Genomic DNA, 72,089 nt, shown 5'->3' with positions numbered 1-72,089 from the left:
AAAAATTAAATATGTTTATCTCTTTTCTCTCCCCTGCTTACTTAAATAAGTTTTTGTTGAGGTTGGTTTATTTTAATGTGTCCAATTGCATCATCATCAATTTATTTATAAAAACTGCGCCTTATAATTGCTTTACCCATTTTAAGCCCTATTTTTTATGAAAGATTCCTATGTCTTTATTCAAGTTATTTATTTCCTTTTGAATCTTACCTAGCACAGAAAATTCTTATGATCTACTTGGTAATATAGATTCAATAACACTTTTTCTGTGTTAATATTTTGGTGTCGTTTGGTTATTTAGTTCTTTATATTATCATGTTTTCAGTGATTCGAGAGTGAGAAAAAGAGTCTTAAGTAAAAATCTTTTCATTAAAGCAAACAAGGGATCAGCCTTTATGGGAAACCGGTTTGTCAGTAGGTACTTGTAGTTTAAGTCCAGAAAGATGCTTGTGTGGAAAGATGGAGAGAGAGCCCCAGGGGTCCGGAGACTATAAGGTAGGTGCCCCCATTAAATTGATGGAGCAATTGTCTCCCTTCACTCATTACTCATTGTTTCTATTGAGAGGCTTTCCAGAGATTTCTGGAAAATATAGTAATTGGTCCTGACCACACACCTTAGCGCTCAGGAGTTAGAGTTGTTGTTTCGTTTTGTTTTGTTTTGTTTAACTAACTTTATACTTGTACTTTTCCTCTTCATGCTTGAACTGTGGCATGGTTTTCTTCTCCTTTATACCACAGAATGTCATCTTCTTCTTATGGGGTATAAGATTGTTTAGTTTAAAGCTAAGATTTCCTGCCCCACTGGGAGAAAATCATTCCTACTCTGAGTCTCAACTGAAACTCGGTCTCCAATTTCAAATATATTACCATCCTCATTTCCTTTATGCAACTCATTACCTTTCCAACCAGCTACTTTATCCCAATGTTTGCCACCCTTAGTTCTTATTCTACATCCCAAAGCTTCCACATCCCTTTCATTTCTCCTGGTCCACTCTATCTGCTTCTATTTTCCTACTCCTGTCAATGTATCAGATACAAAGTAAGCATTTAAAAATAGTCTTGAATGAACTGTCCTCCTGCTTTTATCTACATTTATTGTGTTTCATTACTTCTAGTGAAAACAGAGCTACAGCATGCCTCATATCTCCTTGCTGGGTGACTGGTTTGTAAATCAGGGGACAGAAGGGTCCCCAAATATTCTTGAATTTGTTGGCAATTCTTTCCTGTCATCCATCTCCCCCAGTCTCCCTTTTCAGATCCATCTACCTCTTTGTATAACTTAAGCTATGTTTTATCTATGTCTTCTATGTCCTTAACCTTTAGTCACTTGAGACAGGTACAAAAGAATAGGAGTGTGACATAAACCACATTTTGTAAGTCCCATGAGATCTTGCCTCATCTTTGACAGCAGCCTAAAAAGTAGATCTGGGGCTCTGGAAAATTCTCCTGTTTCAGTCTTTTCCTTCTTTTGGAATTTGGGTGTGTTTTCACAGAGTGATTTACCAAGAAAACATTCCAAATCCTCAAGGATCACATATCCCTTAGCTTATGGTCAATTCCCAGAGACCAAGCTTAATGGGACATTTTTGAACTTATTTCTTACGCCTCCTCCTCCTCCTTCTTTCCCTTTTTTGTAAAATCTGACTTCAGTATAATCTTCATGAGAGACTGAAAGATTTAGCCCATTTCATTTGGCACAAGTGTTGGACAAAAAACAAAAGTGTGATTTTTACTTGGCGACGTAACATTATGAAGATAGTTCTTTCCTGCCCTGTTGTGCTTTGTTATGAGTAAGCTCCTTATAAAAGAGAAAATATTGTCAGAATAACAAGATGGTTTAAGATGGCATAAAATGAGCAATGAGTAGAATAGCTATAACATATAGGGTCACTTTCAGAAAAAAAGAGAGTGTAAGAGATATTTATTTCAATCTATAGTAACCCAATCCTCCTTTCTTCACATATTGCTTTCTAAATAATAGTGGCCTTCTTCTCTTTTCCCTCCTGTATGTACAAGTTTCTTTACTAGGCTATGTGGGTATTATAGCCTAGATGAGCTTATGAAATAGTGCAGGACATCTTATTATTAACAATAATGATAGGTAACATATGCCCACTGCTTACTTGTCTAAAATCAAACATCTAGTAAGTGGTGGAGCTAGAATTGGGTCATATGGTAGATGTATGTGTAATGTTTTAAGATATTGCCAAACTATTTTCCAAGGTATTGAATTATTTTACATTCTCAAGAGTAGTGGACAAGAATTCCAATAAATCCACATACTTGACAATTCTTGGTATTGTCAGTCTTTTTAATTTTGGACATTCTAACCTGTGTGTAGTGATTTCTCATTGTGGTTTTAATTTGAAATTCTCTAGTTACTAATAGTGTTGATCATCTATTCATGTGCTTATTTGCATATGGTATTTTCTTTGCTAAAGTAACTAAACTTTTATAACTCAATAATAAGAAACCAATTAATAAATATGCCCATTTATTAATTGGTTTCTTATTATTGAGTTATAAAAGTTTTTATATATTCTTGATACAATTTTTTTATCATATATAATTGACATGTTTTCTGCCAGTCTGTGGATTACTTTTTCACTCCCTTAACAGTATTTCTTGCAAAGAAGTTGTTACATTTATGAATTTGAGTTTATCATTTTTTTCTTTGGATTGTGCATTTGGTGTATTTAAGAAAACTCTAACCAAGATAACAAGGATTTTCTCCTATTTTTTTTCTGGATATATTATGGTTTTGGGTTTTACCTTTATGTCTATAGTCTCTTTTAGGTTAATTTTTATGTACAATGCAGGATATGGATCAAAGTTTTGTTGTTGTTTCATTTTTGTTTGTTTGTTTTTGTATGGCGCTCCAGTTGTTTTACCATCTTTTCTGAAAAGATGATCTTTTTTCCACTGAATTGGCTTTGTATCTCTGTTAAAAATCAATTGACTGTTTATGTGTGAGTCTATTTTTGGTATATCCTTTCTGGTCCACAGATCTATTTACTTATCTTTACTCCAATACCACATTGTCATGATTACCTTAGCTTTATAATAAATCTTGAAGTCTGGTAAAGTAAGTTCTCCAACATTTTTTTAAAAGTTATTTTGGCTCTTCTCAGTCCTATGTATTTTCAGAAGACATTTAGAATCAGCTTGTCAATTCTTAAAAAAAGATCTGCTGAGATTTTGATTAGGATTCTAAAGATCAACTTGAAGGGAACTAACAAGTTAATACTGAGACTTAATCTCTCAATTTATGTTGGTTTTTTAAAATGCCTTTTTAACAACATTTTAAAGGTTTTCATGTATATGTCTTGCTCATATTGTCAGAGTTATCCCAAGTAGTACATGTTTTGATGCTATTATAAATAGCATTGATTTATTCATTTAAATTTCTACGATATAAAATGCAGTTTATTTTCGATTATTTATCTTGTATCTTGGTAATCTGCTGAACATACTCATTAGTTCTAGTAACTTTTTCTGTGTCTCACATGAGGTTTTTCTCTATAGATGACTTTGCTATATGCATTAAGGAGAAACCAGGCCACACCTTCCATACTGTATCTGGAAATTCCCTCAGCTAAATATCCAAGTTTATCACATAAGTTCTGCCTCCCACTGAACACTAGAACACAACTCTGCCAAGATTTCTGCCACTTTATAGCAGGGAATGCCTTTTCTCCCATGTCCAATACCATCTTCCTCCTTTCTGGTTGAGCTCTTACCAGAATCAGGTCTAACAATCATATTTCTAGCTGCATTCTGTTCATGACAATATATATATAGTCACTATGACAATGAACGCTTCCTCTACTGCTTTCTTCACTTCTTTCCCAAGCCTTCGCCTGAATCATATGTCCATATGTCTACCAACTGTCTCTGCAAGGCAATCTAGGCTTTTTCCATAATGCACCTCGAAAATCTTCTAGCCTTTACCTATTACCTAATTCCAAGGTCACTTGCCCATTTTTAGATGTTTGGTAGAGCAGCACCTCACTTCCCAGTGTCAGCATCTATACTTGATTCCTAGGGTGACACAGTCAATTACCACAAACTTGGATGACTTAAAATAACAGAAATTTATGCTTGCTGTCATAGTTCTCAGAGACCAGAAATACAAAATCATGATGTTGGCAGGGCCATGCCCCTATGAAGGCTTTTAGGAAGAATCTTTCCTTTCCCCTTTTTTGTTTCTTATGGATGCCAACGATCCTTGGCATTCCTTGTCTTGCAGCCCCATCACTCCAGTTTCTTCTTCTGCCATCACATGGCCTTCTTTTCTTTACGTTTGACTTTACATGGCCTTTTTGTAAGGATATCAGTTATTAGATTTAGGACTGACCTTAATCAGGTATGACCTCATCTTACTTGATTACATCTGCAAAGACCCTATCTTCAAATAAAGTCACATTCACAGGTACCAGAGGTTAGTACTTCAATACGTTTTGGGAGGACACAATTTAACCCACAGTATTGGGTTGTCTTTTTGTTGCTGAGTTGAAAGAGTTATTTACATATTCTAGATATTAGTACCTTATCAGATGTACAATTTGCAAATATTTTCTCTCATTCTGTAGGATTTCTTTTTACTATGTCAATAGTATGTTTTGAAGCACAAAAGTTTTTATTTTTGATGAAGTCAAATTTATTTATTTTTTATCACTTGTGTCTGTTTTATGACACTTTCGGCAACATCTCTAAAAAAACCATTCCCACTTTAAGGTCATGAAGATTTACGGTATTTTTTCTAAAGGTTTTACAGCTTTGTCTCTTACATTTAGATCTATGATCCATTTTGAGATAATTTTTGTATATCCTGTGTGGTAAAGGTCAAACTTATTGTTTTACATGTAGATATCCTATTGTCTTAGCACTATTTATGAAAATACTAATATTTTCCTATTTCATTGTTTTGTTACCTTTAGGAAGTCAGTTGACCAATCTATGAACATGAAATGACTTACCATTTATTTAGGTGTTCTTTAATTACTTTCAACAGTGTTTTGTTTTGTAGTGTTCACTGTATAAGGCTTACACTTCTTTTGTAAAATTTATTAAGTTTATTCTTTTCATGCTACTGTAAATAGAATTATTTACTTAATTTTATTTTTGGATTGTTTGTTGCAAGTGTATAGAAATAATTTTTATATATTGATCTTATATCCTCCAACCTAGCTGAACTCAAGTGTCAATTCTAATAGTTACTTTTTGACTTGTGTAGGATTTTCTGTATACAATATCATGTCATCTGTGAATAGACATAATATTAGTTCTTCTTTTCTAATCTGAATGTCTTCTATTGCTTTTCCTTGTCTAATTGTCCTGGCTAGAACCTCTGGTATAATGTTGAATAGAAGGGGTGAGAATAGAGATTCTTGTCTTATTTCTGATTTTAGGGGGATAGCTTTTAGCTGAGGATTTTTATTATAAATGCACTTTATACAGTTGTGGAAGTTCTCTTCTATTCCTAGTTTGTGGAGCGTTTTTCTTATGAAAGGGTATAGAATTTTGACAGATGCTTTTTTTGTACCTATTGCAATGATCATCAGGTTTGTGGCCTTAATATATTAAAATGGTGAATTATTAGGTGATTTTTGTATGCTGAACCAACCTTGTATTATTGAGATAAATCTCACTTGGTCATGGTGTATAATCCTTTTTCTATTTTTCTGGATTTGGTTTGCTAGTATTTTGTTTTATATTTTTACATCTATTTCAAAAGGGACATTATTCTATAGTTTTGTTGTATTTGTGATGTCTTGGTCTGGTTTTGGTAGCAGCCTAATACTGGCCTTATGGATTGAGTTGAGAAGTGCTTCCTACTCTTCTATTTTGGGGAAAGAATTTATGTTCATTCTTCTTTTAAAGATTAGGTAGAATTTGCCAACAAAGCCATCAGAACTAGCTTATTTGTAGGAAGTTTTCTAATTACTAATTCACTCTCTTTACTTGTATTCAGATTTTCTTTTTTGTCTTGAATTAGTCTCAATGGTTTGTATCTTTCTAGGAATTTATTTATTCTGGGTTGTCTAATTTGTTAGCATAAAATTGTACTGCCATATAACTTCCCCTCCGATTTTTTTTTCTTTTAAAAATAGATAGTAATGTATTTACTATAGACATGTGCCTTCCAAATCCCAGCCTCATGCAGCTTATAGCTTATAGAAGGTTTAACAGGTTTCACTGCCTCCTGTGCTCACCTTCAGAGCAGCCCCACTGGCTGAGAACTCGACTTCTGTCTCTTGTCTCACCTCCCACCAGTGCAGCTGTATTTAACATGTAACCTGCAGTCCCACCCTACTATTTTTTTAAAAATAACATCCACTGTGACAGCCTCCGGCCATGCTGAGCTGCTTGCCTGGGAAGTTCAAGTTATCTCCCTAGGTACCAATGATTGTTTTTGTTTGTATTCTAGTAATTCAGTCCCATAGGTCTGAAGTGATCTATTCTTACTAAGATTTTTCTCATAAACTCTGTTTTATAGTATGTGCTAAAAAAAGAGGTTTTTTTTGAGGTTACATATATTGCATTATAGCAGAAATACCTTTTTATGTTACTAGAAGTCTTTTTTATTTCTGTCTTCACTTACTAAAATACAAATGTACAAAAATAATATATGGTAGTTCTTATTAGCTGTATTTGTGGACTGAGAGACTTTATAACAGTAAAGCCAGAAATTTAAAAACAAGAACAGAAACAGATAAATCTTATTTATCTTGCCCTGACTATTTGTACATTAGAGACCCATGTATTGCAGGAGGTGCATTTACATATGAAGAAACATATTGAGGGGGATTAATTAGAAAATATAAAGAGGTTTAAAACTTTCAATATAAAGTAATTATGAAGATTAATTAAAATGTGTCTTTTTCAAACCAACATATTTTAGACCTTAAACTTACACAATGTTATATGTAAGTTATATCTCAATTTAAAAAAAATTTTTAAATGCGTCTTTAAAAAAGTAATTAGAACCTCTTATTTGTCATTGCTGAACATATTTAAAATCCCTCTCTATTCAACTGATAATCTGTTATTTTGATCTTAGTCCCAAAGTGATTTTGAACAATGTTTTTGGAGTCACTTAAAGTAGAGGAAAAGTCAAGTTTTTGTAGAGACTTTTTCCTCCTGAAAATTATTTTATTATTGGGTATCAGTTATTATAGGATATAAGTCAATGTTTTTTTTCCATATCATTTCCAGAAGAATTGGATTTTCCATCTCTTCTGCATTTAAAAAATACTAGTTTTAGAAATAGAAAAACTATTCATTATTTAGGTTAAGTACATTGCAGACCCAACTTTATAGAACGCTTCCTTGCCTCCTCCCCATATCACCTCCCTGCACTCACACTGACACATTTTAATCATGTGTGTGGGTCTCTATTGCAGTACACCAGCATATAAACTGTGTATAAGTAGTAATACCAATGTCTCTGGTATTTACTTATTAAAGAGCATAAATACTCAGATTGACAGTGCGTAAATAAGGAAATGCTGAATAGCCACTAAATAGATAATACTAAATTAATTTTGGTATAAGATTTGTAGTATTGCTTCAAATATCTATATAGAAAGCATAATATATTAAACAGAACAGCTATGGCAAGTTAATGATATTAAGAGAATCATTTGTCAACTCTGATTTTTTGTGTGTTATTTTGCCCGTTCTTTGGGAGTTTCTTTTATATAAGTATAATGTCAATAATAATCAGAAAGGTTGAGGACTCTGGGGATATTTATAGCAAAAAAAGAAGGAGACTTGGAAGACACATGATCATTGTCTTCAGTATTTTACAGACAGCTACATGGAGAAGGAGGCAGACATGTGTTCCTGAGATTTGAATAGAGTGCAGCCTTATTGAGGCCAGAATCTCAGTCTTTTATATTCAATCACCTTAAACTGAACAAAACATGCTTTCAACCTTCAATGTAGAAGACATTCAATAAATATTGCTACAAGGCTAACTACTCATTGCTTAACTAATTAGCAAGAATCAAGATTTAAAGGTAGAGTAAGGAAGATTTTTGTTCAAAAAGATGATATTTCTTACAATTAAAGTAAAAGAACAGAATGAGCTGCCATCAGAAGCAGCAGTCTCCCCATTACTATATGTGTTGAAACTAATGTTGATGAAATCTTAGGAGTGTATTATTGACAACTATAATATCCTCACTGTGCCCAGAGTTCTCTTACAAAAGTTTAGGGATTTTTTTTCCCCAGTGATTTTAGATTTTTACAACAAAAAACATTCAGGCTAAAACTTAAAAGCTTATGAGAATTCCAGGAACAGTGATCTACTTAGGGTACACCCCCAGAAAATCTCATAGCAAAGAGAGATGGGAAGAACATATTGAGACCTGTGGCACTGTGTGTGGAGCCCAGCAACATGTTAAATTGAAGATTTTGAGACATTTCATTCAAATGTGCACATTGGACTAAATCACTGAAGGACTTGAAATCAGTTGTTTGTGGTTAGTATATTTCTGTGCATATATCATAAAGATGATTCAAAGAATTGCTGATGAATCATTAAAACCTTGCCCTTCCAATGTCAAATGCAACAGCTCACTGTCTTACCTCCTGTGGGTCTTTGCTTGAATGTCTTCTCATAATGATGCCTTCGCTGACCATCTTATTTAAAACTGTAGTGCTCCCCCTACTTTCTGGTGATGCCCTATTCCCCTTAACTACCTAATGTTCTCTGGTGTTTATCAACATTAATATACTACATTTGACTTACCTATTTTATTTATTGTCAATTTTCCTCCAGTAGAGTGTAAGCTTCATAAGGGCAAGGATTTTCACATTTTGTTCACTGCTATGCCCCTAATACTTACAATGCTTAGCATACCATGAAATGTGGTACTCACTGAAATATGCTGAATTGCACTAATAGAGAAACACTGTATCCTTGCCATTTGTATCACTGCCTACCTGACATACTCTGTCTCTCCCAACAACTGTGAATCTCTTACAGTCATTCACAAAAGAAAGAAAATAGGTATGCATCTGCATATCCATACACTACAGTCATGTGCCATATAATGACTTTTCCATCAATGACAGACCATCAATATTCGATGGTGGGCCCGTAAGATTATAATGGAGTTGAAAGAGTCTTATTGTCTAGTGACATCACAGATGTGGTAAGGTCATAGTGCAACACATTACTCACCTGTTCATTGTAATGTTGGTATAAGTAAACTACTACACTGCCAGTCATCTAAGAGGCGAGCACATACAATAACATCCAGTACATATACTTGATAATGACAATAAACAACTGTGTTACTGGTTTATGTATTTACTATACTGTACTTCTTATCATTATTTAAAAGTGTACTCTTTCTACTTATAAACAAAAAAAGTTTCCTGTAAAACAGTATGCCCCATTACACTGGCAGCAGCCTCATATATCTTGTATTTACCACATCTCTTGATTATATCATTTTCTCTTGCGCTTGATTTAATCTTGTTGTTTTGTATACTAGCATGCTGTACAGGCTTGTAGCATAGGAGCGGTAGTCTGCACCATATGGCCTAGGTGTATAATAGGCCATACCATTTAGGTTTGTGTAAGTGCACTCTATGATGTTTGCACAACGATGAAATCACCTGATGACACATTTCTCAGAACATATCCCTGTGGTTAAACAGCACATGACTATACTATTTATATTATTTCTCCTTAGTCTTATTGAGGAAAATAAAGATATGGAAGCAAAAGACCTAGTATGTGCCAGACCTAGTATGTGCCAGACATTGTACGAAGTGCTTTGTATCCATCATCTAATTTATTTTCCACTATAACTCCATAAGGTAGCTGTTATAATCTCCACTTTCAAAGATAAAAACCAAGTCTCAGAAAGCTTAAGGAACTTGTTCATAGTAACATAATCTGTAAAAGTGAAAGAACTAGGATTCAAATCCGGGCCTTACTTACTGTGACAAGAGTATTTGAATCACTCCCTTCTCAAAGATTCTTTTTCCTGCTCTCACATTCCACAGATTTCAAATAATTTTGAGATATAGATAGTACCCTCAACACCTCTAAGTTTATGAATAATTTACATGTAAGTGGCAATTATTTTAATCAGATCAGCATCTCAGAGAGTGAGCTCATTGAAGGAAGGAGGAAGGGAGCTTTTTGGATTGTAATGAGGAGGGATTTTGATTTTTTTAAAATTTGATCTGTCTTCACATGGTACAAAATTTAAAAAGTACGAACAGTAAATGTATACTCTGTCCCCATTCCTGTCTACAGCTACCCGCACCCTTCTAAGGCAAGGGTGATTCTGATGCTTCCTTCCCAAGAAAGTGGTCATGCTTTTTAAAAACAATTATACAAATGTTAACTTCTATATACATTGCCATGCACCTGACCCTTTTCACTTAATAAATATACCTCAGGAATAGTGATAGGAGATTTTTGGACCAGTGTGGGGGATAAAGGAGGTCCTGGTACCCTGGGTACCTGAAGAAGCAGTCAAAGAGGCAAGGCCCTGGGGAAATTTTTGCCTGTTCTGCACTTGGGGGTGCTTGATGTATCTCTGAAAACTGTCAAATAGTGCACAGTTTCAGAGCATCAACAGTGTCAAAAATGTCAAAACTTAGGGATAAAAACAGGTAACGGTAGTAAGGAACTCGAAGAGGAAAGAAATATATTAATAGTCTAATGAGTACATTCAATTTCCCATACCTTATATTCTAATGCTCTGTCTTTAGACAGTTAAGTTCCCTGTCCTTAGTGCCTGTTAGATAAATGCTCTTGTTCAGCCTTCATACCTCCATTTAGATCACATCAGCTTCTCCGTCTTCCTTCGTCCTTCCTCATGTCCCAAAAACCCAAGCTATTTTCTTCTTGTTGAAAGCTTCCACTGTCCTCTCTATCAGATGTGGCTTGGGATATAGTCTCCCTCTCACCCCACCTCCCTCCCAGTTGCTCCCAATGAGCAAAAATAAGCTCTTTTCACTTCTGGGGTTTTATTGCTAATCATTAAAAAGGAACAGTTGGAATATCAAACAAGGAAAAATTGCAATGATTATAAAGGAATTAAGTGGGGGTAAAATGCAAGTCTGATTTCACCAGCTTCTCACATCCAGGCTGCTCCTGTTTCCTCTAGTTCCTTAGGCAATGCCATTAAATCCAGCTGGGGAGGAAAGAAGAGAAGCTGTACAGTTCTCTTCGAGAAAGAAGCCAACTGCCAGCCTGAGACTCCAGTTTTCTTATGTCCTTTCATTCCTTGGTTCATTTGGCTTCTCATTCACCATCCAATTAAAGTACTCGTGGATTAGGCTATTTCAAGTGTTTTTATAATTTATTTTCCTACTCCCATCTGAAGCCGTCAAGGCTTTTCAATATTAATCAAATGTTTCAAGCAGTCATTTTCACTCTTCCTTTTTAACTAAAGCCTTCTCGACTGCTGGTGGGAGAAGACCACTAACAGGTGCACAAAGATTTTGTGTCTGGTATATAAGTAGCTGAGTATTTGGCTGCTCCGATGAACATATGACCAATGTCCTTCTTAGGAATATTTTAATGCAAATGCTGGGTTTTCTCCCTTTTTCTCCAAACAACTGGATATTTCCCCAATGCACACACTTATAAACTCATCTAGAGACAAAATGATTGCTTGTAATTCCACATATCCCATGTAATTATTGCCTATGTGATAACCAGGCAATCTTTATGGAGCTATTACCATACAATTTTCTAATCTCACTTTACAGTGATGATTGCACACTAATATGCATAATGCCCTCTTGATTATATTTGGTGGGTATGAGTTTCAATTTACTGGCATGTAGGTTAAACATTTTGTAGTTTTTATTTCATTAATAGGCTTTTAAAAATGTACTTTTATGTGAGAATCTGATTTCTGAGTGGGAGGAATATCCTCACTAATCCTTCCTAAAAATAATCTAAAAGGTAGTAGGTATAATGTGAATTTCTCATTATCAAGAGTTACAGAAGAAATATGTAGAGAATAAAATACTTTATGTAATCACAAAATAGCTCTCACGCATTCAAGGCAATTGAGCCTATGTCTTTGCCTTAAGTAGTTCCACCCTGAATCATAGGACTTGGAGAAGGAAACTTTGTATTCCAGCCCCTCAATTACTGTTTCCATGTTCTTGCTTGGTCATGTACCCTAATGTCTCTAAACTTCAGTGCGGTTATCTACAAAATAAGGACATAATGATGCCCATCTCATAAGGTTGGTGTCAGGATTAAATGGGGCAACGCCTCTTATACATTTAAGAGCACAGATTGGTTGTGTGGGTTTGAATTGTGTAGATTGGGCAAGAGACTAAATATATCCATCTATGCCTTTGTTTTCTCATCTGTCAAATAGGAATAATTGTAGTACCTTATTCAAAAGTTGTTGTGAAGATTAAAATCATTTAATACTGTAAAATACTTAGGTCCCTGGCATACAGTACATGCTCAGTAAAAATTAACTATAATGTGGCATGTGCAGGCATTGTATAAATCCTGATACACTTCTTCACTATTATCTGGGTTCTGCACACCAGTTAAAATGTTTATTTAACGGAATTATTTTCTACAGATTTAGTCAGATATTATAATGCAAAGCAAATGGATACATAGTAGGTATAGGAGAGCCTAATTTTGATGTTTCCTACAATTTTATTCATATTTTACAATAACACATACACACATCTTTTTCCTTCTTCTTGGTACTTTCTTTTGAAGGCAGGGGCTACCTTCCGCTTTGGATAGCTTTAAGTGCTTATAAGAATGCTTTGTTAGTAATAAGTATTTGTGCCGGATAAAATTTTTTGACTGTGAAATCGGTTGCCTTTTTTGGAAGAAAATAACAGCAAATGAACAGGCTCAGATCATTGTAGCGGGGGTCACAACAGTCTTAAAAATGAGTTCACTAATAGGAATTTGTGGAGAAATGGTGTTTGATGTAAATTCAAATTTTGAAATGCAAAGGTGCCACGATATAATGGAAAGGGTGTGGGATTTGTCTCTACCCCTGGATTCCCATCATCTGGAGCATGATCTCAGGTAACTGACTTCATGATATCTTTATTTCCCCATCTGTAATATGAAGACCATGTATCCCTCTTCCTGTTTCACAGAGATGCTTAAAATTGTTAACAGAGGTAACATATAGGAAAGTGCTTTATAAACCATAAAATTAATGTATGAATATTAGGGTTATTGGCATTCTAACAAGCAAGCCAATGATTCTTAAGATGACATTAAGGTTTTTCTTGCCAGCCATATATCGGTAGCTCACTTTTTAGCTTAGCTGGTCATACTCTTGTCTATTAAATTTATTCTAAAAAGAACAGGGTAGAATCCACTCATCTTTTAGCATAAAGGATCTATTAGGTGAGTGAATACGTAATTCCAAAATCTTACCCTAAGAATAAGAGGGATGTGTGTCATCAATGGAGTTGAAGGCTGGAGTAAAGAGAGAGGGAAGAAGATTAGGACTGCTCCCCATTCTCATGCAGTCTAATTCTGTTTCAGCCCCCAGAATGGAACCGATGTGCCCCTCCCCTTCTTTGCCTCTCTGTCTCTCTATTTCTTTTTGTTCATATCTTTAACCATGTCTCCAACTGCAGCCTCATCCGGAGTGTAAGGCTAGGGGAGAAGTGGTGAGCATTTCTCCTCCAGCCTTGATAACAACCATGAAGTATGTTTCTCTAAGTTATGATCATAAGAGAATTAGAAATACTCTCTGATTTTTTTTAATCAAAATATTCCAGGAGTTCTAAAAAGAAGGATCTGACCATAGGGGTCTCAGCTCATTGCTAGGAGAGGTGTAGCTGATACAAAGCTCTTGTAGAACTTACCAGAATGAAAGAAATCAGAGGGGTTGCGGACTTCAAACTCTTAATTTTAGTACAAGGAATCATTCTGGTGCATTTCCTTTGTATGCCTAAAAACAAAATGTTTATCGGAACTTGGTGAGCGCTCCCTAGGCTCTGAACCAAGAGATGTTCCTCCATAACTCATCAGAGACTTAGGTCATTTCTGAAACAATAAATTACTGCTAGGTCACTGAGATTACTTGGGGTGGCCAGTGAGGGGAGAGGGTCCTATGATGAGAAGATGATGATGTGTTCTCTTATTAATAGAAAAATAAAGCTGCCCTGACTCATTCTCAGGGAGAAGGGCATTTCTCAGAAAACTGTTTTGCCTGATCATGGCCTTGCACTGAGCCTTTTGCAATCTTTGCCCAGTTCCTTTCAAGCCCAATGGTCGGGGAGTGTAAGCCAGCTGGCTGAGACGTAGGGTCTAATCCAGAGGCTCAGGAACAGTTTGCAACTGAGAGCCAGAGCCAGGCTGACTATTTCAGAGTAGGAAGCCATGACCCTTAGCATATGTCAGTTGTTAGTTAACACTCTGAAGCTCTTGGGCTGGTTAGGGAAGGGCTGAGAGAAAGCACTTAGATCCCTGCTGAGCTCATTACCACCTTAAATTAGCTTCCTTGGTCTGGTGGCCTGTGCGGAGGAGGAATTCTCCAAAGCCTTGGAAAGTGTGTGTATGGGTTGGGGGAAGGTTCTTTAAGATGAGAAGGAAATTGTTTTAAACTTCAATGAAAAAAAAAGTGCTGTAAATACCTTAATTCATACGAAGAAAACACAACTCTACAAACAGAAAGGCTATTTCTTTAGAGCAGTCTAAGGACATGAGCCGACTGCCAGAAAGTGAATGGAAAGCGGACAGAGCAGGTAACAGTTAATTCCACGCTTTATCTTTTCCCCTTAGCTCTTTACTAAGGAATGAGTTCTGTAGTTTACTTCTGTCTTTGTTTTTTTCTTGTGCAAACTAGGTGATGACATTGACTCTCTTCACAGGAAAGCACTAGGTGAGGATTAACTAAGTAACGAGAGCAAATGAGAAGGGTGATGGAAATGCTCAATAAAATTGCTGATAGATTTCTCCCAGCGGGAGAATCCTGCAATGCTCCTTTCATCTGGGTCTTACGGGCAACACGTACCACCACTATCTCCATGTCTCCTCAGGCCTTCGCCTCTGAACCCTCACCTCTGAGGAGCTTTGAACTCTTCACTGAAATGACTTCCCTGCGCTCCCACCAACAGGGACTCATTTTCCCTCTGTATGGGGAGAAAGTGAGATAGGAATTTGGCCAAGTTGTGGGTGATTCCTCCCTGTCCCCGTCCTAAAGAAAGCAGATTTTCAAAAATATTCCTTCCCGAATATACATCTTACAAGCTTTCTGGAGAACATTTAGTAAAATATGCATTCAAAATTCTTAGAAATGTGCGTGGTGCTTGCCTGAGGGATCCCATGTTCTTCCTAATCACTTGTCTTCTCGTTTACTTTTCTCTTTTTTCACACCAGAGTGTATTGCCTTCAAGAGAGAACTTAACCGCTTTTGGACTAGGAATTACCCACTTTTGCCCACCCAATTGCTATCGGTCTGAAAAATCTGCTTCTTAAGTCAGGCACAGCCTTCCACAGGCTGCTTGTTCTCTGGTTACAGGCATGTTCCAAAAAATCTATATATTTGAACAGAACCGTAGAAATGTAGACATGAACAGGCTTGAGTGATCACAGTCCACACTTTCTATTCACAGACAAGGAACCTGAGACTCTGAGAACACAAGCGGCTTACCCAAGAGTTTAAATCTATTCAAGGCCACAGAAGAAATCAGAACCCAGGGCCCGTAACTCCCATGTGAGCTTTTCTCTAGTTATGGAAGCTTAACAGTGTGGGACTTAAAGTAGAGAGAAGTCATTGTAAGGCTTGGGGAGAAGTGGTGAGCTGGGACCTAGTTTAGAAGCTAGTTTAGAAGCTGTACCTCAATTCATTCAAATGTTAAACCTAAGGAATACAAGTTCTGAAATAAAATAACATTATTTATTAGTTACTCAGCTAAGTCTCAACATATTGTATGCCCCTATATTTGATCATTATTACTGCAATGTGGGCAGGTGGTTAAGATATGCTAAGCTATTTATATTCTGTGATGGTTAATTTTACATGGCAACTTGACTGGGTAACAGGGTGCCCAAAATTTGGACAAACTTTGTTCTGGGTGTATCCATGAGGGTGTTTTCCGATTAGATTAACATTTGAACTGGAAGACTGAGTAAAGCAGATGGCCCTCCTTAATAGAGGTGAGCCTCATTCAATCACTAGAGGACCTGAATAGAACAAGAAGTCTGAGTAAGAGGGAACTCCTCCTGCTGGACTGCTTTTTGCTAGGACATTCGTCTTTTCTGTCCTTCAGACTCAGGCTAAAACATGAGCTCTTCTTGGATGTCGAGCCTCCTGGCTTTTGAATTAGAACTTACGCCATAGGCCAATACCTAACATTGTCTTTCCCTGCCCTAGCTAACAGCTTCAGTGACTCTCAAAAGGCAGGATGGTACATATTCATCTGTGCACAAGTGGTCAAGGTGTGCAAGATGATTTATGCTTAGGTGGGATGTTTTTTAAGAGCACAAGAAGTGCAGTTTTGGCTTCTTTTCCAAAACAATTGTCCTATGCAGACAATCTTAGATATGAAAATATGCTTCATCTATTCACTAGGCTGCTCTGTGTTGTAGAGAAGGCTGAACTGGAAGTAGAAACCCTGGTTTCTAACACCTGCGACTAATTTCATATGTGACCTTGGAATAAAAACTACCAAGCTTAGATACCTCGTTGCTAAAGTGAAGAACCTGGAAGAGATCACTGGTTTTCACCAGCGTACTACTTCACTGTGCCAGCATACTGGCTTCTCTATGTGAGAGTTCCTCAGAAGCCTTCCAGGGGCCAGGTTGTGGTTACCTCCTCTGGACTCCTTACCTGGACTCAACCAAGGTATCTTAACATTTACCTGTGTTACATTTGGGCTTCTACATGATTTTGTTTGAGAGTGGGGATTTTGTTGAGCTCTAACTTTGAGTGATTCTAAGATTTTGAAAAATGGCTTAACGTGAAGTAAAGGTTCAAAAATCTATCCTTCAGGCACATTATCAATACTGCCTTGTAGGAGAAGAAAGAAACTACCACAAAAAGGAGCAAAATCAAATTTAGGTGCTTTCAGAACTAAAATATCCTGTCAAGGTAGTTTCTGAAACATTCCTTTCTCTGTCTGTCAGAGGTGATGTGGGAGGGCATTTTTTTCTGACATCTATGTCATGATTAATGTTGCACATTGAAATCTTTAACCCAATGCTTCTGCCTCACTCACTGGAAGGGCCACCTAAGTTAATGGCTATCCAAGGCCTTAATGACCATGTTCTGCAAAATTAGTATTTAAAATGGTAAGAAATGGCAAGAAAGAGGGAAATATGCTGGCAAAATCCATTGCTCTAACAAGCAGAGAACAAATGCCTGACTCCCATTTTACTCAGTTGAACCAATTGAGTCAGCTTTGAGCTGCAGATCGATCTTGTGTTTTTCCTGGCATTTCAGCTCTAACCCTAATGTCGACAAGCAAAGGCCAGAAGACCAGTGGACTGAGAAGGTGATGCCAGCACTCCCAAGGGTCCTGAAACTAACTTGGGCACTCTGAGCCCCGCAAGGCAATGCTGATCAGGAGCCTGGTAGGATTTCTTAGGACTTTTGCCAACAAGAACAGACCTTTGGGATCTAAACTGGGCTGAGCTAAAACTTCTTAAAACCTTCAGGTTAATAAATATGTCCCCTCTTTAATCTCTCCTGAACACTCTGACAACCTAGGCATAATTTACTATTGGAAAAGACAGTGATGTAACAGGAGAATAAGAGGAAAACCCCTCCCAAAAGAGGATTGGTGAGTTCCTAGAGCAGATGAACTAAAGTCAATCATACATTCCTCTGCAGCTGCGGCGGTCTCCAACCTTTTTTGCACCAGAAAACCTAATGCCTGATGATCTGAGATGGAGCTGAGGCAGTCATGCTTGCACTGGGGAGTGGCTGCAAATACAGATGAAGCTTCATTCACTTGCCCACCACTCACCTCCTTCTGTGCAGCCTAGTTGGACCGGTACCAGTCCATGGCTCAGGGGTTGGGAACCCCTGGCTTAAAGCATCTAGTTGAGGAAAACGTTTGAACAACACTCTACTTTTTTTATACTGTATTTTTTGTAGTGTATTTCTATGGGGAATATGTTCTATTAAAGGCAGATTTTAGCTTGTAAAAATTGTGAAGATAAAGTATTTGCAAAATGCACAAATTATAACCAATTCGTGTTTACTTGAATTTTTTTAATTTGACATTCTCTTCAGTGATTCTTTTCTTGCTTCTTCCTTAAATCCAAATTATGTTTATTATATGAAGGGAACACCTAGCCCTATGTTCCTTCTCTGTAGACTTGCGGGTAGTTCTGCCAGCATATAGCAAAACAATACATGAGCACGGGTACTTAAAACCATATGAAATGTATAATTATAGCTGCAAATTCTCTAACCTTTACCCTCATACACATACCCATTTCCTTATTTACTCCAATCTCCTCTACCTTTTTTTCCTTTTAATTTTCTTCACATCTGCTCACCAACCCTCACCCTCATTCAATTTAGTTCCTTTATCATAATCCATGGATTTTTGCATCTGACCTATTAAAATTGCTCACCCCAATGAAAACTGTGGCTGGCCAAGTACAAGTTAATGGGAGAATTCTAGAGGGCCTTCGTACACAAACCTAATTATTTCTTTTTAGTCTCTGCAGTTCGCTCTATACTCAGCCCTGCAGCAGAGGGACCATACTGTGACTTCCAACAGGACAAGGATTGGGATGATGGTACGCACTCTAGACGCTTCCTAGAGTAAGTGCTAAAATATCAGCATAGTGTCATGATGAGGGCTCTAGAATCAGACTGCTTGTGTTCACATCATGACTATTGCTTACCAACTATATAACCTCTTCGATAGTTATTTATCCACTTTAAGCGTCATATCTGTCATCTGGAAGAGTATGTATAATAATACCTATCTTTCTGTCGTCACGATTATTAAATAACCTTAGTGACGGAAATTGTTATGTGTGGTACCAGGCCCTAGTAAGACTTGGTAATTGTCTCCTTCCTTCCTTCATTCCTTCCACCATTTGATGAGGGCATATCTGGGAGTATTAATAGAATGGATATCTAAGACAGTGTTTCTCAAATGTAGCCTTCTAACAGGCAGCTTTATCTGGGAACGCGTTAGAAGTACAAATCCTGTGGCTTTACCCCAGACCTCCTGAATCAGAAACCCTGGGGTTGGGGCCCAGCTATTGGTGTTTTAACAAGCCTGCCAGATGACTCTGAATCTGAATATTCTGGTAAGGTTTTTAAGTCATGCAAGTTAAGGAAAAAAGGAAAAGACCTTGGCTCACACTGTAGTTGGGCAGTATGACAAGACATAAAAACACTGTTAAAATTACTAGAAAAGCACAGTCTTGAGCAGCTCAGTCTGTTGGGAGTGTGCCTTCTACTCAAGATGTAAATAAGTATAGGAAAAACAGCACTAGTAACAGCTGCTCCATAATTATTTAGTCATTCTCAGGTAACTAAACAGCATGGGTGTGTTGATCAAATACGCTCTTGGGTAACTGGCAGTGGAAGTGTGAACTCTTCTCAGTTCAACAAATATTAGAATACTACTGCAAGTATTAGTGAATAACAGGAAGCAGTTAAGTAGACAACCTTTCATTGTCTTCATTGATGGATGTATTTCTCGGGCTTTCTGGAAAATATTATAGAATGAAATATACATTGAGGGTGAGACCTGAGAGGAGACCTGTCTAGCGTCATAGCAACCATGACAATATTAACATACATTCAGATACACAGAAGACTTCATGAAATTGTTTTCATGTTCAATGATTATGCAGAACATTTTGTTGGATAATTCCGTCACACACTTCCCCGTCTGATATATGATATTATCCTTTTTAACTGAACTTCCTTTCTCGATCTTTTAGAGAAGAACCTGTTAGGATATTCTCAAAATTTTTTCTAGCCACAGGAAAGAAAATAGAAAAAGATATTTATCCTTTGGTTGAAGAATTTTTATCATTTTAATTTGTTTTGTTTTTGTTTTTGCTAAAATACTTTGTAGAAAAGTTCTGATGCCATTGCTCTTAGGATTTTTTCCATTTTTCATTGTAATAGTGTTTATCTTTTCTTTTTATGATTAGGAGAGTATATTCACCACAATATCTATTGTTAGTTATTAGTGTGTTTTTCTATTAACTTTTTCCAAATCAACTCTATTAAACTTATCTTGAAAAACTAAGATAGTAGATTTAAGATAAATCCTGATAATAATTTCACAAAACCAATAGAAGAAATACAGGAAAATAAGAACATGCATCATTTTTGAAAGTTAAGATTCTCATAGTAAATGTTTTTGAAGAATTTAAAAACAACAGCAATATTGTTTATAATGCCCAACAACACTGCAGTTATTGGATCTCAATGAGAAATTTATTCATTTGCAAAGTAAATGAATAAATGCTAATTGAATTCTTCCAGACTAGTATTGTGCAATAAAAACATAATGTGGATCACATATGTAATTTAAAAATCATAATAGCCAAAATAAAAAGGTAAAGAGAAATAAGTGAAATTAATTTTAGTAATATAGTCTACTTAACCTACTATATTCAAAATATTGTCACTTCAGCATGTAATCAATGTTTTAAAATATCAGTGAGATGTTTTACATTCTTTTTTTTTTTTTTTTTTACATTAAATCTTTGAAATCCAATGTGCATTTTACACTTACAACACATTTCAATTTGGACTAGCCACATTTCAAGTTCTCAACAGTCACCTGTGACTTTTGGACAGGGAAATTTTAGACTTAAGAAAAGGATGTCTATAAGATATCTCCTTAAATAAAGTTCCTCCTAATATAACAGATCATCAGATGGAATTACATACACTTACAACTAATTCTTGCTAAAGTAAAAGTGTGTCAAGCTATTGATTTGTCAGTAATTATATATGTCAAGAATCAGCTTTTCCTATTACTGTAAAACTGTTCCTAAAAGAAAGCATTGCATTTCAATTGACAAGTATAGATATTTGAAGATGAAGTGGTTTTGTACCATCCATGTTTAGATTGGTGAACTTTATCAAGCACTATATATCCTTGATCCTAAGATATGCTATTTACTTTTCACATTTTGAATGCAGAACCCGTCTTGTAATTAATGTGTACCTTTGATATGGTTGTATTTTTTCTTTTCTGAAACTTTGTTATATCCTTTTTAACACAGGAAGAATTGTCAGACATTGTGTTGTTACATTTTTTTTAGAATGTTTCAGCACTTGAGAGATGGATTCCTTAGAGTTTTTATTAAGGATCAGAATTTAAAAATGGGAATATACAAATAAACAATGGAATTAAAGTGTGTGCCTGGGATAAGCAAAGGTGAGGGACAGCTTTCTGTTCCAACTCCACTTCAACCACAGGGGTACAAATCTATAAAATTTTGTATTACTTGACCTTGTTAATATCTACACAGTGATTTGCAGAGGCCACCTGACCTGAGCTTATCATTCGTATGGTAGAGAAACCGGTGGTCTCTAGATGGTGAAGATATTCTCTAAAATAGGTACCAAAACAATGTCTAGTACAACGTGTTTTGTACACCACTGCCTTCTTCCAAGAGGCATCCGTGATGGCTGGCCTACATGCATATAAAAATAGAACTAGACCCCACGTTGATTTGTCCTATTAGACCAAGTCCTTAAGCACTCTTATGCAGGAAAGATACAGGAATCCAAGGGAAAAAAATGGTTGTTTGGGACAGAGAACCAAGTTAGTAGTTCATTCTAAGTATATTTGAATTACATTAGACTATACATCTTTTGTGGTCATAGTTAGACTATTTTTATACATATCACATTTGTCTTTCAGAGAATTCAAAACATTTTAAAATACCAATTTCAATAATATTCAATGCCAAGGTAAATGAAAGGTTAGAATAACTACATCATGAAGCTTGGCTAAAATACCTCATCAAAACACAAGTATTCATTATTTTACATATATGTATATGCAAATAGAACATTGTCTCTCTCTCTCCACAGTGTGGAAAATCTGTCAACTCTCATTGTCCCCTCACACTCTGTTACTTTTGAGCTCCTTCTATTTTACTAGTCCCAAAAAATAGATGGAAACATGAAAGCACTGCAAGGATGGCCCACACAGTCACTGGCATCAGGGGTGCCTGACTTCCTACCAGAAAGCGAGCCTTTTGTAAGGGCCAGAGTCTAGAGCCTACACCACTGCTTGTGTTCTCTGTGTTTATGTCCAGATAACAGGACACATGCAGAGAATTATCAGTGTAAACATTTGATCTAAAGAGTTGAAGAGCATGCAATTCCCTGAGGAGTGGGTTGTGCTCTCTTGTGTTTAACTGAGGTTGTGGGTCTACTTATGCTGGGAAGACAGGGGTTGTTTTTGGTTATTTTTCTTTCAGTTTAACATTTTGTTTTGATGTTTCAAGAGAAGAAAAAACTCCAAAAACTTTCTTTCTCATATTTCCTCTTTAAGATCTAGCGCAATTTCTACTACTGGCCTTTTTCAGGGGGCTCATCCAGAATTGCTGAGAAAGGGTTGTAGGCATCTTCGGCCATAGCCTCAACTTCAGAAAGCTCTCTAGCTGTGCCTTCCATCTTTTACTTCCTGCCACTTGATTAATGTGGTGGCCCCCAACTGAAAATCAGACTACTGGCATGTGGAAATTTGTCCAGCTTTAACACACATCTTTTGAATACATTAAGTGGAGTACAACGGTTTCTCCCAAATCAAGCCAGACCTGTCTAAATTCTTTATCACAGACCCCAGAATTGAGAGAGAGGGAGAATTACTGTTTTTTGAGGAGTAAGATAGAGAAAGGACCAAAAGTTGGCTCCCTGGTAAGCGGATCAGCAAGTGGAAAACACTGACCATACAACAGTGGTCAAAGTGCAGAAAAATAAAGCTTTTACTTGTCCACTTCTGGCAGAGCATTTGTAAGTTCTGGCCAAAGTCTGCCCCTGTCTGAGCCTGGGGCTTCTATCTTTAACAAGAAAGGTAATTGCCCACAGCTAGAGCTCACAGGCATACCGCATGAGGAGTGAGGTCATGTTAATAAAACCCTTGAGAAGAAAAGCAGTGTGAAACAGCAGGGCTATTACCGTCCCAAGATGATTTTATAAAAGTGAAACTTAAGTTCAGCGTGATGATTAACAAGCTATTAGGGCCAAGTTATTGATTTCTCTATCTTTAGAGTAGCTAATGCAGTGCACACCAACAGGCCACAGACCTAAAGCTTTCCTTTTTCCTGTGTGCCTGTGCTTTGTGATGGCACTTTCCTTGGGAAAATAAAAAGCATTAAACATACTCAGTGGGACACCTTTATCATGCAGGTGCTAGGAGAAAAAGCACCTAAATTGATTGTATGTTTTATTAATGTTTTCTGATAACAAAGGATAATACAGATACATAGAAATTCAAAATATGAAAAGTAGAACAACAAATAAAAGTAAAGCATTACTCCAAATTCCTCTCCTCCATAGGAGCTACTACTACTACAGAATGTTAACACATTCTGTGTACATTATGTGTTAATGTAGATCATATTAAGCATGTTTGATAACTTGTTCTTTGTTCCTTTCCTATTCTACTTCTCACAAATAACAATATCATTGATGGTCAGTTAACATAGATTTCAATACCGTTTCTATTGGCAAAATTTTTCATGGATGACATATACCATTGGCTAAACCATTTAACCAATCTCCTGTTGATGGATGAAAAGGGTGTTAACAACATTTTTGCTCTCATAAACAATGTTCTGATGAATCTCAAGCATACATCTTTGATCTTTTGACCAATTTTCTCTGTGAGAAATGTTATTGTTGATCGAAAGATTTGGAGATATTATATCTTTAAACATATTGTCCATCCACCCACCAAAAAGGTCATAACAGACCATTTTTTTGCCTGCACTGTAATAGACTGCCTGCTTTCCCCTGCCCGCCCCCCACCTTGCCAACACTGGGTAATGTCAATGTTTTTGATCTTCGACAAACTGATAGGGGAATGAAATGTCTAATGATTTTTACATTACATTCTAGCCATGCCATATCAGACTATAACTGAATGCAGTTGCTATGTGTCAGGGGACCTGGTTTAACTCATAGTACACTGTTTGAATCTGTTTAATAACTATAATATAATGAGACTTTCCTGTAGTTTCGAAAAAGAAACCAAACATTCACATGGTTTAAATTACTCCTCTCATTTACACTTCCAATACGCTAGATCATCTTGGAAGCCCTTCGAATATGCCTCAAATGACCCAGTAAAAGTTGTTAGCTGCTCTCTGCATGAAAGAGGGACTGTTCAGGCCCCAAAACCATGCTCAAGAAAAGCACCTTGGAAAAAGTACTTCTCTACTTGTGAGATTGCTCCATTGCGTGGCCTGTGGTGTTTGATTCACTAGGAGGTATGAATCCCTTTGCCTCCAGCAGTAATATTTTCACAATTCTGACATATTTTAAAGGTTATTGTCTCCAGGGCAGCTAATGGAGGAGACCTCACACTTCATCTTTTTATCTTTTTTATTATTTCACAGCCATACACGAGGCAACATATTTCTCTTTTCACTGACTGATTATGCCAAGATTTACAAGTCCTGGTGTACAAGAAAGCAAACACATGTTTGGGCAAAGATTCAAACAAGTCAAAGACATAGGGTCAGCATTATCCTAATACAAAAGGCAGGACTTGCCCCTCTTCTGCCTACACCAGAGGCCAACCCCTAAACACACACACACAAACACACAGACACATACACACATACACAGTTAGTGTTTTTCGCTATTCTTTTTTAAATATTGTTTTCAAATATTTGCTTTGGGCTGTTTTCCATATAGACACCCATGAGTGGTTTTACTGTGAGTTACTTTCTGACAACTTCATCTCCTCAAAGCTTTTCAACTGTTGTCAACTAATCAATTTCGAACCCTGTGATAACATATGTTCTTTAAGTTCCTTTCAGATAGTTCGCATTCTGAGTACATTATAGATAGAAAAATGAGGAATGAGAAAGTGATCTTGAGCCAGTAGTTGGAAACTCAGTTTTTGAAATTCTAGAAGTTTATGTCTTCTGCCCAGTTCCATAGACCCCTTTCTAAATGACCATCAACAGCTACCCTGGTATATGTGGTTGACTTGGTTAACTGAGTCTGGGCAGTACATCCACACGCTGTATTTTAGGTTTCTCAAACTCCTTTCTGTGACTACAAGTAAGCAATATCTTCTCCAGTCTCTTCCTTAAGCTTCTGTGTCTTTTGTTCTCCCCTCATTTCCCCACGTGCGGTGCCCACATTACATTACACCAACTTCACAGCAAAGGACCATTGTGAGTGGCACGCACTGAAAGGCACTTGCCCTGGGCCTCTAGCGCTGAGAGGTCCCAGGCCAGCCAGGATGTGCTGGATCATCGTTAGCACTTAAGGGGTGCCACAGTCTTCCCCCCGGCCTTTTGGCTCCATACATTTCACTATGGCTTCCCAAAATATCTTCATCTTGAATATTAATTATAGATGCTCTTTTTAGGGTTCAGTTAATAAAAAGCACTCACTGATCATCCATTCTGTGGTGAATAAGCAGGAAAATCTAATAAATCAGGAATATCTGGTAAATGAAGATGAAGACATCATGACCTTATCATTTTGGTGCAAAGAACATGTTAGAGTGAGTCAGGAGATTTGGTCTAAGTCCCAAATTTACCTCTTACTAGTTGTAGAATATTGAGTGATTCGAGTCATATATTCAAGCATTAGTTTCCTCATTTATAAGATGCAGTGAGGATAAATGAGGTCATATATAATTATCCCTGACATAATATTTGGCACATGGTAGATACTCATTTAAAGTAGCTATTATGATTTAAGTACCCTATGGCTTTACATGTTTATGATTTAGTATATATCAGTAGCATTTCTATAGCCCATCTTGGCTAAGAGGGTCTCACTGAATATGGAGATGGAATGATACTATCTGAGCTACAAAGAAAAGTGTAAAAGAAAACATTTAAATGAATCTCTTTTGGTTGGCATTTGCATCAGTTACCAGAATGAATAGAACCGATGCCTTGGGGCAGGAGAAGTGGGAAATCAAGATTTCTTAATAGCTGTAGTAGAATCCTTTTTAGAAAGTAGTAACTATTTCTTCATATTGATTTTTTTTTAGTTTTATTGAGATATAATTGACATACATACTTTGTAAATTTAAAGCGTACAGCATAATAACATATATATTACAAAATGATTACCACAGTAAGTTTAGTTAACATTCATCATTTTACATAAATGCAAGGAAAAAAAAAGAGGAGAAAAAGGAAGAAAATGTGTTTTTCCCTTGTGATGAGAACTTTTAGAATTTATTCTCTTAGCAACATTTATATATACCGTATTGAATTTTTACATTTTCCAATATAGGTCCAAGGAAAATGCTAAGCAGCAGTAAGTTAGGATGAAAATCAGATCTGCAAATTGTTAGTATGGCTAAGGGTGTCTGTTTGACTTAGATCAGAGGTCAGCACACTATAGCCCACAGGTCAAAACCACTCCCTCAAACTGTTTTTGTAAATAAAACTTTACTGGAATACATTTATTTACATCTATGGCTGTTTTCATGCTACCACTACAATGTTGTTCAATTGCAACAAAGACCCAGAGACTATATTGCCCTCAAAGCTGAAAATATATACCATCTACCCTTTCACAGAAGAAAAACAAAAATCAAACAAACAAAAAAACTGTCAACCCTTGGTTCAGATTATAGTAGCATTGTTTCTAATTGAATGGATAGGTGGCTGGTACCAGCGTGTAATGTTAATACTGCTGAAAGACATAATAGAAAGGCTGGAGACTTAAGGAAAGGTATGTGAATTTATTTATTTGGAATAGGAAGAGGAGCGTTCTTGGTACCACCATTGTTGTGAGAACGTATATACGGAATAGGACTGGGAGCTGGAAGATGGAACTGAAGCCTCTGCCATGAGACAGTTTCTCTGGGCAGGTTACAGTGCGTAAAGCCTAAGGAAAATCACCTCATCACAGGTTCAAGGACACAGGATTATGACTCTCTATATAATGACTCCAAAGAAATGAATAATCAAGGTGTTGTTGGCAAGTGTTATGCTGGGTGAGAAATATTTTGTAAGAACAATAAGAATTTATTCTATATCAAGAGGATCTGTTTTGGAGCTGAGACCAAATGGACTGTCAGCAAGAAATGAAAGGTCAATTTAGGTAACTTCATTAAGGGGCAAAGCTTATGAAATAACCACTTGACAAATATGCATAGAAGAAACATGAGAGAATGTTTGTCAATTACCATAGGTTGCCACGTACTACCTGCATGGATTTTTTAAAGTTTGGAGTGATGATGGATGTGTGCATGCTTATGTACAAACTGTAAAAGAAAAAAGACCCGAATCCATTTTTATCAGAAGTAGAGAAAAATTAGTTCATATGTTTGAAACTCTTCTGATGTAAAATATTGTGTAATTCATAAACAAATCTTTGTAACTGTTTTAACTCATAGTATGTCCAGAATATAGGGCTCAGTAGCTTTGTACAAAACAATTGCTCTTTGGGTGTGTTTATTTGTTGGTTAAGTAGTAAACATCACCCCAGAGGATGTTTAAGTTTGTGAAAATGAAGAATTGATGAATTATGTACCTGGGAAATGTGGTTGTGGGCCTCTCTCTCTCTCTCTGATCACTACCCTCAGCTCCGACTCCACACCCTACGCGCACGCACCGCCTTCCTGCAGTGTGCCATTGGCCACACTGTCTGTGCAAAACACAAAGCCCATGCCCAGGATAAGCTTCTCTTTCAAGCGCCTATCGGCTTTCAGCATGTGCTTTGAAGAGATAGTGACATTGCTATGCTCTGACATACACCATAATGTCAGCACAGCAGAAGCAAGTGGAAGATTCTACTTTTCCGATAATGATCAGTTGCTGTTTCCTGTCTTGAAGACGAAAGTTGAGCAAATGCAAAGGTCATCTGTGTTTATACTAACAATGCAAGAGTTACACTACATTTTCGCAATAACATCAGGTCATTATTTATCCACTTGTCCTTTTTTTTAATCATCCTTTGAACTGCCTGCATTTGCTTATCGTGATATTTCTAAGTCTGTAAACAGCCCGAGTGTAGCTGTTCTATTTCTCTAAATAGAGTCTTAGGTCATTTTATTATCCAGCGTTGTAAGTCATAGGAATTCGCCCATCTGTTGTCCTTCCACATCTGGGGGTAACTTTAACTCTTTAAGCCGATAGAAAAAAACTAGAAAAGCCATTGTGACGTTAGTTTGTCACTTTTTCCTACCACACTGCTTTCCAATATGTCTTTTCCCTGAAAAGTCATAAGGAAATCATTAAATATTTGTTTCTTCAGGAATGGCATTAAGCATAATGGCTTCTCCTCCTTCCCTTGATTGTTTTCCCTGGGATCACAGACACTCAGAGCCTCTCCTTACCAACTCAGAAAAACCTTTTTCACTAACAGTCTTGACAATTTGCAAATCATTTTAGATTTCATAACATACATGATTACATTTTCTTGCACGTGTATTTTGGAGGTAACAACACATTGGTAAGTCTGTTTTCAATCCATTTGACTATTTTCAATTTGATAGCTCCTTCAGCAATGAAGAAAAAAATGAGCAATCAGGTTTGAATCATATGATGAGGCAAATCACAATTTATCAACTGATTATAAGACGGTTCTAATGTGTGAGACAGAACAAGCTCTCTTTCAATCATCTATTGGCTAACGATGCTCAGCATCAAGAAAATTGACAAATGTTTAATTACTTATGTTGACTAGCTTATAAACACAATATAACAGAGGCAGTTTCAACCACACAATTATTTTCTTCCAAGTTGTTATCTGTTTCAGCTGGAATAGGCTTCACTATTCTGTGGTAACAAACTACCCCCAAATCTTGGCAGTTTACAACAACCAAGGTTCATTTTTCAAATACACTACCTGCCCAGTGAGTGTTAGCAGAGAGTTCTGCTCCACATCATTCTCTCTATGGGACACACAGTGATGGAACAGTCTCTCTTTTAATATTGATGTTCATTATGGCCAAGACAAAGGTAAACTACAAGCTATGACTTTAGCTTCTACCTGGATTTAATACAAATCGCTTCCACTATCACGTCCATTTCAATGGAAAAGCAAGTCGATTCAAGTCTGACTTGGGGAAATATAATTTTACTACCAGTGGGGAAGCAGAATGGGGGAATGGAAATAAAATCTACTGCTCCATCAATTCTCAGTATCATTGATCTATGTGAGTGATTTTTTTTTTTTCCTTGCAGATTCTTTTTAAAACATCAGCCTGAAAACAGTGCTTATAGAAATCAGCTTCACTAGTTCTAATGCAGGAGTTTTATTGTTAGGATATGTTGTTGACCTTGTTTCAACCATAGGCTTAAGTGGATGACCCATTTTTAGAACTATCACCATTCATAGAACTGCAGGTTTTCCTGCTTACGGGTTTTATACTTATGTGTGAAAGAAGTACACCTTTTACTAAAATGGCCGAAGTTCCCTCAGTTGCATGCTGATATCCTCCAGCAAGTTACTAAAACTGGGTACAGAGTACTGAGGTGTCACTATTCAGCATGTCCACAGAATCTGTGCTTATGACAGCTCCCTGGTAATTTCTGATGATTGCATCACTCCCTGATGGAAACCCAGCTTTTATTTCAGCATCAGTATTGGGTTGTCCTGGACCCCCGACCTCACCTGAAGATGTCTTTATGTTGGATCTACCCTATATATGGGGTAATTGGCTCAAGACTTAGAGAAATTCCTACAGACTCTCATACCAGGTAAGTCATTTGTTTTTATTTTGTTGTGAAACAGGACCTAGGCATATCCCATCCACTATTGGGAAGCATAGATTAGCATTACATTTGGAAGCTTTTTTATTCCTTCTGATGTGTTAATGTTTTCATAATTGAGCATTAGCTGCATCAACACCAGGGTATAATGTTATACAAGTCAACAAAGTAATGTTGGGTCTTAATAATCTGAGGGTGGGAGTGGAATGAAACATGATTTTCTTAAGACAACTAAAGAAACAAGCTGTATGTTTTACAATATGAATGGAATTAGCAATATACAAGGATATTTATCCAGTTTCTCTTCTCTTTGTTTTGTAGAATGATGGGACCCAAATGGGGTAATTTGCCAGAAGAAACAGTGGCTTGAGGTTTGGTGAAGTGGACCAAAATGTGAAGGTAAGTGTTTTGAGACTCTGGTTTCCTAGGATCAAGTCTTTGCTTCATCATACACAGTCACAGCCTCCATTTACCACTTTGGCCTAAACACTAGGAAGCCTTCTGCCCACTGGCAATACTTGACCTGCCATATGCTGATTACTAATGCCAGTAAAATACCTAGGTACTTTGGCAGCAATTTATGCAAATACGTATGTTTCTAATTACAAGGAAATTGTTAGAACACGACTTGGACTAGAGATATATAGTTACTAATCCAGGAAGAAATAATGCTTTGTTTTCCAACAGAAGAAAATAAGAACTTTGATTTAATCATTTTTTTTTCTTTTTCTCTCTTTTTGTTTGTTTGTTTTGATACCCATGCATCGGCAATATCATAAATTGGCAGTACAAGGAGTTCTTGCAAACAGTGTGGCCATTTCTTCTCTTATGTAGACATTGGACATACTACATCTGTTACCTGGTTTACCATCCATCCACTTTGTTGCTACAGCTGCATGTCTAAAATTCTGTGTCCTATCACTGTTCTTTATCAATACCATGTACATTTTATAAGAATAAATGTAAACTAATTAAAGTTATTATTTTAAAATATTCTTCTATATGGTGTATGTGCATAATTTTTTGCTTTTTCTAATCTTTTTCTTACAGGTCAAATGGTTAAAACTGAGAATGACATGTGTATATGGAAACTGAATGCACTAGAGGTTCACATGGGCAAGAAAGTTGTTTAGTAAAATCACACAGTCCTGTTCTTGACTGTGCTAGCATAATTCTCATTTTCAAATCAGTCTGTCTCTGGCCTTAGGACACTACTACTATTATAGTTGGTGAATTTTGCAACCTAATCTCGACTCATTAAGTGAACCACTCAAAATCACCTGAGGCCAGATTCCCAGTCCACAAGAATTTCCTTTCAAGTGATGAGAGCCTCACTCTTCTTCAAGATCACCTTAAGAATTCTCGGCTTCTTGAATATAGAATTATTTCCGCTTACCAATGAAGCATGGAGTATTGTGGTATTTCTTGTGCTTCACAATGTCCAAGGGAAGTAGAGAAACCTGGTAACATATATGAGCAGCAATAAATGATATGTCCTGCTTTCTTTTAGAACAAATCTGGCCCACTGTTAAAGAACACATGGGCAGAGCCTGGGCAAGTGGTGGGAGCTTGGAGGCACTGGGTCAGGTTGGAGACAGGTGAATGCAGGGTCTGCTACAGGAGCGCTTTCATTCAAACTCAGAACCGAGCTGCCTCCCAATAATCCAAGTCATTTCCTACAGTATCTGGCAACTTGCATATGCCATATTATGTTCACACTGAAGATGAGGACCGTACTTTTCTTTTTGTGTAAATGATGAGTAAATGGCAAAGCAGCTAGAGAGGCACTGATGAAAGAAGTCATTCTATTTACTAGAAGATGCTTCAGTTGTTATGACAGATGTGCAGGGTCTGACTGTATCCTGTATATACTGTAATATTTTTTTCTTTTTGGTACTTTTTCTGAGGTTTGTTAGTTTAAACATCAGTCAAACATTCACTTACTGAGCATTATTTTACAAAATAGGCATCAGGGATATGAAGATGAATAAGAACATGGCTCCTGCTCTCTAGTAGCTCAGTTTAGAGATGTCTCCATGATAAAAATAGCTAGCATTTATTGAGCATCAACTGCATCTCCTCAAGTATATTACCTAATTTAATTTTCACAATTAAGTGAAGTGAATATTGTAACACACACAAATGTGAAGCTCAAAGAAATTAAATAACTTGTCCATGGTCACAGAAAGAGTTACATGATCACAGCAGAATTGTTATTTAAGCCCAGATTTCTCCAATTCTAGAGCCTTTGCTCTTTTTGCTTCTATTTTATATCAAGATAACTGCATAATACATAAAGTCACTCAGGAAACATGACTGAATAATTAAAATGATAGATGACCCATTTTCTGATTAACAAACAGACATCAGAGCCCTGGGGTAAAGCTCCCAAATTTCACTAGGATTTTGTCCTAACTCACCTTTGCCAATAAACAAGAATCCACATGTCCTGGCCTGGTGCTTATTCTCAGATTCTCGGGAACAGCCACCCCTCCCCAACCCTCTCCTGACTCAATAGCTCATCTATCCCTTTGCACTGTTGGCCATTTTGTGCACACTTACCAAAACTGTCACTCTCCTTACTAGTCCTCAAGAGACATGACCTCACGGGACAGTTAATATTCTGAGTTTCTCAGAAATACCTATCTCAAAACTCAGAGCCTACCTTAGGTGTCTCCATATACCCTAGTCTAGGCTGATTTTGTATTTTCTTAGCCTATCACTATCTCAGATTATTTATATTGTCTTTTTATTATTATTATTATTTTAAAAGAGAGAGAGACAGAGATAGAGACAGAGAGAGACAGAGAGAGACAGAGAGAGAGAGACAGAGAGAAACTTAAGTAGGTGACTTCTTACCCATTTTTGCTCTGATTACCCCATAAGCCTGAGTGTCTGAACTTTGTCAGTGGGCATAATGTTTACCTTATAGGATTGTTAAAGAGATTAAGAAATGCCACAAGCACCTTGAAGGCATTACTTCACAAAGGGTAAATGTTACTATTTATTGGCTTAATGACTTGCCCTTTCCAGGAACATTTGTGTTTCAATAGAAGTAATCAAACCCAGGTTAAATCAGTGAATTTCTAATTGTGGAATTGTCCTCTTCTGTTATCTGTGGGAAAGTTGGATAGATTTTGGCAGGATATATGTGGGGAAGGTGGGTTCCTTGAGATACACCTGTTATAACACTCCTCATTCAGGAGCCCTGGGCCTATCTCTACTAGATAGTGATTAAATTCAAGGATTAAAGGATAGGCATAACAATAGATTACATATATTGAGAGCTAGTTATGTACTAAATGGGTTTATTCTACAGTTAACTCATTTAACCCTCTCAACAACCCTGTAAGGTAGGTATCATTAATTATCCTCAAATAAGTAAATAGAACCTAGAGAGATTATATAATTTATTCAAGACTACTTAGTCAAAAGGTAGATGAAGAATTTGGATCAGATTTTTCCTTATATCAAAGTTTGTGCATTTTCCACAATATCACACTGTATTTAATATCACACCGAAGTCGGCTATCTGCCCTTCCTGCGCTGACTCTAGATATTCTTGCCAAACCCCATTTAGAGAGAAGAGACATTTTTAAGTGGTGGTCAGTTAAACAATGATTAAATTCAATTTTCCTATCTAGGCCAAAAGGAAGTGGGAAGAGTGGGATGACTATGTTTTGAAGGGAATATTTGTTATATTTCTAGTCATGTTATACAACATTGCCTGTATTCCTGAGTAAATGCCAGGAGCTGTGGCCGGAATGGGTCCTGTAGCACATGGTATATGTCGTCTGCTCCCAGAGCAGTATCAGCTTGGACAGCCGTGGTGCTGGGGAATGAAAATTCCTTCCTGAAGGCTGGGCCCTACGTCCCATTATCTTTATTTGAAGACCAGGCAGCATGGCATGAATGGAAGGGACACGTGATGGGGCATCAGGAAAATGTCAGAATGAAAGAGAAATGCAAGTCTCTAAAGGAGGTTTCAATTCACTCCTCACCCCCTGCAATTAGGAAAAAAGGTGATAAGGGCCCAAAAGGGTAGAAGAGAGATAGATTTAGACAATTCTTACCAGCCCCATGGCGGAAAAATGAGATATGTCCAGTAGCAGAGCCATGGAAACTGTTAGAAACTGAGCTAATTGCAGCCTTTTTAGTGTGTCTCAGGAAATGGGAAGGCATTTTTCCGTCTGGGGCTTGTATTTTTTCCAATTTGCCTCGTTCAGAAAAGAATTCATTCTTTGAGCAATGTAACCTCCTGCTATGATTTCTCAACTCTACAAAGGAGAATAATTATAGATTAATAATGGCCCAAAATAGAAAATGCTAAATGTGGATAGCCAATAAGTGTAGAAAATGTTCTGTCTTGTAAGTTGTATTGTTTTGGTTCCTGGCAACACGGAGGAACAATTCTCACCTAGGCAACTCTACATGAATGTTAGAATTCATCTCTCTTTCTGACTTGTGTAAATTCTTACTCTTACTCTTACTCTTAGGCTATGCAGTGTCCTAATTTTGGTCAAGAGTAAGAAAAATTTCTCATATCACAGATACTTTTTCTTCCTTGGGCTGAGAGATTTATCACCTTTTGCACACGTGATAGCTGGGCACAGTTTTTAGGATATTTCTCAGCAGTAAAACTTAAAGTTTTAATTTATTGAGAAGATCCTATGGTTCAGACCCTGAGCTAGATATTTTCCACAAGTTATTCATTCAAAAAATTGTTCCAGAGCAGCCACCATTTGTCAGGCACTATGCTGGAATATTCAAAGCACTGTGCTGTCTCTTAATTCTAACAATGCCTCTAAAAATAGGTAGGATTGTGCCTACTTATTTTACAAATGAAAAAAAAAACAAAACAAAACTGAGATTCAGAGAAGTTAAGTAATGTATACAAATCATGCAATTAATATGTGACAGATGGGAATCAGATTCTTTAGAGTCCCCCAACTTACTAAACTCTTAATGTCTGCAGAAGTCCAGGCAAGGACCCATTCTAGGACATACTGTGCTAGAGCAAGCCTCCCAGGTAGCCTATGTTCCTTGGCTTGTTACCTTATTCTACGTCCTGTTCACCATTGAGACTTAGCACAGAGCCCCAGTTCCTGATACTCTGTGCCTTCCAAAGTGGCAATGACCTAATTTAACAAAATAATTTAAAAGAGTAAGTCTAAGAGAGGTTGCCAGAAATCATTCTCCCTCCCCATATGCATTTTTGTCTGATAATTAAAAATTGGGATGAATAAAGAAAGATGGCAGATAAGCAGGAGCGGAGGCAGGTATTTTAGTAAATACCTCTTGAATCGGACCCTTTCTAATTTCACTCATGGCCTTGATTCTGGAACTTGCCATTATGGCAATCCCAGACTCTCATTGGTTTCCTCATTGGTTGAGTGGGTAAAGATATCCACACATCACAAAAGGGTTCTGAGGAGATTTCTTTCCCCAAACCAGGGAGACTTGTATTTAAAAGCACTTTTAGCCAAACTGAAGGAAAATAAAGTTCACAAATATGATATTAGCTCAAGTCAATTAGTTGGCAGCTTTGTGTGAAATCATTGCTGGGATAGCCTCAAACAATTCTCTGTTACCTGGCAGAGTCAGAGAAGAGCATTTTTCATAATCCAGATACTTCATGTAGGTCTCTTCTGCTCTTGTACTCTGCTTTGCACTGTGAGTTATTGTATTTATAGTCATGCTAGGTGCTTGATCATTAAATGTGTCTGGTTGACAGTCTACAAACCTCAGTGTTTTATATTTGCCAAAAATATCTGATAAAAAGGTCTCTTTCCACAGAAAAAACGCCATCAGGCCATTTTTTTAAGATCTAAAAATGTAAAATAGAACCAAGTGACTTCAAAATTCTAAAGAATAAGAAGTCAATGAAATTCACAAATATATATTTTTTAATGATTCTGGATGTACTTTAGGATTTTTTGGTACATCTTAGTATAGTAATATTTGGCTATTGTTTATTTTCATAGATGCATACTCTTACCTCTACATAAAAATATCTTTATTGAACTAATGATTTTATTAGCCAAAATGAAGATTTCTTTTATAATGTGTATCTATCATTTTCCATCCCTGGAATTCTAAAATAAATACTAGCCTTATCCCATCACTAAGCAAGTATACTTTTATTTTATTCCTCAAGCTTCATTTCTGAAGTTTTCAACGAATGATTTGCTTTGTGAAAGCATTAGAAGCTTAAGTTGGCTTTATAGTTATCAATTAACTTGTGTTTTCTCTAAACAATGATTTATAAAGGAACATTTAGCTTCAAATTTTATCCTTTCCTTTTTTATCTTACATTGCCAAAGTAAGCATGAGTCTGATCACTGAGATGATATTCTTTCTTGGACAGAGTTAAGGCAAGGTCTTTTTGTATGTAAGCCCATCATCAGTTAAGCTGTCATCATTTAGTCAAGATGAAGCTGTATGTACTGGATTTGTGTGAATGATCATAGATCATTATATAATATTTTTTTCTTCACTTGGAAATTCCAGTGACTTAATAGTGCTTATAGTGATTAAAAGTACAGAAAAAAATGTGTAAGGATGTCAGTTACAGTGCACAAACTGAGCCTCACATGACCAAATATTAAACACACACATACATATACATACGTGCACATACTTAAAAAATTTCTGATTATGACATACTTGGCACCAACAAACTTATCACAACCTTGTCACAGTGTTTCATAGACAGGCAGGTAGCAGAAATGTTTTGAGCTGTATTAATGAAGAGTTTGAAACTGTATTCATGAGTGTGGTCCTACCAGCAGAATAGTGTATATGGATAAATGGGAAAGATTTTTGGTCCATTTTTAAGCCATATCAGGGGATCTTCTACTTCTCAAACTTGGAATTTATCAGATTGAGGCTACATGTCCTTTCCGGAAGTCTTTCTGTGTGTTTTGTTTTGTTTTGTCTGTTTTGTTTGTTTTGTTTTTAACCTGGCCAGTACCTATTTGTTGCTCAAGACCTAGCTCATCTTAGAAAGCTTTCCATTTCCCCAGCCTGCCTCAGCTCCTAATCTGAACTCAGCATCACTCCTGTATGCTCCCTTTAGTGATTTGTTTTGTCATTGCACTTATTACATTGTATATAAAAGTCTATTACTAGAGTAGTATTCCTCCCTCCTGTATGCATAGACTTCCTCAGTAGGAAGAACCAGGCCATATTTATCTTTGTCTCCCCCATGCCCAACACAGAGCTTGGCTGTAGAATGCTTGTTGAATGGGCAAATAAACTTTTAAGAATCCCATGGAGGCTTCTTTATTTATATTAGATGTCTCTTTTCACAAAGACAAATATTAGGAAGAAAAGAAAGAAGAGTCTGAGCTTGCAAAATATCTTATTGCTGTGTTGTGAACATGACATAATTTGGGGGTTCTTATCAATGAAGATTGTTCCTAGAACTAGATTTCAGAATTTTCACCCCATTCTTTATTATAACATCATCATTTATTACACTATTGTTATGGTTTTGAGTACCGTGTTTTCAATAGGAAACATTTGATTGAAATACACTTTTTCAGATATTTTTATTATACCTCATGAGCTACCTTTCCCTTTATGCAAATCCCACTCAGGAAATAAGACAGGCACATTTGATGGTTAACTCTTTCTAGATATTATGTTTGTGGAAGATGGTACCTAAATTTTAAAATAATATTTTCCTCAAAAATAACTTTTAAATTAAACTTTGTATTTTGAGATAATTACAGATTCGCATGCAGTTATAAGAAATAATACAGAGGGATCCCATGTCCCTTTTACCCAGTTTTCCCCAAGGATAATATCTTGCAAAGCTATTGTACAATAGCGCAATCAAGATATTATCATTAATAATTAAAATACAGAACAATTTCATCACTACAAGAATCCCTCATATTTCCCTTTCCTAGCTGCATCTACTTTTTTCCCTTGCCCATTCCCACCTTAAACTCCAGTAAACATTAATATTTTGTAATTTCAAAAATGGTATATAAGTAAAATTATATAGTCGGTAACTTTGGGGAGTCTTTATTTAGCATAATTCTCTGGAGCTTTATCCAGATTTTTGTGTATATCAACAGTTTGTTCTTTTTTCTTACTGATTAGTATTTTATAAGGTGGCCGTTTAACCATTCGCTCGCTGAAGGTCGTCTGGATTGTTTCCAGTTTGCGGCTATAGTAAAGTTACTATATAAATATTCATGTGTAGGTTTTTGTGTACACATAAATTTTCAATTGTCTGGGATAAATGCCCCGAAATATAATTGCTGTCTCATATGGTAGTTGCGTGTTTAGTTTTTTCAAGACACCGCCAAAATGTTTCCAATGTGGTTGTACTATTTTACATTCTCATCAGCAGTGTGAGAGTGGTCCTGTTTTTCTGCATCCTCATCAGAATTTGGTGTCACTTTTTTATTTTAGCCATTATGGTAGATGTATTGTGATGTCGCATTTTGGTTTTAATTTGTACTTCCTTAACAGTTACTGATGTTGAACATTTCTTTACATGCTTATTTGTCATTCATTTATCCTCCTAAGTGAAATGTCTCTTTGTGCCTGTGCCTATTTTCTATTGGGTTGTTTTTGACTGTCGAGTGCTGAGATTTATTTTATGTATTCTTGAGAGCAGTCCTCTAGCAGATATGTGGTTTACAAATATTTTCTTCCAGTATATAACTTATCTTTTCATTTTCCTTACCAGGTCTTTTACAAGACAGAAGTTTTTTTTAATTTTGCTAAAAAAATTTTTTTACACTAAGTTGGCAACCAGATAACTAAGGTTTCTCTTGATAGAAAACTTGTCCAAGATAATATAAAATTGTTTTTGAGTATTCATATGTCTATCTCCATTAATGAGTTGCAAATTAAACTTTCACAATAATATTAAAAACAGAATCATAAATTATAAATTGTCTAATTGTTTTTCTTACTCAAATCTTTTGCTATAATTTACTTCCAGTAACATTTGTTGAGCACCTACTCTGTGTTGAGTAATAAGGATACAAAATTAATAATCTGTGGTTTATTTGCTTCAGGCACTGAATTACATATTATTGAATTACATCTAAATTTTTATTTGGTAATTTCCTTCCAGGAAGCTCAAGATCGTCTTGTTTTCTAAATCTTCACTGGCTTATGATAAAAAAGATAAAGAAAAAAAATAAGATCTTAACTTTCCTTTTAACTATGAAACCTGAGGAAATAAAATGAAATAACTTATATTTCCCTCTTTTAGACACACTAAGAACAGTCTCACAATCTTGACTTTTATTTCTCAAACCCTCCTTAGAGCAAACCATGCTATTTCTTAGAATATAAAAGGTTGCTTTGAAAATATATCAGAACTTAATAAAAAGTCATATAACTAGCACTATAGAGAACTGCTTGTAATATTAAAAATTTAAAAGCTATTGACTGTGCTGTGTTTATAAATATGTGAAAATTACATGTACATTTGAGCCATAATTAGAATTAACCACTGAAAAATAAGAAGGAGGATTATGGTTATTTCGATGTATTTAATTTCACTAATTTCTGATTACTTCAAAAACAATTATTATTTTTGGTCATCATGATCTTTTCCATAGAGAACATTTTTAACTTCTAAAGATGTAAGTGAATTTGATTTGGCTGAGCAAAAAGAATTGATTAAGGACTAGGTATGCCACAGGGTAACATGTGTAATCATAGTTGTTTCTATGGTGATGAACTATGATGTTACAAACTCATGAAGACTATGATTCAATGAATTATTTACAGAGAGGATGAAAAGTAGTAGTCCACTAGGGTGTATTCCATCTTTGCTTTATATGATATTATTAATTGAAATAAAGAGCTAAGTATTTCTCTCAGTGAGATTATATTAAGATATTACATGTATTCAGACTTGCCTGAACACAGCTATGTTGGTTTTAAATTGAGGTTTTTCAAACACCAAAAATTCATGGACAGAATTTTACTAAGAAGTATGTATTCATAAGAAAAGACCTTTATTTTCACATTCTGAAAAGCCTGATCATTAATCACAGTAAAATTCAGGCAAATTTTTATCACTATACTTTCTCTTTTATTATTGAATGGTCTTGTTTTTCAGTTTAAAATATTGGCACTGAATAAATAGAAAAGCTCTTTGTGCTCCCATGCTCAGAGATTAAGAAAATAGTTTTAGATTTAAAATTAGGCACTTCCCCTGATAGTTTTGGTCGGTACACGCTTTAGGCTAGGTTTCTATGATGCAACCAGATGCAAATGAATTGGCAGTCCTCATGCCTGCCTGCTGTTTGTACCATCTCCGTGGTAGCAAACATCCAGGCTGCTGGGAGCACATGCTTGGCTCTATGAGTCAATTCAGTTTATACACCTGGGAATTCGCAAACCTTTCTCTGACTTTTTGATATCAATATCTAGACAATTCTTCTGATTTCAAGGGTGCTCAAGGATTTCAGAAAGCACTTTTTACTTTGGAGTCCTGAGAGAGAACAGTCAAAAAGTCACGCAGGATTTTCAGCCAGAAATTAGAAATCTAATGCTAACAGTTGGCACCAAGGCCTAGCATAATGGAAAAGGCATCAAGGACCTTGAGTTATAGACTACATTTTACCAGTTTATGACCTTCAACCCTGATAGTTGACTTTGTCACAAAATGTGAGATCTAAAAACCTTCACTATATCACAGAATTGTTGTGAGAATTCAAAATAAAACGTATTTGAAGCTCCTAGTTAAGTACTTGGTATAAGGTCAACGCTTAATATATTATAGTTGCTTCTCCCTTCACAACGATATCAAAAAGGTCTGCTCTCACTTAATGTTTCACACGAGTAAGGATTAATTCCTTTGACCATTCCCAAAGCATACAGAAGGTGAATTCTCCTTCATTTCTGTCTCGCCATCACCTGCAGGGCACACAGTTGGAATTCAGTAGTGCATAGGGGAGAAACGGAGCTCCATGGAGAGGAAAACATGCTTCTCTCACTAAACATGGACACTCCTCTTCCTCCTCGCAGTCACAGAATCAAAGACTGTTTTCCTTCTGCAGGTTTACCTGAGCCTAAACTCAAAAGAATTCTGTTTATTATGAGCTAAAGGAAGTCAGATCCATCTTCTGCTGTATTGGCCCTCTGGCTCTTTGGCACTTTCCATGTCTTCCTCTTTTGGAAAGGCTTCATCATTTTCTGTCTTACAAAGCAGTCCTATTGTTGCTTATTTCCACTGCAGGAGAAAGGTGAAATAGCTCACTCAAGGCTGCAGAACAATGCAAGTCCCTAGAAGAAAAGGTTTGAAAGGGATATTCAAGTGTCTTTTGAGATATTCTCAAACCAAAAGTTGTTTTACTCTTTTTAAAAATTTCAGAAAATTTTCAAAATCTCCTTTGACTCTATTTCATAAAGTCTGTAATTGGGCCAAAAGGTTTATTTCACTATGTACCAAAAGTAGTACACACTAAGGAAAAAAAAAAATAGAAATAGGTTTATTGAGGACATGCCATTAAAAATAGACTCCATGGAATCAACTCTTTTCAGAGGGCTGCCAAGCTAAACTTGAACTAGTCTAATCAACGTAGGTGGTGTATTCCAAACTTGGAAAAAAGTGAGCCCTTTATATTCTGTTAAGTATAGGAACTACTCGATGGAGAATTGTTCAGCACCCTAAATCTCAGAAAGCAGGAAAGCAGTCTGTCTTTATGCTCCATGGCCAAAGCTTTCTCTTGTTTTCACCTCCTCATGAACCCGTGGCTCACATTTCCCAGGCAATTAACATATCTGTCTTATGTCCCACTAATAATGTACTTCCTCTAGTGACAGTAGACAAAGGACAAGAGGCAGAAGTAAAGGAATAGTGGGATAGAGGATAAGTAGGTTGTTACATGCGAAAATTTGCAACAAAGTAGACCTTGTTACGAGATAAACTTACCTTGAAGAAGGAGGGAAGTTGGGAAAGTGACAGCTAATACAAAAAGAGAACAATGGTTACAGATGTCTGAGGAAGAATGGAAGTACAGATATTACGGTTTCCCATTTTGTACTAGAATTTCTCTTAACACATTCCTAGTAAGGATTCTAGATTGCTTTGTGGGCTGATACACATTTTTCTCCTCCCACAATAGATACTAGCAGTCTATGTATTATTTACCAAACTGTCCTAGGAATATATATGATTATTTATACCAAAACTTTGTCCTGCATTTGGTAGAAAATTGTGCTTTTTCAGAATGCAATTCAATGTAAAGTTTCTTAAATTTAAAATGAGAAAAAAAATATATGACTCCAGAAAATATTCTAGTGATTTTTGACATTATGGACTCTCTTATGATTCCTGTCTTGAAAATTAATGCCATGATGCTTTCATGCTATGTGGAGATTAAATAGGATCTACAATACAATTTGCTTTTGTTTTCCCATACATGAATTATTTTACTTGCACAAAATTTTTAATAGATGAAACACATTTTAATCTTCTATTTTTCTACTTTGTATAAGAGCCAAGGCAGCATCAGCCAAGTCATTAAACCAGTTGACTTATTAATGAATTGGCATGACTCAGGCATTTTCCAAAAAGCATACCCATATTTTGGTAATCCCATGTACTTTCATCATATTTTTTTGTCTGTTCCCCAGTGCCTTGATGAGGGACATCATTCTTTCTTTGGAAGTCTGACAGTTTTGCCAAAAGAGATGCTATTAACTAGTGCAAATTCAGCAATTAAAAGGAGCATATCCAATAATTGAGACCACTTTAAAGAGGTCAGTTTTACTCTCTTGGCTCTTCCCATCTTACCTCTAAAGTAAGAAGTGAGACATACTCACCTCAAGGATTTCTAGTAGCTTTAAATAAAAATCTATGATCTATTTCTTGAGCAAGACCAAACAAAAATTGCTTCCTAGCTGCTGCCATTATAACAGCGGTAATTCAAAAAGAATTTGGGGAGAGAAATAGCTAACACTGGATGTTTCTTGAAAGGCAATAGAAGCTGAATCATCACCTGAGGGCCACATAGTAATAGCCAAAAATGAGGGTGACTGTAGGAACATTGTTTATTCATGTGCTCGGTCCACAAAGGAATCTTCCCTGACAGTCCTGCTGTCCATTTCTTCCGTTCTCAAGATTACTGAACCACCTGATTTGCCTTTCTCTACAGCCTCACTCTGTGTATTTCACCCTGTGGGTGACATGTGTGCTCCGAATGTACAATTAAAAGCCTGAATATTAGCCCGGATTCAAAATGAACATAACCTCAAAAGATAGGCAACAATGACGTTGCCCAACTGACTTCTCTCTCTTCTCTCCTTTCTTTTCTTAATTCATTTATAACAGAATGGCCTAAGCTCTTTTTTTCAAGACATCAAGGATTATTATCTATTAAGATCAACTATGGAAGGCCTAGATGACTATCACAAACCATCCGAGGATTCATCAAAAGTGAGGATGTTTCATATGGATTGCTAATTCCTTAAAATTTGTCTCCAAGCACCTGAGAATCACTAAATGCTGTACAGATGAGGCTTTATTATGTATATAAAAAAGGCTCAGTAAGTCTGATCTTCATGACAACCGCCTTGGTACCAGCAGTCCTCCTACTATATGGTTAACAAGGCAAATATATTATTTTTATTTCCATATCCCCAGAATAAGGGATTGAAAGGAAACCAGATCTCAAATAAACAAGCTAATTTGTTGAATTCTGAACTAAATCTTAGTTTATTTGTTTGTTTCAGTATTGACAGATATTTATTGAGATCATACCCCATCAAGGGAACTGTTTGGGTCAGGCAAAATCTTTACATCAAAATTGCCACACACTGAATCAGATCTGAAATAACATTTCATTCCACCACAGCATTGTGTCGGAAGGACATATTGTTTTTTTCTTGACATGGATATGATATGTCTTCAAAAGCAGCTGACCGATTTCCTTTTCCATTATGCTTCAGGATTTTACAAAGACTAGGAAGGGACATCATCTGGATAGGAATTCATAGAAAGACTGTTCTTCCTGTAGACAAAAGAGGTGCTGATAGCGGCGGCAGCAATGTAAATCAAAACTTTGAGCTCATGCTTTTGACTATTTCATTAGAATCTCATCTTGGTTAACTAAAGCACTTGAGGAGAGAAATGAATGAAAGGCCAGGGAGCCCTCTCGTCTCCATACCTAGCTTCTCCACATTCTGTCTGTCAGACAGGATAAACCTCAGTTCTGTACTGTAACACAGTTACTGGGCAGAACTGGATAAGTTTCTCTTAACTCATACCCAAGAACATTTATTTCTCAGTGAACTGAAGAGATCTTTTAAAAGGTTATATAATCTATATCCATCATAATAGGAACACCAAACTCTGAAAGGCCCTAGAAAATTATAGCAGCCAGAAGAATGAGGCTTTCTCTTGGCTTTTTGTTGGAAATGGTATGATCAAACACAGTGACACACTCCTGCGCTCATAAAATCATGAAAAGCTAATCACTGTGGGGAAACATTTATATCCTATGTAGTTATGTAAAGAGGAAAGATGATCTTGGGACATCGATGTACAGGAATATCAAGAGCTCCATTTACCTTATGCTTGATTCTATTATATTAGCCAGTTGCAATTTTCGCTGAAAGGAAAATGAGAAAATAAAGTTTAAGATAAGAGTTGGTTAACAGTGGATGGCACGGTAAAGGAAAGGACTCCTTTCTTCCTGTGAATCTCCATAAGGACTGTTTCCAAAATGTACATCTCAGGTGTTGAAATTTTTGTAGGTGATTATTAACTTCAGTAGAACATTATTTTAAAGTTTGGATAATTAATTAGATTATATTACGCAGGCTTTCCAGGGCTTAGTTATGTATGTTCTCTTCAGTTCAAGTCTTCACCATATTTTAGCATTAAAAAAATGATTATATTTAACACCACAGAAGCAATTGTCAAATCATTGCTACATCTAGTCATGGCACTATTACCTGGGTCAAAACTAGGGAATTGATGTGTATCAGCAATTAATGTTGATTTACACACCTGGACAAAAAAACATCAAACACATAAACCACCAAGAGAATTTGAAAATTTCCTATTCGAGAATTCTTTTGCCATTGATTAGTGTCTGATAACACTTACTTGAGATTTTGCTTTCAAAGGGATTTCTAACTAGGTTCTTTATTTAATCAATAGGAAAAAATATCTAGGGTTTAAATTAGCATAATCTCTCATGATCCTAAATTTGACACTTTCATAATTTTTACATAATAATAGTTTCAAGGGATTGGAATTGCTCTTTTAGCTGGCCTGAGTCTGAAAGGAACATCCAAAGTTCCTGCATCGTCTTATTTTATTTCTTTTTACCCCTAAAGCACTGGAAATGGTTGGCTCCGATGTACTCCTAAGGCAACCGCAAGATGAGGCAAAACAGGAACGAGATGAAAACCAAGCTCACCCACATCCTACGTCAATTAGCTATTTTCTTTTTCTTTGTAAACAAGGAGGGGGTGTTATAGCTTTTAGGGTAGATATTTCTCTGTACCACCAGCCCTCCCCAGAGTTCTCTTCTGCCCTCCCACACCCCCTCATCTCTCAACATAAGCTGACAACAGAATATGTTTTCTTCAAACAGTGTTTATTGTTTACTTTCCTGTGGCTTCAACTTGAAGGTCATCAGCACATTGAATTATCTTAGGAGAATCTTCAGAATAGTGTGTGTGTGTTTAGGAAGGATGTGAGGAGGCCTGGGAGATAGGTCTCTGAATAACATGTTGGAAGAAGAGTAGTAAGGAAAGCGGTGTTTAAAATTGTGCAAAGTACGGTCAGTTGTTGATAGAACTAAAGTGCAAAGAGCTCAGTAGGGACTTTGGTTGTGTCTCTAGCCCCCCAAAAAGAAAAAGAACAATAAAACTTAGCTGACACTCAATTTTTTTCAGATGTGGGGCTTTTTTTTTTATTATTAAAGATGTAAACGCAATATAATCAAAGAGAGTATACTTTGTTGGACCTGAACACATGAAAATCCATTCACTTATTCATTGAGCACCTGTTCTGTGCTAGGTGGTGTACTAAGGACCATCAAAGATGAATAAGATATATGCTAGAATTCACAATCTAACAGACTGGAAGTGGAAATTAAAGAGTGGAAATATATTGCAGCAATAAATATTTGGATATAGTGGTATCACAGAGTAAGAGCATTCCAGCTAAACCTTCGAGTATGAGTAGGAATGCACCAAATTAAAAAAAGGGATGAGTGATCTAGAACTTCAGAGAAGAAACACCTGTGCAATAGTGTGGCGTTATGGCGGAACATAGTATATTAGAGAAAGAGAAGCAGTTCTAAATGGCTGGGCACATGTCCTGGGATGGAAATAAGCTGGCGAAGGAAAGATCATTGGGACCAAAGTAATCAAACTGAATGATTTTAGATATGATAATGTCTATAAGAAATATGGCAACGTGACGGGGAGATGACTATGAAAGAGCAAAGATAGACCATTTAGGCTTCCAAGGACCTAAGCAGAAATGGAATAACTTTGTTGAACACTTAATGTGTGGTAGACACTTGCTAGATTAGTTTATGTACTTCATTTCGTTTAATTCTCACCACAACCTCATGAGTTAAGGTTGATAAAGAATTACAAAAAGGTTGATAAAGAATTACAAAAAGGCTGAATTCTTCGAAGATCAAATGAAAAGCATTAAGGAGTGTCTTAAATCTTTGTCTTAAGCAGTGCGCCAGAAACGGGAGGAGCATTTTAGGAAAGAGATCAGGATGAGGGTCAGCTATTTGCAGTGGTTCTGTTTACTTATCTGAGTGCCTGTGCAAGTTTTCAAATAAGGAAAAGTTGGTTGGCAAGTAAGGTAGTGAAGAGGCCTCCCAAAACTATATGGAGAAAAATTGGGAAACCTTATCTCTGGGGATTGCCTTCAACTACTTTTTAACAAAAATGGAAGACTTTTTAGAAACCTAACGGGATACACATATCTTTTTTGACCTTTTAGACTATGATATCTCTTAATACCATTTCATATCTTGGTATTATAATAATTATAATTTTCTCAAACATCCCAAACCTGAGACATTGTGGGCAATGACATAAGAGTGCACATGTGAACTCCTGTTTGATTTGCTGTAGATATCGCTTATCTATAGTTCCCTTTTAATCTCACCATCTGGGCCAGCTGGGTCCTTGCTTAATTATACTGTGCTGTTTTGTTTTGTTTTGTTTTGTTTTGTTTTACCCCTTGCCCAGCCCTTGCTATCCTCCCTCCTGCCTTAGCAACCACACAGTGGGCTCTACTCATTTCCGCCCAGAAACTTGAATGAGCTACTTTCTACAGTTGCCCTCTGGCAAAACAGGGCAGTGAGAACGAAATGGAAGCCCAAATGCAGGGCCCTCCTGTCCAGCACAGGAGCAAGGAGAGCTCCCTTTTTTCCTGTGGAAGAAAAGTCTTCCTTCTCTCTTCATTAGTTGCCTTTATCACTCTCATGTTCTATCCAGTGGTTCTTTATGCCTCAAATAAAATTTCATATCTCTGGTAATTGAATTAGGAAATTTGGGGGCCATCCTCTTCTGGCTCCATGGGGACAGAGATTAAGATAAGCTATTTATAGTGACTCTTTGTTTCTTGACCCTCAGTGACTCTTCAGGTTTATCTGGCTAAACTTTTAGCTCTGGATCAGGGTCATAGGGAAATATTTCTTCTATATTTAAATTCCAATTTTAATTATTGGTTAGTATTTTGTATCTTGTTTCATTTTGCCTATTTGGGGAATTTAGAGTTTGGGCCTTCGCCTATGGAACTGACTTATTTCTGATCAAGTCAATTCAGGAAATAAATATTTAGTTGAGCACTTACTGCAGTGATAACAAGAAAATGTTTGCCTTAAATAGGCTCTAAATCTAATTGGAAAGGTGACACATATGGAATGGATTGTAAATAAAAAGTGGGCTATACTTGGTGCAATGGCAATGTAACAAATTATGCTATAAACTGAAGAGGGGTGTTTTGGACTTTGAGATGGGGAAGATTTCATGGAAGAGATGACATTTGAGTTAGACTTTCAATGAAAAGTAGTATTTCATAAAATAAAAAGGGGGGAAGGGCATTTCAAGATGAGAAGGCAATATGACTAAAGATACAGAGGCACAGAAGGTTGTGTCTTATCCGAGGAATAATAAATAGGTACGGAGCTGCTGAAGTCTAGGATGCACAGGTAGGAGGTAGAGGAAGTGAGACTAGCTAATCCCAGAAGGATAGATCAGGGCTTTAGTGTAGAAATCTTGGCTTGGCACACTGAGAAGCCATCGAGTTCATTCTTTTGGCGACTATGAACTATTACATGTTTCAAAAGATGGATCTAGTGGAAGAACAGAAATAAAGATGGATGATATTTCAATATGTAAGGTTCTACTGCAAGTCAAAAGGTAGAACTTCTTGGTTGGGAGACCACCTAGAAATACCAGATGCCGTAGGTGTTAAAAAAAAAAGAAAAGAAAAGTAGAACCTTACATGCCTGCCCTATGTCCAATATTCTGTTTATGCTATTTGAAACATTTAAGAATAAGAAATAAAGTATTTTCTTTGATACAATATTTAAATAGTTTTTAGCTCCCAATTTCTACTAATGTCCCTCTAATAAGATGTCTATCCCAAATAGGCACCATCTCCATGGCGAGTGACAATGAGGAGAGTGGATGGGTTCTACATAGAATATTGCCTTCATTTTTAGTTTTAGAATGCCTCTTCCATTGATGTGTACTCTTATTAAGTAGAAATTTCCAAAAAGTGTGAAGAAAATTATGTTAATTTGTGTATATACTGCTTTTCAGGAACCAGATTTTGTACATGTAGCTCAGTTAAACCTTGCCAAGAGTTTGAAGAATTTCCCAAGATTCTAGGTCTTCCCTTGAAATTTTGAAATGCTTCTGGAAATAAAATTTTCATGATACTTTTTCCTTTGAAAAAAACATTTTGGTCAACATTGGGAGGAAAAAAATCACTGAGGTAAAGTATATCTCTCCTTAATGTATTCTATTTGGAATTAATGTCTTATTGATGAACTATTAGAGCTTAGTACACAGGAGCTATTGAAATGTTGTGTCAGTACAGAAAATTGTGTTCATTATTTCTCATTCTCAACATAAACGAGCTGTAAATATATCTCATAAGGGGGTATATGCATTAGTGCCTCCCACATAAACTTCACCTCTGCATGCATAAACATTTTCTTACTATCACAAATAATCAACAGGAGAGTAGCAAATGCAAGTTTAGCTTTTCTCCAAAATGTTTATCATGGTTACTTTAAACTGTTTATAGGAAAGAGAGAACTATAAATGTCCTTCAGGAGGTGGGCAGGACCATATGGCTCAGAAGGCTTTTCTGTGATAAAATGTTTGGTTAAATTTTAGGCAACACATGGTCCTTCCGTAGCAATTATTTGTCATTTCAAACATCATTGTTGATATTCAGCTCCTGAAACAAATAACACCAACCTAAAACATTTATAATAACTTAAGAAACAAGGTTCATTCTGAGCTGCTGAGATCCAGCTGCCCCCTGGCAACTCATCCTCCAGTCAGCTGTGGCTGCTGCAGATCCAGCAGCTCCATCCCGCCCTGTAGCGTGTGCTAGAGAGAAGCTCACACCGGCCTTCAAAACAAACACTGCATGTAATCCACCTCAATGTTTTCCACATTAGGGCTTTGCAAATTTTAATTTTCTTTAAGAAAATTGCCTGTATACTCGGTGGCTTAGGTAAGAGTTTAATTTCTGATGCATAAAGCATGCTGTACCTTAAAAAGTGTCTGGAATATAACCTGGTCATTTACTAGATGTTAATTGAATAGGAAGGCAACATTTCTTTGTAAGTGACTTTAGATTAGTTTAGACACAATGTTTCCTGATTTGTCCAAATTCAAGAAACAGTGAATGAAATTGGCAAGAGAAAAGGCAGACCTAGTCCCAAGGCCTTTGACATGTTCTGTGACTCTCCTCGTTCATTTACACTGTCAAGACTAAAGCTCATCTTGTCTTGGTTAAATCTTCAGAAAGTCACTGTGGCAAAAACCTAGACAGATCCTCCTTAGAGCCTTTTTGAATATGAATTTATTTATATACATTATGTATATACATGTTAGCAGTATCATTCTTTAAGAATCATTCAATTTCAATTTTTTCCCCAAAGTTTCTTGAGTGGAACAAAAAGAAAAATAAATCTTTTATAGTTTCCCCTTAACTTAAAAGAGTTAGCTATTGTGGTCCCTCCTGTCCTATCTCAGTCAAAAAGAACACCATCTCCACCACCCCCACACACAAACACACAAAGGCAGACTTGTCTTTCTTCTTTATGTTTCTACATTTATTGAAAGGTGTTATAAAATGGATGAAGAAATGAAGAAGACAGTTTTTAATTTAAGATGTTTACAGTACAAGAGGGAAGACAGTAATTTCAACAAAGAATTATGACAGATACCCAGTGTGATACGTTTTATACCGTAGGTGCTGAAAAAAATGTCATGAAAGTACAAAGGAAAGATTAATTCCGAATGTGTAGTCTTTAAGGAGGAGTTTGATTTTAAGAGGTAAAGAGAAAGGAAATAATGCTCAGAGAAATTATAAAATAAAACAAACAAAAGAATGCCTTGTTCTTGGACATCTCCTTCCCTCCCTTTCTCCCTCTCTTCCTCCCTTCCTTCTATCCTTCTACCCATACTTTTTACCTCCCTTTCTACACACACACACGCACACACACACACACACACACAAACACACACACACACACACACACACACACACACACAAAAGTTGAAGGTATTATTTTTCCTTTGGGGTTTCATTCTTTTCTGTGACTCAAAATGTGATATTTCATTTACAGTTAATTTTGTCAGAAAGGCAGAATCTTTTATAAACATCATAAAAGAAACATTAAAAATAAAATTTTGGAAATGGCCAAGATAGAAGTTAATAAAATCTGTATGGTCAAATTTATGTTTGCATTTATTTGTAGTATTATGAAATTGAAATTCTGAATGCTCCATTAATAGATTTTAATTGACCTGGTCTTCATAGTTGTAGTGCAGAATGGTTTACTAACATTAGTACTATAACTATAACTGGTACTTATAAAATGGCTTACAGTTTACAGCAATTTCTGTTTTTTTTTTTTTGTCGGCAAGTGTTGGAGGACTATTGGCATCAAAGGGGGCGGGGTGGGCGAGATAGCTGCTTCACAATGAAGGGTCGTTCTTCATCCCAGCCAATGCTTGATGTACGCCAGATAATTATGGAGGTGAAAGCCTTACTTATAATCATTCATGTCAAGGGTCTAACTCTGTTTCATATGTAATTTTTATAAGTAATATATTTTATATATTCTGAATTTAATATGCTCTGAATTTTTAGACATACAATTATTATATAAATCAAATGAAAAATATATTTTGTTTTGGTTAGAAATTTGCTGTATTTTTTACCATTTCAGAGAATCATATCACCCCAATAGTTCATGTTTTTAAGTCACCAATTCAATGCAAGAATATATGTCTTCAAAGTAGAGATGCAAATATCTGACTACATCTCTATGGCTTCCATAGGAATCATGCCTGAGTGTGTACCTATTAAAATACAGTATAGTATGGTAGCAAAAGCATGGATGCTGCAGATTGCCCATGTTCTTTTACCATCCACTCCTACTCCATATAAGCTCTGTGACTTTGGGCAAGTTACTTAACCTCTCTGTATCTCAATTTTCTTATCTGTAAAATGGCAATAATACTACCTCAAAAACATTAAAAATAATTAAAAATACATATCTCGAAGATATTAAAAAGGAATGAGAGCTAAGAAAAATGTCAGGCATATAGTAAGCATAATAGAAGTATTAGTAATTATAACAGGCTAGTCATCTTTCTCTAAAATTCTTGAGACTAGATGTGTTCTAGAATTCAATATATTTTTTAAAGGTAATCTGGTGCATATATTGTGTCTATTATGTATTATTATTAGTGGAAACTGGGACAGCACCTATAATCATAAACATTAATTTTTCTGCGGAAAAGCTTCTGGCCATTCACATTAACGGGGAAAAATAAAAACAGCAAGTTACAAAATGTTTTCGAATTTCTGAGCCATTTGGATTGTAGAATTGTGGAAGAATTATGGATCTGTACTTTATTATTTATTACAAATTACTTTCCTGTATTTCTCTTTTATATGACAGGCATTATTTTGATTACTTAAAAAGATATCTTTGTAGATAAAGAATAGCATCTACAAACTTCATTTTGAGATAGTTAAGGTGTTTTACAAACTATTTAAAAAATGGGATATTAGGTCTGATAGAATTGAGAATGTAAGGCCTTTTAAAACCTATCTCATAAATTCTATCTCATAGGGCTATGGTGAAGATCAAATAAAATAATGTATATTATTTTATGTATATTTCATGTAAAATATACTTATATTTTACGTAAAATATATTTATATTTTACATAAAATATACATAAAATAATATTCATTATTTTATTTGTTCTATGAGATAGGTTTTTACTTTAAAGAGAAGAAAACCAAATACAAGGTTTGAAATTAAAACATGTCAAATCATCTCAATCTCAGTATGGGAAAAAATTAACATTGATCCAGATCTTGAACTCCGAGTCCTGACCTCTCCCTCCCATTCTTCTCCTGATGCATCAACCACAGAGGAGGCCTATGCATGCTATGTGCTCAGCCTGTGATTCACAAGTGACTGTTTGGCGTTAAAACTATAGGAGGGAACAGAATGAATAGTAATGAGCCACTTTCCATCAAAAGGTTGATTTTTTAAAAATTTTATTTTATTATTAGTTTCAAGTATACAGTACATTGGTTAGACATTTATATAGTTTGTGAAATGATCCTGCTGGTTGCTCTGGCTCTCCTCTGGCTCTAAACCTAGCCATTACATTACTACTGACTGCATTCCCTATGCGTGCTCTCCATCCCATGACCATCTATAAACTACTAATTTGTACTTCTTTAACCCTTCACCCCTTTCTCCCAGCCTCCCAACCACCCTCCCCTCTGGCCATCACCAGATTGTCCTCTATATTTGTGAGTCTGTTTTGATTAGTTTGTTCTTTTTGTTCCTTAGATTCCACATATAAGTTAAATCATATGGTATTTATCTTTCTCTGTCTGACTTATTTCACTCAGCATAATAACCTCTAGGTCCACCCATGTCATTGCAAATAATAGGATTTCATTTTTTAATGGCTGAGTAATACTCCATTATATATATGAACCATAACTTCTTTATCCAATCAACTGTTGATGGGCATGTAGGTTGATTCCATATCTTGGCTATTGTAAATTGTGCTGCGATGAACGTAGGGGTGCATAGATCTTTACAGATGATTGTTTTGGTTTTCTTTGGATAAATAGTGCAATTGTCAGGTCAAAAGGTATATCCATTTTTAACTTTATAAGAAACCTCCAGACTGTTTTCCATATGGCTATACCAATTTGCATTCCCACTGACAGTGAATGAGGGTTCCTTTTTCTCTGCATCCTTGCCAACACTTGTTGTTCTTTTATTTATTGATTATAGCCCTTATGATAGGTGTGAGGTGATATTTCATTGTGGTTTGAATTTGCATTTCTCTGATGATTAGTGACCTTGGGCATCTTTTCATCTGTATATTGTATTATTATTTAACATAGCTTCGCCTACTTTGTTAGCTAAAAATTATTTAATACCTCTGTCTATTTTTCCCTCCTTTACTCTGAAAATATTTCCATAGAGAAAAAATTTCACCTTTTTAAGATTTTCTTGAGCTAAACTCCTTTTTAAAAAATATCCATGACCTTACCTCGACTGAGTTTCCATTTGAGAAAGAATGTAATTGGCAGTGCTCAGTAGTGGAAAGAACATTGTATTAGAAGGGACAAAAAATAAATTTCGGCCCTGATTTAGCTTAACTAGATAGCATGATTAACTTGACCCTAGGCAAATCACTTGCCTTTATGAATCTCAGTTTCTTCATTTGATTTACTGTGAGAATGAAATGAGGTGCTATACATAATACAACCAGAATAAAGTCTGTCAAATAAGTGCACTTTCAATACTAAACCACTGTTTCTATACCTATAAAATAAAGGATTTGTACTATATTAAGAGGCTATCTCTGAAATTCGATTACAATAGAATAATTCCAAATTATCCTTCAATGAGTCAAATCCCTGATCCATTGATCTTCTGAGTTCTCATTTCATCATGGCCTATTTTGGCCCATGAATAATAATATACTGATAATTTCAATGGTTTTATTAATAAATTATATTTCTAAGTTGAATCAAAACAACAGTATAGTAGGCGCTGCTAAAGACACAAGATAAATGAAAGATATCGCCTTAACGAGTCAAAATATTTTTTCAAAAAATCGAGAAGCAATCACTGAATAGCTTTCCTTGATTTAGATAGCAATTAGGTTAATAATCAAATGAGACTGATAATCACAGCTGAGGAACCTAATCAGCCAGATTGCTACGCATTTCTTTAAACCTCTTGAAACATAACATCATGGCTGAATAGGTGAATCTACTTATGACTGATGTCCCTTGATCTTTACTACTGGTTTCACTGGATATCAGTGCTCAGAGGAAAAATTGTTTCAAACAATCTTTTTTTCGTAGAACTATATTATTTAACTTTAGAAGTATTTCCCATGTATGCTCAACAGAATTTTCTTCTCCTAATAAGGAAACAAATTTCATAAATGAAAAACAGTGAATTTGGGCACCTTTCTGTTTCACACAGTATCCAGCAGTGTGTTCTGACCAGGAGTCTATTATTTGCCCTCGTTTGCTCATATTTCCTTCCTTTCATAAAAGAAAATTGTCTTTATTTTTTAAAAGCACCTAAAAAGTACACATCCTTATTGTTACTTGCTGCTGAAAAAAAATAGAGCTCTTCTTAGAGAAGCTGTCTCTCTCCTCAACTGCATTATATCCCAGTGCAACCAGCATAGTGGTAGCATTTATTCTTTCATTCCCGAGCTACTTCTAGAGAATCTACTCTTTGTCAGACACTGCTCTGCATACAATACACAGCCGCTGCCCACATGAAGTGCAAAGTGTGTTTGGATTTGTCAGTGGTTCCTTTCCTGGAGCGCCCCAATTTTTGCATCTTTGTAGAAAGTAAATAATTTCACTCCAAACAATAGAAGCTAGAACAGAAGAATCCCTAAAGATTTAAAAGAAAATAGAAATCCCTATTCAGATGTTCTTTCACTAACTTCATTTTATTTCTTTTTATTTTTTTATTTCTTTAAATTAATTAATTTATTTTTTATGGTGACATTTGTTAACGAAATCCGATGTTTTAGCTGTACATTTTAATAGTAATGCACATATATATTTACATTGTGTGCTCACCTCCCATAGTTAGATTTCTTTCTGTCGCCACTTATTTGACCTCTTTATCTTGTCTACCTCTTCCCTCTCCCCTCCCCACTACCCTCTGGTAACCACTAGTCTATTTATTGTCCACCTCCATGAGTCTCTGTTTGTTTGTCCTATTGATTTGTTGTTTTTAGGTTTATATCCCACCTATAAGTGATATCATGATTTTCAGCTTTTTCTCTCTGGCTTATTTTGCTTAGCATGATTATCTCGAGGTCACTAACTTCATTTTAAAAATTAATATAATTTCCTCTTAAGTTAAAGAATAAGTGATGACTAACAAATAGAAAATGTTCTTACTTTCATCTTTTCCTTTGACTTGTAGTGTTCCTTTAATGATAATTGCCAAAAATCACTACAACCAGGGCATAGTATACAGATTAAGGGGCTTCATTAAATTCAGGAGGATTTTTTGTTGAAAGGCGTTTGTTTTGTCCTGTGTTGTCTCAACAGAACATGGCATAGAGACCAGGGTTTCCTAGTTAATGTATAGTACACATACAGAGGGAATGTATGTCTATGTGCTCATGGTTACCTAATGTGGTGAATGCAGATTATTCAAATACTTAATCTTCATAGCTACAGAAGGTTTGGCCTTCAGCGTATAGAGAATTTTAAAGGTGCATTGGATCATGTTCAGAAAATTTTTCTCTGACCTTATAGTTTTAGCTTTTCATTCTCATAACATGGATCAAAAGCTAAAAGGAGAATAAAGTAACGAGAGACTTTATTCCAGTTGTTTCACATTTCAAAAGCCAGTACTTGATTAGTTAAAGGCTGAGAGAAGGGAATTAAAGTCTCCCACTCCTAACATATTCCTGCCTATCTTTCTTTTATTTCCTGTAGGTTTTTGCTTTATGAATTTTGAAGGGGTATTTTTATCACGTGTGGATATCCATATCTCTTATATCTTCGTTGCAGATGAAGTCATTTCCTAATAGCGTTGCTTCTTGCCACTCTCCCACAAGTCATCCATGAGAAAGGAATAAATATTGTTATTTGTGAGGTTAAGCCAATTAAGATAATTAGCATTCCCAAGAAACTTACATTTACTCTGAAGTTTGTGTTTGTTCTCCCCCGACCCTCCCACCTCCACCACCCCAAGCACACATAAAAAAGAGGGAAGCATCAGCCAGATCTTCAACTAGGCAAAACTATTTTTGTTTGTTTGTTTGTTTTAAGAAAATCTCTCTCCTGGTTTTCTGTTTCATTGACTGCTCATCTCAGTGCCCCTCAGTCCTTCTCCTTTCTTTAATTTCCAAGTGTTCCAGAGTCTCATTCTCTTCCCTTACTACACACAGTCAAATGGTTTCAAATACCACTACGTACTGATAATATATAGATCTGGTTCCTATCTCCCAGAACTCCAGACTCCTGAGTCCATCAGGCATCTCCAATTTAACACAGTCAAAACACAGCTCCAATCTTTTTCTCAGCTAGCTCTTTTGCTATTTTGGTATATCTCAGTAAATAGCACTGCTATCTAGCCAATTACTCAAGTCAGATATTTGGGAGTCCCTCACTATCTTCCCACCCCCATATCTAATCCATCAACATATCCTTTAACTTCTAATTCCAAATAGCCCAGAATTCTTCCATTTTTCTCTATCTTTAGTTCTCCTTTGCCCAAGACATAATCTCTCGCCTACTATAGTAATAGCTTTCAAATTCATCTTTTTGATCTTACATTTGCCCATTTCCTCTAAATCCTCCATAGAACAGTTAAAACGATCTCTTTAAAACATGAATTAGATTATGTTACACTCTTATTTAAAGTCTGCAATCATTTTTCACTACAGAATAAAATCTAAACTCCTTCCAAGCCCCTTTTGATCCTATTCCCTATCACTCACTTACTAGTCTACTGTACTCCAAAATCAGTGGCTTTTATTTATTGCTGTTGCTCTAATTTGCCAAACTCATTCAGGCCTTAGGGCCTTTGCACTTACTATTTTCTATTACTAGAACACTTTCCTCTTGGATCTGCAGAAGGCTGATGTCTATCATTTAGATCTCAAATTAAATATCATGCCTTCAGAAAGGCCCTCTCTGACCTCAGTCTAGTGTTGCTACAAGTCATTGAACTATAGAGCACCTTTTGATAATTTTATGCAGTGCTTATAACTGTCTGCTGTTTTACTGATTTGTCTTTTGCTCATCTTCTGCCACCTCCTATTTTAAACTCTATGAGAGAAAGACTTTATTGGCTTGTTCATGGCTGTAATTCCAGCCTTTGGAAGAATGCTTGACCTCTGGATGGTACTCAACATATAGAGTGAATGAATCAGAATCACTAGAAAACATGATTGAAAATGAGGCAGGCAATATATTTGGCTTCTTGTGCTTGCTAATTAATAACACTCTGGAAACTGTTTATCTGTATACTGCTGTCTCATTTCTTACAAAGCTGATGAAAAACCCGGTTCTGTCTTCACAGATGAAAGTAACTAAACATTTAACTTGAAGTCAGCTGTGTAAAGGTCTAGGCTGTAAGTCTGAGTACTAACTGCAAATGACCTGTTGAAACACTTTCTAGGATGGACTTTTAAGTACCTGTCAAAGTTTACAAGTTGAGAGCAAATATATGTGTACTGAACCTAAATGCCTTTCAACTTGGAGTGTTTGATGTTTGAAAATCACCTCTATTTTACTTTTTGCTAGCTGGATCTACTCATCTTTTAGTTTCAGGGCCTGATTCATCAGTTTCTATGGATCCATTTATAAACTCAGTCAGCACTTTGGTCTGCCTGCCTGTGAATAAAAGGGTGGGGAAGCGGGGTAACTGCAGGCTTGAGGGGAAAAAAATAACGTTTTTCATTGATTCTGCTTTCAAATAATTTCTAAGAGCACAATAAAAAGTTCCCTATTCTCAGTTCTTCATTTGAATACTGAATATATCCTACTTTTCTCCTCCTCTTTTTTTGTCTTTTGTCTCCATTTTAAGACTTATCCAAGAAATAAAGTAAAGCTCATCATTCTATTCATATAGGCAAAATATACCCCAGCATGAAGGTTTAGATGTTAAAAGACAGTATATCCTATCAGACTGTAAATTTTCCTAGCTCAAAAAAAAAAAGTGATAAGTATAATAACAAGTGATGCAAGAATTGCTGAACTTTTAAATGTAGGGCTCTGTCATTAACCTTTATGAGCTCAACGACCCTTTTTTCATTTTTTCCTTTCCTGGTAAAATAGAAGAATATTATGGATGACTCTGTGAGGCTCCTACCCTTCAAGTAGAGTATGACTTGACTCAGCTAGTCTTATGATTTAATAGTGTTTAAGAAAAAGAAAAAAGAAAAACCTTTCCTAAGAAAATCCCTTTTAAAGAAAGTTTATATCTAAACAAGAAGTTTTCATTTTATAGAACACTGGTTTGCAAAAGACATGTCTTCTGATCTAATTTCAACCACAATTTGCATAGGGAACAAAACAAGTGTCTTCTAAAACTGCCTATTATACAAATATAGTCATTGGCTCTAAAGAAATAACTTTTTTGCATGTTGTATTTAGTAGAAGAGCTTAGAGATTCTATAACCTCAAATATAAACTATTTATGTTTCTCTCTATTGAGCTTTAAGTAGCAATCACCTTGAAAACCTCCTGTGCCCTTGCAACATTTAATAATCTAACCAACTACTTTAAATTTACCTAATCTCCTAGACTACCAGATAGGTTAAATAAAAGAGACTAGCGTAAAATTGTGTCTGCCCTCCTGGTTTTCTTCGTTTCTGTTTCTATTTGCTGTTTACTTTCAAGATAAGCATGGAGAATTGATTGTCAGGTGGCTAGCTTCCTGGATGAAATATTGTGTGTATTATTTTCTGCATTTCATATTCTAATTATTCATTTGTTTCTGGTTTCATACATTGTCTATAAGAGACTCAAGACTAAAATAACTTTGCGTAGTATTTGAGTTCTTCCCTACAGAAAACTTTAAGCTTTGATTCTTGTTGCCATGCTACTTGATTTTTAAAAAGATTCCCTGCCACTCCACTTGGAAGATTGTGTTGTCTCCTTTCGTTTGTGTGTTTATTCTCATTTTATATTGTTTCATGTTTTAATAGTGAAGAATTGCTATTCTACTGAAACTATTCGTACAGATAAGTAAAGGCTTAATATACTACAAAAATGTATTAAGTAATTTTTGGAAGAAAATTGTAATCCATATAACTTACAGACTTGAAACACGAGTGAACATAATACAAGAAATAATGCTTAGTTCCTGCTCATAACCATGGAGTTGGATTTTTTTTTTTTTTTAAGGGATATGGTTACTTAAAGATAAACCTTAGGCTGAATGAAAGACTTTCAGGATAAAAATTCATTATAAAATGAAATATTTACAGAGATGATAGAGGCCCCTCTTACAGAGATCTTTACTGAGTTATATATATATATTTTTTTAACATCTCCATATCCTTTTGAATCATACTACTTGAATGAATTTTGGAAAGCCAAGTGCTTCAAGACCATGACAAAAAACCTACTAGCTTTCATCTTCCTCCTCTCCAGTCCCACCCTCCCCAGTACTATTCAAGAAGTCTCTAATTATGAACTTTCTTGAGAAATCCCAAGATCAGAGCTAACTAGCCAACCTGTTGTTGATCATCCACCATTCATTTATACCATCTATATAGAGTTGACCAAAGCACACAGAAACACTTCAATATTTTTTTTCTTTTTTTGTTTATTTTCCTCAAATTTTTTCATCACAGTTTGTTTTTTTAAGGTAATACTGTTCAAATTTATAGCACTGTAGTTCTTCAATTGTTTCCTATTACTTTTGTATAAAACCAGGAGTGAAATTTAGAATGCCCAAAGACCTGATTGATATGATGTAGAAGCTGCAGTTCCCACAAACAGCCATGAGAAGGTCACATTCAGTGAGAGTGCTGGCTAGTCCCCATTAGTAGCCTTGAAGGAACTAATAGGCACCTGTAATTTACATGCCGTGATGCCAGTGTACTGCCATACACTGAAGTGTGGACCTGCACTGGGCAGGGAACATGCAGAGGTAGCATGTATGAATGGTCACAGGAGAGCTAGCAGGCATCCCGTATAGGTACCTCCCAGGAACTATGCGGGCTGCAATCATGGGTGGCTACTCAACTATGGGTGGCTTGGAACATTAAGCATTTTATTATTTCAACAATTATATGAGCATACCAATGTATATCAGCTGACTATCATCTGTGTGTATGGCCACAAATATCTTATCTTGTATAATTACCCCTTTTCATGCCAAATCTGCTACTTACTGATGGTATTCATAATTTATACAATTTTTTTGGTGAAGAAGGAACAAACTAATAATATCAGTGCAAAGTCAATCTGTTGCAAATGAATCAATAAAGTTATCAGAACTTTAATGCTACTAGAGAAAAAAGTTAAGCTGTATCATTTCACATTTTATTTTAATAAATAGACAAATAATGAGTCAAATTTGAGAGATAGTGAGCTAGCTCTTCATCTAGAAATTTCGGCACAAGCCCTGTATTTCATATTATTCTACTGGTTAGAAAAATATTTAGTATTGTGCTAATGAAGATGGCAAGGATAAAAACACATAATATTCCTTGTTTTATTGTAAAGGATTTTGAACATATTTTTAACTACTATTAATTAAGGAAACTTCATTTTAAAAGATGCCAAGTCTGAAAAAATAGTTTATCCAATAAAATTGCAACAGAAACAGGGGACCTCAAATAATATTTTCTTAAAAATTAATGTCAATTTAGAGAATATTTATTGACAGTTATATGACTTCATTTACTTATTTGTTTATTCAGTAATTTTTGAGTTCATATTGGGTAAAAGGAGAAAAGAATAAGGTTAGAAAATTTGTACAAGAGAGCTATCCACACTGGACTATAAGATGAGAGAGAGGAGAAGGTTAGACAAAGGAAGCTTCCAATAGAAGTTATCTTGCGGTCAAAATCTGAGCTATCCAGGCAAATGAGGAGGAAAAGAATATCCCAGAGACAGACAAAGGTTTATGCAATTAGAGGGAGGGAAGTATGTGGCACCTGAGACAGGAAAGCTGGAAAGAACCAGATTATAAAGTTCTTTTAAAGCCATACCGAGGAACATGAGTTACATTCTGAGTCACCAGTTCTCTTTACCTCTCTTTAAAGTCCCCATCATTTGTCTCACTATGAAGGGAAGCAGGGAGTCTTATAATCAAACGTGTGATTTAAGAAGCTCTTTGGAAGGTAGGCTGGAATTATTCAGAAAGGTTAGAAGACTACTGCAATTGTTTGGAGACGTACTGTAAAGCAAGGTGACATACTGGCTGAACACCTGAACACCTCTGTGCTTATATGTGTAAGCTCCTGTGGGTAATTTAATAAAAATCTGTAATTAATTAATTAATAATTAAAATAGTTACAGGGTTCTAACAACTAAGTAAAAATCACACAATCTTTCTGGGATTCAGTTTCTTCTCTATAAAATAAGAGGCTTGCACTTGAAATTTGTTAAATGCTAAATTCTCAAAAATCTAATAGAATATAACTGTATGAGGCTGGTACTTTGTTTTCCTTAATGGGGATTTCTAACATTTCTTTCACTTCTTGACTTGGGAAAACCCAGTTTTCAATTGTGTTTCATCATTAAATTCCGAAGCCAGGATTCTGAAGTTCTGAAATATATTCATGAAAATTAAATTCCACTATGACTTTTACATAGGATGCTCCAAACTGAAGTTAATATAACTTTAAATTGACCTGCCCTGAGGTCACATTACGAATAGGGAAAAATAATATTAATACTTAGAATTCCTTATATTCAAATAATGTTTTCAAGTTATTTTCATGTACATTCTCAATTTAAACTTATTTTGACCTCATAATATAGCCAGGACAGGACTGTTTTATAAATTAGGAAACTGAAAAGAAGGGAATTTAAATATCTAGTTCATACATTGTAGCTTCCTTCATGTTCCAAAGTCCCAGTTCATTGTTTTTTCACATAGTCCCAGAATTACCCCCAGCTCTAAACATTCTCTAAAGTGATGATACAAAATAAAAGTAATGTTCTTGTCAGAAAAGCATTTTGTGAACACAGAGATGTTAATGCTATTGTGACCCATGCTTCAAATAGAACATGGGAGATGGTTTCATTTTTCATTCAGAACACATATGAGATGTTCTATACAAAGAAATTCTGTCACTAACTAGTTGCGTTACTTAAACAAGCCATTAAATCTGTCCAGGCCTTGGTTTTTATTAAATATTATCATTGAACCAGAAGTCACTGATATCTATGGCATTTTTAGCTATAAAATTCTAGAATCCTGATGTTCTTAAATATTTATTCCTTGTTTTATTACTTTTTTTTTTTTTTTAATCAAACCACCTCACCCCAAGGTAAAACGATGACCTAAATAAATGAAATCTTCCATAACTCGCAGAGTAAGTAAATTCACCTGGTCTACTAACAGTGTCTCTGTAATTGGTGATATATTACTACAGGACTGTCCTTGCCATCATACCTGCCATCATACCTTAAACCTGTTTTTTTCTTTTCTTTTTTTTTTTTTGAGAGAGAGAAAAATAAATAAATAATAATAGTATACAAGCAACCCCTCATGATTTCATCTCCATGTACTTCAAATCCCATCCTCTTCACTGATTTGTAACTCAACACATGTTTAACCTTGCCTCACATAAAGACACAAATCTTTCAGATATACAATTCACAAAGGCATGCTATATCTTTTTAGAATGAATCCAATATAAATATAAAAGAGAGTCGAAGAGAAGCTTGAGCACTAACCATACCCATGGGAAGTGAATACGGCCATGATTCTGTTTAGTTTGTTTGTTTGTTTGTTTTGCTTGGAATTTCAATAGTAATTTGACAAATCAATTAGGAAGACAACTTTTTCCATTTTACAACCTCTTCTTAGTCTCAGAAACCAGATGCAGTGTGCTCATGACCAGGGCATTTACCCTGAATCTACTACTGTACAGCCTTATAGGCTTGTCCTTGACCGCATCTTATAATAGATGCCAAGCAAAAGCCAATGCTCATTCAGTCCAACACACAGTTGCTGCATAAGACAATTGTCTCATGTATGAGAAAATTTTCTAAGAGCTCAATTCCTAGAAATCACTTATTAATTCAAAAAAATATGTACTGAGTTTCTAGTAGAGGCCATGTTTCATGCTAAAGTGGCCACAAAGATAAGACAGAGCTAGATCCTTTCTTTAAAGAGCATGCATTGTAAAGGATATCTGCACGCTCTGCATAAATAATGATAATACAAAGTCACAAGTGAGTAAGGGCCACAAGAGAGATAGAATTAGAAGGCTATGGAAGCTGTAAATGGTGTTTTGTGAAAGATCAATGGCATTAAAAAGGGCCTCTGAGATTTTATGGACTGGCTCCCTCCACTCCAGCTCTTTGTAGAGTCCGGGACTGCTGATTATCTCCCTACTCTGCACAAAATTGTCTAGTACATACCTCTTAGATACTTTTAAAGTCCCAATGATAAATAGCTGGACCCAATACAGAAGCCTCCAAGAAGGTGTCTTTTCAGCAGCTACCTACAAGTAGGCAATAAACACAACACATTAAATAGTATTGGATGCTCTGGGGATTGCAGTCATCCTGCCTCCTAATTCCTCAGTCCTTTTCCTCTTTATTAATTAGTCAGAGCATCACACTTAGCCAATCATTAGAGAGCAAAATAAATGATTTTTCTTGCAAGGGGGCTGGGTGGAGGGGGCACTGGAGATATTTACTTCTAGAGATAGAAAGTTATGGGGACATAAGATAATTACAGAGTCCAGCTTTCTCTCCCTTTAAAGGATAAATCTTTTTCTTCCTAGCTTTTGTGTGTTTGTAACCTGAGGTCAACTGAAGTTAATTCTTTCAGTGAATTGTTGAGAAAACCCTTTCAGTCTACACTTCCAGGCACAAATCTTGACTACAACTTAAAAAAAAAAAAAAAAGCCCTTCAAACAATTAGTTACTTGAACTCCCTTAACTTATACCTGCATTCTAAATGTTTTCATAACACAGAAATCATTCTCCCTACAATTTTGCCCTAAGTATCTGGTGAGCTTAACTTTTTACAGCTGCTGTTAGCATTCCTCCAAATAACTTGAAATTCTCTATTTCTTAAAAAAAAAACAAAAAAAAGTAATAATATATATATATTTTTTCTTTGTACTTTCTAACCACTTTCAATCACATCAGAAAACAACTTTTCTGTTTCCTACCTATTGTTCTATTCACCTTGCTCTCTCTTAGCTAGAGCTATCACTAAGTAGTATTTACATATATACAGATTTGAGCATTCATTTTCTTTACAGCAAAAAGTACATTCACCGTACATTGAGAACTTGGGAAAGGGGCTACTATTATCACACAATCAATATTTATTTTTATTCATTTCTTTTTTGGAAGTTTTTTTCCCCAAAGAATTACATGGAAGACTAGGAGGAAGGAAAGAATATGAACAAGGTGTTGAAGCCACAGAAAAAGTCATTCATTCATTTTTTTATTCATTCAACAGATACCTTCTGAACACTGTGCTAGGACCTAAAGACAGTGGTGAAGGCAAAGTAGATTCCTACTCTAGCACAGCAGTCAAAACCCATAGGAACTGAGATTGTCATAAATGATGAAATGGTCTATAATCCTCTTCAGATAATTAACTAGGCAATTGATAGAGGTGATATAGAAGTCTGAACGTAGTGCAGGAAAGACCCAGTCAACTTCCTTCTTCTTTGAGAAATTTAGATAGGTTTATATAGGTTGAGAAATGACGTAACAGAAATGTGATATCATCAGGAGACTCCATTTTCCATGACAAAGACATGGTAAGACAGTAAATATATCTGTAACAAAAGTAGTGTATTTAGAATGCAGTGGAAGGAGAAATAGAGAGAAGGGTAGAACAGATGCAGCAAAGAGAAAACCATAAAAATAAGCACTCTGTGACCGCAGTGCTCATCTCTGCCATGGAAGTTAAACCAAGTTTTTGGGTCAGAGGAAAATGGAAGCTTGTACTATTCTTGTTGGTAACACGAGCAGGCTGTGAGGAGTGGTGTTATTAACCTTCTGGGCCCCAAAGTTTAACAGAAAGAGCTCCAATCACTACACTATCACCTGCCAGCTGTAGGTGATAGACAAGGCATCTAACTCCTCTAAGCCTCAGCATCTTCATGTGTAAAATAGAAGTAATAATTGTACCAATCTTGCTTCATTTTAGTGAGGATTAAATACGATTGTGTCAGTAAAGCGTTTAGCAGAATGCCTGATACATAGTAAATATCAGTAAAAGTTAGCAGAGATTATAAATTGGCAGAGAAGGGAATGAGCCCCTCAAGATGGTAATCTTCAAGGGATTGAGGATGCTAAGCAAAGACACAAGGCACAAGGGACTTAGAGAATCATAGAGACAAATGAAATAAGGATTAAGATCAAAGAGTATTAGGAAATGTTTAATCCACTCGGAATAGAAAGTGGACTCTTTTTAACCTCTTATCCATATCTAATCTGAGTTTCAATCTTTTTCTTCTATTGTCCCTCCAACAGAATGTAAAAACCAGAATTACTTTGGAATGAGAATCAGAGGGAGGGAGTGAGAAGGTTGGGAGGTTACTCACCTTACTGGATAACTCAACTGTCCCTTGGCAAATAAAATACTATTTCATTTAGGAAATCAACAACTGTGACACTTAACCTTTCAGACTGGTTTATTCACTTCACATGCCAGGGATCTTTAATTAATGAAATAATTTATAATGTCATTGATAAAATTCTTCTCTCTAAAACTTACTCTTAGCTCCATCACACAAAACAGAAAATTGTCTCCTTTTGCACATGGCCTTTAAGGTGTTAAAATTCTGCTTTTTAAAAATATCTACTTCAGAGTTTAGTCATTTGCTTTAATGTTTTTTTCTTTAAAATTAGTTCTCTTCACCCTTTGGAAAGATATACTAGCCGTGGTAACTAAGAATGGGTTCCTTGAGTTTTAATAAGCAGGATCATAAAGTGATGAAGCAAATACAGTTTTAATTATTTTAGAATTCTTGCTGTGTCACTCAACAGTCTATTTAACTTTTTATCACTTCACTACTATTCTTTTAGAAACTTTTGCAAACTGACTGTCTCCTTGCCCTCATGGGATCTCCTTTGTAGAAGTCACCAACACTTTTAGCCATTTATGTCTATAGACATACAAATAGCTAATTCCCTTCATGACCTGTCCATTTCCACTGCAAGCATTAATTCTGTTGCAGTTTGACTTAGATCAATGGACTTATCTTTGCTTCTATTCAGTTATCTTTTTCAACAACAATAGGATTCTTTATCTATACGGCTTAGTGATGGAGGGTACACTAGCCTGAACCTGCTCCTTTTATTTCAGAAAATATATTTCTAATCACTTTTCTTTTGACCCAAGTGGGTCTGTTTTTTCCCCTACATTTTGTAATTTTTCACATTTACATTTTTGGTGGATTTTTTGGAATTGACTTTCCTGATAAGAGGGTAGTGGTTATAGATCAATCACCGTCCATCATGGTACCTAGCAAGTGAGAAGTACACTTTCTAGATTACGTTTAGGAGAAATGCTTATTTTACACACAATATATAATCCAAGTAGAATTTACTTGAGTTTAATAAGAAACAACAAACATTGGAATTAAGACATATTTTTTTTAAAAAAATGAATATCCCTGTAAGACAGAGTCTGTATTTAGAAACTACAACTGCTAAATTCTTAATATTTAATAGTTATAATATTTAAATATAAAAAAAAGAGAAAGAAATGATTTTGTTGTTCAAGTCTTCTTTTGAGTCAACCTACTTACTTAGCTCCAAAACCCCAAATAAAGTAAAAAAGCTGATTTAAATTACAATTCTAAGTTCTAGACAGTTATCTGACTCTTTTCTAGCCAACTTTATAGGTAAATGCTCAAAACAGTTGGAGACTAGATATGAAAAGAAAACTAGCAATGAGAATGGAGAAAATCAGTAGTAAGTGTCCATGAATGGCTGTTGACCATCTGAACTCTGTATTTAAACAGGAGGAGAGGGCTGGCTACTCACTCTCTTCCCTCATAAGCACATGACTAAACTTGCCCAGGCAGTATTCCATCAGATATCTCCACCGCTTTAAAAAGCCACCAGTAATTTCCACATGGCTTATCAAGGGGTAAATTGTGGTGTAGAGAAAAAGGAACTGCGGTTACTTCCAAAGATCTTGACCTTGATGTCTGGTCCTTATCTTTTATTTCCCTTCATACCAATCCTTAATGAAACATAGTTGGTACACGTTTGACTTTTTAAAATGCACAGGTTTCTTTGTTGCTAAAACAGTGTGATGGACACCAGAAAGTTGGAAGACCATGTTCTTTGAAGTCCTACTCTTGTGGACTTCAGCAAGTCTTGACTTTTCTAATTCTAGGTTTCTTCACTTGTAAGATGGGGTAATAACACCTGCTCTGTAGGCTCAAATGAAATATCTGTGAGAGTGTTTTTTACTTTGCAGTATGCATCTTAGTAGTGTTCCTTTTTGTTTTGTTTTTGCTTCCCCCGCCCCCCCTATAACACTGAAAATTGAAACCGATTTAAAAATATATGACAGAAATAGTGAAAAAAGAAAAGTCCATCAGAGAAGTTATCTGTCTGTATCTGTGTCATCAAAGATGAATAGAGGTAAAGAAAGGCTGAGACTGAGTGGGAAGGAGTGGGAGCCATCTGGTGAGGATCGAAGGCCAAGTCCTTATTTATTTAATGCATTTCTCCTTATAATTCTGTTGCTGTCCAATTTCTCCTTGGATTTCTGATAGTGTTCCTTCTCTGTGTTTTGACCTGCTATTTGGAAGATACAAGTTTATAAGGACAAAACGGATGGAAGAATTTAAGCTGCAGGGTGGAGTAGAAAGAATGAAGTCTTCGAAAATGAGTTGGAATCCACTTGACCTTGAACAAAGACTGAGCTTCTTTTATCAAATTGAGTTGTTAAAGAGATAACATATGTACATATGAACACCAGGACAGAGAAGGGGCTGGATAAATGGGTGCTACTACCCACCTAATTATTACTATTATTACTTGAAAAAAAAAGTATTTTCTGCATGCAGGATACTCACTGAATTCAATTTATCTTAGCACACAATGATGGGATTTTAGAACTGGAATGGACTCAGAGATAATCTAGTAAGCGGTATCTAATGTAGGCCCTTCCTCTTATAGAGAAGAAAACAAAAGCCCTGGGAGCATCCTCTTCCTTTAAAACATGTTAAGTATTTAGACTCCAAAATTCTAATCAGGGTTCTTTCCACTATAACGTGCTCGGTCTTTCATTTCTGGTTCCCTCCTGGATTCTAGACCCAACCAAATCCACTAATTGTCCTGCTGACTCCCAAGTACCTGAGCAGTGAGAAGCCTGATCCATGTGTTATGGACTCAGACTTATAACACTCTGGCCTCCCATCCTCAAGTGTTCTCTCTCAGCATCCTGATCCATGGACAAAAGCCACTGAGATGCCTTTCTATTTAATGTTTTTTGTACAAATTTTTTTTACAATACTATATTTCCATTTGTGACAGAGGATAGCACTCATATCATTTAATGAATGATATGCTTGTAGATAAAAGAATATTAAATTAAAATAAAAATTCTGTTTAGAATAATTTTCTTGATTATCACACACTTATTCTAATAATATTGCTCATCCCTCAAAACATTCTGGAAATTCCTTGAAATCTCTGGATTGAGGAATGACTATGGTAAGAAAAGTTTTTGGGGGGGAATTGAGAAGACTTATTACAGTAGAAGGCAGATTCTAGGAGTCTCAACTTCACACTCTCTCCCATCAGGTCTCTATTTTATAGGCATGTAGCTACTCCCAAAAATGTTTCCCCTCCCTACAGGGTGCCAATGATTCCACTTTTGGTTTTGCCCAGGAACCACTCTCGGTGCTATTCCTTTTCCTATGACTGCAATTTTATGTTATGGAACAGGGATGTTATGACAGGCATGATGTAAAGTACTCTACTGGTGTAGTCTCATCTGGTTTTTGTGAGGATTACTAGTTTATTTATGCAAAGCGCATAGAATTGAGCTCTACAACTACAGAGTATTAGTGTAGAGAAGACTTACAGATAATAAGGTTTCCTCCCCTACAAATCCATCATCCTTAAGATTATAGCACTAATTTTCCCTGACCGCTTCTTGGACCTTGCTTACCCATCTTGTCAAAAAAGCCCCAAGAATCAACAACTGATTCCCTTACCTCCTGCCGTTGTTCCAAAGGTCCCTGGGCACCCCTTTTTGACTCCTTCATTAGAAAGTCCCTCTAATACCCTTCCTTTATCTTTTCATTTTTATATCATTCCTGTTTTAAGAATAAATGCATTACTAAATTAAGAAGGAGAAAATATGAGACTTAAACATTAAATAAATCTAGATTTAAATCTTGGCAATCACTCACAAGTAACCTGATCTTAGGCATATTATTTGATAATAATTATCATTAATATTATAGAACATGTATTGATCCTTATAGATCAGGCATTGTGTTAGGTGCTTTAAGTGGGTTATCTTAATTAATTCAGCACTCTGATTTTTTAATTTCTGTTCTAAAAATGAAGACAGATATGCCTGTCTCATTTGGGGAATAGTAAAAATTAAACAGGTAGCATCAGGATCCTGCAGGGTGAAAAATGTGTCTGCATGTGTGGATGTGAAAGATACACAAGTATATAAGGAAAATTGAAACCGATTTAAAAATATATGACAGAAATTGTGAAAAAAGAAAAGTCCGTCAGAGAAGTTATCTGTCTATATCTGTGTCATCAAAGATGAATAGAGGAAAAAAAAGAACTGATTACAGGAAAAATAACAGCAAGGTATGTACAGAATTCTAGTGTTGGAACTAAGAGATAGAGCAGAAGGTCATATGCGAAAGAAACAATTCATTCTTCAGGGGGTCCTCTCTGCTGATACTATCTCCTTTCGGGAGCTATCAGTTAATTTATTTATTTTGCTCTTTTATGTGCTCACAGGCATTAAAAGTACAATTGATCCAATACAATTGTAGAAAAGATTCATTCCAGCAGGCCAAAGAGGACATTTTTTTCTGACTTATAATGAGTCAACAATGATGACTGTGGAGAAAGATGAGCGCAACCTTTTATGGGTAGCCACCATGCAATTCCTTTTCTAGAGGCTCTATAAGATATTTATCATGTTCAGTTTGATTCAAGAAACTCTATTTTCTGTAAGACTGACTCTTTTTTGGAAACACACGAGAAATACCAATGGTTACAGCATTTGCTGCTCTTGGTAGCAACTCTGCCTGCTTCCTTCAGTCTTTATATATGACCTGCTATAAATATTGACAGTTATGTTGCTGGAAAGAATAACACAGGATGGCTTTTCTTAAGCTCCAAACTGAATTTCGTGGTTAATTGATTGGCCAGCTGGCCCTGCCGTCTCTTGACCTCTACAAGAGCCAGCAAGATTGATGGTTTCAGCAGCCTTTCATGGTGCACTGAAGCATTCAGATCTATCTTTTGTTATTTGGGCAACACTAAGTTCTTATGTAGCACATTATTTAGATGGACTCAGGAGCTGATGAGTTGGGAGGCAGGCAAATGGAAGACAATGTCTGTAGATCAAAGGAGCCGAAGAGACAGAGAGTTCATAAAATGTGAATACAATTCCAGGGGAGGATTGATGATTATGGAAGCAGAAAGCAAATCAAGTTAAATATTCATTCTAGCAACAAGTCAGATCATCTTACTGGGACCCATCCCTCTACGAAGCTTCCTCAGCTTTTCAAGTTCTACACAAGGAAAGAACAAAGCCGTCAAGGATGCTCTCGTTCTGGAAAGCCGGCTGCAAGATGGCATGAATCAGAGGGTCAGCAACTACCACTGAGAGTTCATCGCATTTGACCCCGTGAAGAATAAGGCTCACACTGAAGTTCTGCAGTAGTAGTTTAGTGTCATCAACACCAATGAGCCCCAATGAATGTGACAATTTAGAGTTACTGGGTCATTTCTTCAGACACTTTTTCTCCTCAGGAATAAAACAGAGCTGAAACTCATGTCTTACATGTTCTGTTTAGATTTTCATATACTAATTTAATGAATCAGATGATATAAGGGCATATTAACAAATAAAACATTGGGTATAGTGTCTCGTTTCAAGAGCATAATCATGATGCGGTTAGAAAACATTAAATATGTAGTTTTTAAAAAATGACCGTTGACTTACATTTGCCACCTGTGTCTCTCATTTGCCAGTTCAAAGTCTTAACTTTTATTGACTTTTTGGAGTAAGTGAGGTGGGATAGTGGTAGAGGAAGAAAGGATAAAAAAAAAAATCTAAATCCAAAAAGTAGGGCTGAATGGTAATTATAAATTTAGTGCCTCTTCGCATAAATAATTACATTTGTTCTTTAGTCTCTCACAATATGCAGTTTAATTCTTCGTATAGTTTAGTGAGTAAACTGCCTCACTTGGGTTCAAATCTTGAAAAAGATTCTAAAACAGCTAACTCTGTTCCTTTTTGCTTGGTTTGCTGAGCTGTCTTTACCGATGGCATAGTTGATGTGCTATAGGCTACATTGGAGATTTGGGAAAAAATCACAACATTTAATAAGTCTGTATATAATTCTCATTATCAGAAACAGGTGAAAAGTTGAAATTGCCTGACCTTTTCAACAGAATGTTGCCACTTTGACCCAGGCAAATGAGAAATAAAACAACAATACCAACCAGCAGTTTCAAGCATCCTTCTGCTGCATAATAACTCAGCAGTAGGCTTTGCTAATGGTGTTT

This window comes from Pteropus alecto, unplaced genomic scaffold, assembly GCF_000325575.1.
Source record: "Pteropus alecto unplaced genomic scaffold, ASM32557v1 scaffold24, whole genome shotgun sequence".
NCBI lineage: Eukaryota > Metazoa > Chordata > Mammalia > Chiroptera > Pteropodidae > Pteropus > Pteropus alecto.
Note: the sequence above shows the minus strand (reverse complement) of the source record.